Below are 72089 nucleotides of genomic sequence, written 5' to 3' on the forward strand. Positions count from 1 at the left end.
ACCCCAGATTTGGGATTGCTGAGATGTATAGATGTCAGTCAAGCCACGACAGTTATGACAGAGGTACATGCTGGAGTTTGTGGGCCACATATGAGCGGATATATATTGGCGAAGAAGATTCTTCGAGCAGGGTATTATTGGCTCACTATGGAGCAAGATTGTATCAATTTCGTGCGGAAATGCCATCAGTGTCAGATACACGGCGATCTGATTCATTCTCCACCAACAGAATTGCACACAATGTCAGCACCATGGCCATTTGTGTCATGGGGCATGGATGTCATTGGGCCTATTGAGCCGGCAGCTTCGAACGGTCATAGGTTCATTCTGGTGGCCATCGACTATTTTACTAAGTAGGTTGAAGCCAAAACTTTCAAGTCAGTAACCAAGAAGGCAGTGGTGGATTTTGTCCATTCCCATATCATCTGTAGATTTGGGATCCTGAAAGTGATAATCACAGACAATGGTGCTTATCTTAACAGCAATTTGATGAGAGAAGTATGTGAACAGTTTAAGATTACACACCGTAATTCCACACCATATCGTCCCAAGGCAAATGGAGCTGTTGAAGCAGCCAACAAGAACATCAAGAAGATATTTAGGAAGATGGTAGAAGGATCCAGGCAATGGCATGAAAAATTACCATTTGCATTGTTGGGTTATCACACTACCGTCCGGACTTCAGTAGGTGCAACCCCTTATTTGTTGGTATATGGAACTGAAGCAGTAATACCAGCGGAAGTGGAAATTCCATCCCTTTGGATTGTCGCCGAGGCTGAGATTGATGATGATGAGTGGGTCAAAACCCGTTTGGAACAGTTGAGCTTGATTGATGAAAAGAGATTGGCAGCTGTGTGTCATGGCCAGTTATATCAAAGGAGAATGGCAAGAGCCTACAACAAGAGGGTGCGCCCCAGAAAATTTGAAGTGGGGCAACAAGTGTTGAAACGAATCCTGCCACACCAAGCAGAAGCAAAGGGCAAGTTCGCCCCAAATTGGCAAGGACCATTCATTGTAACCAGAGTGTTGTCCAATGGTGCTTTATGTTTAACAGATATCGAAGGGAAATGCGTCGACATGGCTATCAATTCCGACGCAGTTAAAAGATATTATATATGATCTCTTTTGATTGTAATTGTCATTTGTTTGTGGTTGGCATTTATCGGAGAATGAAATGACGGAGGGAATTCTTTCTTCTATCAAAACACTTTAACCTTTGCTTACCCTTTTGAGCCTTATTTATTCGTTCATATCCCTCTTTTGGAGTCAGTAATTAAAAGTAAAGATAAAAAGAGAGAAAAACAATAATAAAGACAAAAGCAAAATCATAAGAAAAACAAAAGAGGTGGGAACTACGTTTGACCCGATTCCTCAAAGAAGGATACGTAGGCGCCTCACGGCTCGGTCATAGTGTAACCAAAAAATAAAAATCCCCAAGTAAGAAGAACTGGGGCAGAAGTTGTGAAAAGAAAGTTTGATTCCAAGAGTTGTACTGTTTCACCCCTCCAAATTATTTTAAACTTTTGATACCCTTTTTCCTTTTAGCCATACACAAAAAACCATATTGATGTCCAAAAAAGACCTTCCGATCAGTATCCGAGAAGTGCCAAGTTCATGCACGTGGAAGTCGGGAACAACACTCTGATCCCCAGCAGAGAAGAGGAACATAAACTGGAAATGAATTGATAACCGAAAGAGTCCCCAATAAAGAGCGTCATATCGACAACGCTCCAATCCCCAACTGAAAAATAAAATAAAATAAGAGAGTCTTATCGGTGAAAACCTTCACATGCACCATGAGGCGACGGGAGTTGAGAGAAATGAGAGAGTCTTATTAGTGAAAACCCCTCGAAGGGCACTATGAGGCGACAAGGCGGGATTGGCGGAAAAGGTCCACCTTTGGAAAAAGTTGAGTATTTATTTATCCCCAGCGAGATGAGACCATCCAAAATATTGATTGATACAAATAGACTGGGTTGATCAATCCAGAATGCACGACATGATCGTTGGGATTGGTTATCATTCAGATAAGTTCTTTTCTTTTCTTTTTTCCCAGCGTTTGTTCAGAAAGACTTCTTTTTCTATCTTTAAAATTATCACTCTTTCATTTCTTGGTTTAAAAGATTTTATTCCCCCAACAGTTTATTTTTGAAAAGGATTTTCAGAGCCTACTACCAGTTGCCAAAATGGTGCAAGGCAAAATGCGAAAAGGACAAGCCAAAGATAAGGCGACAAAGCGAAAAGAAGTTTGTAGCAAGACCAAATGATGAATGGGTCTAGATCCTAAGAGGCCCAAATTTCCAAGGGAAGTTATGGATCAAATTCCAAGAGGATCCCCAGCAGATTTGCGAGATACAGGAACAACTCCTACAGATTCTCTACCAAGCTCCACAATGGTCGGACAACACGGAGCGGGGAAGGAAGAGAAACGAAAACCATCCCCAGCAGGAATACCAGCCCCAACAATCAATATTCTCCCCAGCAAGTTTTATAGCAAAGCAGAGAAAAGAAAAGGAAAAAATCATCCCCAACAGAAGTGGCACGACCACTCACCCCGTTTTAAACTAACAAATTTTTCTTTGATTTGAAACAGGGAAAGGAAATATTATTGACCGCAGGAAGACAGGGCCACAGAGAAGATTATCAAACTGGGGCAAAAATATTTCTCTCATTACGAAAATTTTCTTAAAACCAGATAGTCATTTGGGAAAGAGAGAAGATAACACAAGTGTTGAAGGAAGAAAAATCCCCAACAGTATACGAGAAGGGAGATACAAGTTCTACGAGAAAAGCAATCTTGGAAGAAGCAAGATAATCAGTATCATCCCCACCATGGTTAAAAGGAGAAGGATAATTCCCCAGCAGTGTTATTCCCGGCAGGTTTCAGGGAAGTGAAAGCACCAGCTTTAAAGGAAATAGCCTTTGAAGAAGGAAAATGACACATTGATGAAATAAAATATCGGTGTTATCCCCAACAATTTTCAGAGGAATAAAACACCAATTTTGAAGGAAGCAGTTGAAGAAGTCAGGAGCCCGCCTAGAGAATGGAGGCTGAATTATTTTGACCAGTTGTTGAAGTCAGGAGCCCGCCTGTAGAACGGAGGTTGTTATATTTTAAGTTGAAGAAGTCAGGAGCCCGCCTGGAGAATGGAGGTGATAAAATTTTGAGGAAGTTGAAGAAGTCAGAAGCCCGCCTAGAGAATAGAGGTGATAAAATTTAAGAAGTTATTGAAGTCAGGAGTCCGCCTGGAGAATGGAGGCTGAATTATTTTGAGTAGTTGTTGAAGTCAGGAGCCCGCCTGTAGAACGGAGGTTGTTATATTTTAAGTTGGAGTCAGGAGCCCACCTGGAGAATGGAGGTGTTATTTTTCGGAGTTGTTGTTGAAGTCAGGAGTCCGCCTGGAAAATGAAGGCTGGATTATCTTGATAAAGTTGTTGAAGTCAGGAGCCCGCCTGGAGAATGGAGGTGTTAAAATTTTGATAAAGTTGTTAAAGTCAGGAGCCTGCCTGTAGAACGAAGGTCGTTATATTTAAGTCGAAGAAGTCAGGAGCCCGCCTAGAGAATGGAGGTGTTAAAATTTTGAGGAAGTTGAAGAAGTCAGGAGTCCGCCTGGAGAATGGAGGTGATAAAATTTTTGAGAAAGTTGAAGAAGTCAGGAGCCCGCCTGGAGAATGGAGGTGTTAGAATTTAAGAAGTTATTGAAGTCAGGAGCCCGTCTGGAGAATGGAGGCTGGATTATTTTGGGAAGTTGAAGAAGTCAGGAGCCCGCCTGGAGAATGGAGGTGTTAAAATTTTGAGGAAGATGTTGAAGTCAGGAGCCCGCCTGCAAAACAGAGGAACACATTTCCAGATCGAACAGAAGTCAGTAATCAGGAGGAGTACAACAAAGATCCCCAGCATAACAAGCTTTAATATAGGAAGCAGTGTCCCCAGTAGACAGAACAGAATAATAAAACTTATGCTCAAAAAGGCAAAAGGCAAGTGTCGTCCCCAGCAGTTTTCGAAAGAAAGGCACCGGGGGAAACACAAGCCGACAAGAGCGAGGCAACCAGAGCAAGGGGAAGACAGATAAGATTTTGTAATTCCTAGCTTAGTCTATCTTCTTATTTTCTTTTGGCACGGTGTAATAAGGAGATCGGGAAGCAGTAGCAACAGCAATAACAGCAAAAAGTAGTTCCATGGTAGTCGCTACCAAAACTTTCCGAACTACATTAACCTGATTCCCTTCTAGCCAGGGATATGTAGGAAACTTTTGAAGCAAAGATTCGGTTAAATCTTTTTCAAAAAAAATGCTTCACACAGAGTATTCCAACAGGCAAAAATCGCTCGTATCCGCTCACTTTATCTTTGTACGAAAACTCTTCATGTTTTCGGACAAAGAGGGGCAGCTGTGAGCACGTGATTTTTGCCTCACAAGAATTACTCCAAAAGAAATCATAAATAATTTTTATTTGTATACGACTTTGAATTTTTCGTGGCATTTTATCTGTGCATGTTTATTTTATTCTAATTAAAGAAAAATACAGAAAAAATAGTAATATAGGTACATGTGCATTTAGGAATTAATGTTGCATTTTCATAATTAATTAATCATTGGTTTATATAAAAGGATAAAATAAAATAAAAATATATTTAGGAATTAAATAAACCATAGTTGGTTTTAAAAGAGGGAAAATCACAAAAATATGTAATTGTTGTAATTTTGTCATTTAAATATGCTTTTGTGTGATTTTATTTTTAATTAAATATTTTAACTTGTGTGATATTTATTGTCAAGTGTTAATTAATATTTGGTTAGTTGTATTTTGGTTTTACAATTTAATTAGAAATTGTGTAAAATTAGGAATTAAAAAAAAGGAAAAGAGTTCAAAAATTGAATAAAAATCGGATTGGGCCACAAGGTTAAAGTGAAGTTTGGCCCAAATCAATACCAATGCATGACCCAATCCATGGCTTAGTCTCAGATAACCCCAAACGACGCTGTTTGGCGTCTCAAATCTGAGTCGTTGATCAAGCTGGATCTAACGATCCAGTTCAGCCCCTGCATGGTTAAAACGGCGACGTTTCAGGCATGTTAATCCAAACTGTTCGTCTTCATTGATCCAACGGTCCCAAGTTTCCCCCGCGACCCGATCCACTTTACCCTCGGGCCAACACATTCCCCGACTTAAACCAAACGACACCGTTTAGTTAAATGAGCTGATCCAGGCCGTTGATCTTGCCTGATCTAACGGCCCAGATCAGACCACCCCTCCCCTATATAAATTGAATTCCTAACCCAGCCCCCTAACCAAACACCCCCCCCTTCGTCTTCCTGTTTATCATCGTCTCAGAGACGAAACCCCCCAAACCCTAGCCGCCCTAGCTCCCCTTCGCCTGAAACCCGGCGGCAACGACGCCGCCGGCCACCAAAATAACACCCCTGAACCTCCTAACCACCCCCAATCCAAATCCAGTACCTGTTTGTTTCGAATCATCACCAACCTTCTCGAATCTTCAATCAAAGAGTTTGTCTGAAACTCCCCCTGTTTTGATGACCAGCAAATTAACACCACAGCATCCCCTGACCACCCTCATCATGGATCTGTTGACCTTTTACTTCGAATCTTCCTGAAACTCCTTGAATCTTCTTTTGAAGATTCGAGCCAAACATGAACTTGCCCAGATCCATTTCAAATTCATACCAGGTGACCCCCAGGCCTCCCTCACCCCTAAACCACCATTGATTCCCTTCGAATATACCTAGAAGTGTTCGAGCCCTAAATTTGGAAAAAAAACGAAACCCTAAAATTCCAAATCATGGTATCTGTCCAAATTAATTGAAGGGTTGGGGTCTAATAGACCTTAATCGAGGTGTTCTCAGTTGAGAACACTTCGATTAAAGTCTGTTCAGCCTCAAAGTGCTTAGGTTTGAGTTCGAGCCTGGGTCCGTATAATTCTGAGTTTCTGAGGTATTTATCTTTTTCCTCTATGTATGATTTTTCTATCTATGTATTCTGCTTAGTTTAGTTTTATTAATTTCCCCTGCTTTTCAATTCATCTTCTCATCTCCACTAGACCTGTTTGTTTGATCCAATTCTGGCATTGTTTCTGTTTGCTGTAATTATTATGAGTTACAATGTGTGTAATCGATTCAAATAAGTTTCGTCGATTAGTTAAGTTTTATTACAAACCTTTGTTTTTGTCAATGTTGTTTGAATTGCCTAACTGTCTATTTCTGATTGATTGTTGTAAGTGTTGTAGGCAATTGTATAACTAGTTATCATCGATTAATTCAAGTTTTTATTAGTAGTTTCGTCAAATGGTTTAAGGTCGAGTGTTGTATGTGTTGATCTTTAGACAATTAGCTTCAAAGCTTGTCAATATGCTGACAATGATCCTGCCTGATGTTGATATTGATTTCAATTTCCAATTTTAGTTTTTAATGGTTGGTTTTGTTAAGTCATGTGTGGTGTTAATACGGTTTGGATTCAAGTTGAGTCTGTTGTTTCCAGTTAGAATTCAGCCTTAGTCATTTAGTTATTAAAATTTGGTATGATGGATTGATTATAGTTGTTATAGTTTGCTGTTTGGTCTAATCTATGAGGTTTGAATTGCTGTTTTGTTTTGACTAAGGAAATTGGTTATAGCTAATAAAGTACAAAGGGTTGGGCTAGGACAGTAAAACACATTGGTTTCAGGGGTGATTTGGGATTGAAACAGTTAGGTTTATATTTTAGTGTTAGTGCTTTGTTAATGGGGGTATTAATTAATACATTAAGGGGGAACAAAAGGTAATGGGGAGCTGAAAATCAGGGAAAAGGCTTCCTTAGTGTGATTTAAAGTAAAAAGAGCAGATTTTTAGTGGGAATTCTGATTTTTGTTGAAAAGAAGAGGGATCGAGCACTAAGTTGGAAAGAGGGGCAGATTTGTATAAAAGGGTTGGGGGACTGATTTTAGAAGGGGGGAATCAGAAGAAAAAAAAAATTCTGGAAAAGAACTCTAATATTCAGAAAAATCAAAACTTGTGCATTAAGAGTTAGTGTTAGAGTGTTAAGGCTGAACTTTTACATTAAGAGTTTCAGTCTGTTTTTTTTTCTTGAGTGTTTGATAAATCAGGAACTATTGTTCCCTTGCATCTGTCTGTGTTTCATTTTGACTGCTGGATTTCAGTTTAGTATTTTCCTGGTTTTCTGTTTGGTGGAGGACTGATTGTATTGAGTTGTTGGGGTTATTCTTTTGTTTTCAATCTGTTCCTGGGATTTCTGCTATTGTTATTGTTGGCTACTGGTCTACTGGGTGTTGTTGTATATGCTGCTGCTGTAATTTTGCTGATCTTCCTCTTTTTCTGCTTTCCAAAATCAGGTACACAACTGAATACACTGACTACTGTATGCTGAAAATATAGAAGCATGTACAATTATTAAAGAATGGAAGTTTGAAGTCTTAATATAGCTTTCTTTTCTTTTCACTAATTGTAATTAGAACATGCCATGTACTATTCTTATGAAATTTGATTTCCCTTTGGTATAACTGAACAGTTTTCGCGTAGTAATATAGTCAATGACATTTTGTTCATTTTAGTTCGGTTAATAGTTATTATGCATTTAAATACATGTCGAATAAAATCAAGTCTAGTAAAACATTTTAATTATAATAACAATCTAGTTTCAACATCCAATGGTTTGAAGTTAGAATTAAAATTAGATCTCAAAGTTATCCCACCCCAATTGATTAATTCTTTAAAACTTGGGTAATTTGTTTAATTAGATATTTTCATTTTTCTTTACCATTCAACATTATAGATTTAGAACATGTGTAGAATAATTTAATTAGGCCTCAATATTGGAATGCAATGGCCCAGGTTCAGTTAAATGCTATGTACGTTGGGCCTGGGCTCATGTTTGGGAAACGGACTTTTCATATGCACCTTTATATTCCGTTTTAACAAATCGCATCCGGAACTTAGCTATAACATGTAATTTAAGTAGGACCTTTTGCTTCATTTACTATAAAAAATAAAATAAAACATAGTCATTATAGGACGATCTTTAAAATAAAAATGTGATGAGCCTCACCAATATAACACACAAATTACGAGGTCCTCGATAAATGTTTCATTAATTACTTAGATTTCGGGATGTGCCATTTAGTAAAATTTTGTGTCCTTTCCCCAAAACAACAATATGTTAATCGTTTTAGACACATTTTTAATAATTTATTTTCTTAAATTTGGGTGCACATTTATGTGACCCAAATCTAAATCTTAACGAAGTCGAAATGTGTTGATAACCACGGGTGCATTGACTGTGACGTGGTTCGAGATACGTTTTCACAACGTTGCAATTCTACGTAAAATAATAATAATATTAATAAAATTGATAAAGGCGGGTCAAAGTCAAATTTGCATATAAGTCCTTAATTGTTAAGAAGAAAATCAGATAAATAAGCCAAATATAATAGTTAAGCGACCGTGTTAGAACCACGAAATTCGGGAATGCCTAACACCTTCTCTCGGGTTAACAGAATTCCTTATCCGGATTTCTGATTCGCGGACTGTTAAACAGAGACATTCTTTTCCTCGATTCGGGATTCAACCGGTGACTTGGGACACCATAAATCTCCCAAGTGGCGACTCTGAAATAAATAAACAAATCCCGTTTCGATTGTCCTTTAATTGGAAAAAACTCCCTTTCGTGCCCCTCCACGGGCGGTGCGGGCGGAAAAAGGAGGTGTGACACAGTACATATGAACAGTACCCCGTATACATTACCCATGAACAGTAAAAATGCGTGAACAGTAACCACGGAAATTTTGGACAGAATGTTGAGTTCTGAAAATGGGACGAACATTTTTACCAAATTGGAGCTCGAGGAGAGGCGATTTTCGGGAGATTTTTAGAGAAAACAATGGAATAAGTGTTCTTAACTTAATTTTGGTTAGATTACCCGAATCTATTGCTAGTTTTGGCATTTAATTGGTGATTTTAGTTGGGAAAATCTTGAAAATCCTCTTGGTTTAATTTGAAGATTTGAAGGTCGAGTTGATGTCGGATTTTAGTAAAATTGGTATGGTTGGACTCGTGGTTGGATGAGGTTTCATATTCCGTAATTTTTGTCGGGTTCCGATATGTGGGCCCCACTGGCGAATTTTGAGTGCAATTTCGGATTTTTAATGAAAAATGTAGAATTTCATATGGAATTAATTCCTATAATTTTTATTAACTGAATTGAATTATTGTGGCTAGATTCGAGGCATTCAGAGGTCAATTTGAGAGACAAAGGCATCACGAGCTAGAGGATTAGCCGGTTCGAGGTGAGTAATGATTGTAATTGATGTCCTGAGGGTTTGAAACCCTGAATTTGCACATCGTAGTGCTATATTGAGGTGAGACACATGCTGGATGATAATCGCGAGGTCTTTTACTACCGGGGATTGTGACTTGGTCCATCCCGATTGATGATTTTACAGCATATTTGATTGAAACTTATTTGTTATCATCATGATTTGGGCTGATTGTCATACTTGGGATTCGTGCCAATTATTTGAATCCTTTGGGAATTTTTATTACTGTTTTGACTTATATTTAAACTCAGTCCTGTTGATAATTATTGTTTTACAAACTCAACCGCTTTTATGCAGATTTGAAAACTCAAATGATATTTCTGAATGGTATTTTGGGCTGAGAACTACTGTTTTACAAATGCCCGAGGGGCTTATGATGATTTTTGGACTGAGTGAGGCCGAGGGACATATGTAAGGATATGTTGAGTGATATGAGGTCGAGGGCCTGAGATACTATTTATGCCACGAGGTGGCTTGAGTGATGTGAGGTCGAGGGCCTGAGATACTTTATATACCACGCAGTGGCTTGAGTGATGTGAGGATATGTTGAGTGATGATGCCACGAGGTGGCTTGATATAGCGCTTGGGCCGTAAGGGGCCCCTCCGGAGTCTGCACACCCAGAGTGAGCATGGGTACCCATTGTTCTGAGTGATTGATACTATGCCCGAGGGGCTGATATGAGTGATTGTGAGGTAGCCCGAGGGGCTGATACTATTCTGAGAGTGAGCCCGAGGGGCTGTTACTATTCTGATATTAAGCACATGGGGGTGTTACTGTTCTGATATTGAGCCCGAGGGGTTGTTACTGTTCTGATATTGAGCCCGAGGGGCTGGTTCTCATGATATTATGCTCGTAGGGCGGTTTGTTGTACATGTTTTGCCCAAGGGGCTGTTTACATTTCTATTATTTTTGTTACTCACTTGTAAACTACTTGTTTTACTTGTTGGAAAAAAAGGGATTTCACTTTATTTCTCACTGCTTTACTGTTTAAAGTGATTTTACTGCTTCAGTATGGAATACCTTGCATTTTTGCGTGATTTCTTGCCTTCAATCTTTATTTATTATTATTACTCACTGAGTCGGAGTACTCACGTTACTCCATGCACCTTGTGTGCAGATTCAGGTATGTTTTGGCTGATCGGAGACAGAGTCATCAGGGTTTAGCAAGGTAGTTGCCGACGTTCGCAACACTGCTTTTCTCTCTCCTCATTTCATTAGTCTGTATTTGTACACTCTAGATTTTCAGTTGTATTTATACCCTAGTAGATGCTCGTGACTTGTGACACCCCGGTTAAGGTTGTGTCAGGTTGTGCTTCCATTAATTATATCATTAAATCATATTTAAACTGTTTATTAATGTTTAATTATTTTTGAAAAGGCGATATGGGTTTGTTGGCTGGCCTTGTCTTCACGAAAGGTGCCATCACGACCGGAGCGGGGTTTGGGTCGTGACAAATTGGTATCAGAGCCTAGGTTACATAGGTCTCACGAGTCATGAGCAGGTTTAGTAGAGTCGCAGATCGGTATAGAGATGCCTGTATTTATCCTCGAGAGGCTGCAGAACCTTTAGGAAAACTTCACATTCTTGAATTCTTATCATGCGTCCTTTGATTCAGCTTGAAATGTAACTCTTTGAATTCCTTCCATGCGTTCGTATGCGCGCATGAGCGCTCAGTATCAGAAGTGCCTTGATGGTTTGTGATTCCCCGATCGAGGGGCGAGATGTGATCTTTGTGAGTTTGATGTTGGGCCAGTCTGGAGGACTTGAGGCCGAATATTTGCCTATGGCTTGAGCACCGAGGTGCTGATTGTGTGAGCAAGTATTTTTGAACTTATATGTTCGGTAGTGTCCCTATTAGTGGGAGTGATGGCTGGATAACTATGTGATGAGTATGTTAGTACTGCGAGATGTATCCATCTTGATTTGAGGTATAGCCCCGAGTTATGGGTGTGCAAAGAGTCTTTTTATGTGTCCTAGTTGGAAGTGAAGTAAATTTCATGTTGCGGTATGAGTTCAGACTCAGGAAGACTAAGTGACTGCATAATGGTTATGACGATGGAAGGTATACATAAATGTTAGTTTAAGGCGAAAAAGATGGGTTATCTTATGCGAAGTGTTCTGAGGTTGTACGATCCTTATGTGTCTGTTAGATTTACGAGTGAAGGATATGTGTTGCAACTTAAATTGGGTCACTTAGTGAGTGGGTGTAACTATTGCGAGAGTGGAATGCGAGATTTGCAGAAGAGTTAAAATTCTAGATGATCTGTGTTTTCACAAGCTTATAAAAATTTGAGTTTAATCTCATTATGGTATCATGGCATCAATAGAGTATAATTGTTATGAGTTATTGAGCGTGTGTTGATCTATGGCTTCGAGCCAAGTGGGCGAGTCCGCTATTGAATAGTTGATTGCACGGTTATGTGCTCTAATGGTTCCAGTTCGAGGCATATTTGTAAATCAGTTGTGGCTCGAGTAAAGGAAATTTCAATAAAGGCTATGTTATGCTTTATGGGTGTACGAGAATCAGGGAATGACTTGAGTTGTGGTTGGTAACGAATGTTTGGTGCATAGAGTAGGAAGTTGCTTGATTATATTGGAATGAGGTCACATTCTATAGTGTCGGAGTGATAATGAAGCACAGGTTGTTCGGTTCGTTTAATCAATCTAACTACGGTTTGAGTAGTGTGGAAGACTCTAGAGAATGGTCCTATTGTGTTCAAAACTCTATATGCAATAATTGGAGGCTTCTAAGTTGTACTTATGGATAGAAACTGAGTTTTCAGTGGAATATGGCAAGACTTGTGGTATTTCCTATATTAATTATGGGATTCTATATATCAGTATTGGGAAGGTGAAGGTAATGGCTTTGGGGAACACTTAAAGAGTATTCAGCGGCTTAGGAGCCTTAGATGGTGTAACTTTATGCTTGGGTTTCGTGTGATAAGCCTAGGTTGAGGAAATTGTGGTGCTACAGCAAGAAGGAATATCATGTTGAAGATGAATCAGAAGGAATTTAGATAGATGGGGTATCTTGATAGTAGACCAAATCGGTATGGTAAGGATTTGATTAATTCCTTGTGTGTGTTCGAGGTAATGAGTTCCTACAGCTATTTTGCAACAATGCTCTTGGGTTTTGATGGCTTGCTTAGCTTGGTCTAGTTAGAAGGATTCAGTCCTGGCAGTTGAATTTGTGCAAATGGAATTGGGAGAGTTCTTATTGATTTCTACCGTGGTTGGAGAGGTGCAATTTCTCCGAGTGAGAGAAGCATAGGATATGTAATGATTTTTATTCTAGATGGAATCAATGGAAGTTCTTGGCTAGATGAGTTACAGTTCAGTTCTGAAAGGAAGTTCATAAAACTCTTAGGCAGCGGGTAGCCTCAGATGATTAAGGAAATGGTACTGCTAATTGGAAATAATTTGACGAGAGTTTATGTTTTAGTAAAAGGGCAATGTTATTAAGTTGATAGCACTTCGGTAGTATTGCGACACCTTTTTTTAGATCGACTGATGATATTCGGGTTTGCTTGGTGGCACAGAGAAATTTTAGAGTATCTATAGTGGAATGATTGGGTATTAGAGGTGTGGCATATATTCGGACGGCGAAATTGGGATAGGATATGGTGATTCATGTGTCGTATGGACGTGGAGACGGAAGTTCTCATATTCAGACTATGTTGTCATTGTAGATCATGTGTATCAACACTGTTTAGTGACTACCGAGATTTGGAGGCCCAAGTGGATCTTTCTTTGCTTGGTATGTCAGATTTTGGATGTGATATTGGGGATTTAGACTGACGTCTCAGTGTTGGGTTATTCTGGACTATTGCGTTATGGGCTAGGTTGGAAATGCCATAGGTTGAGTGGCGATGTGCGTCGGGTTATGTTCTAGTGGAGTGGTTTATATTTCATAGACCCAGCGGACGGCTAGGAAGGATTGTTTTTCTTAATTGGGCCTTCGTGATGGATGTCAGTGCAGAGGTTTCTACCATTGATTCAGTTCTGGTGTTGAGGGACTTTCCAGAAGCGTTTCTTGTGGCCGGGCATGTCGTTGGGCGAGGTTATGGATTTCGGTATTTATGTGATGCCAGGCACCGTATCGTATGGCTCCGGCAGGAGTTATGGTAGTTGAAGAAGCAACTTTAGGCTTCCTTGGTAAGGAGTTCGTTGTCAGGCCAATGTGGATGCGTGTTCTAGCTCGAGTCGGCTTGGTTGGCCCCGAAATATATTGTTGAGGGATAGGTTGATTCGACCGTTATTAAGCTTATTAGTGATCTAGGGAGGTCTATGAGTTGCATTTATGTGTTGCAAGACATTATGATTTATTGGTTATGGGCACATATGGTGTGGTTCTAATGGGGCTCATAGTGAAAGTCGAGCGGGAAAAGTAATCGGGTGTTGCTCGGTGAATGGTGTATCGGTTACGTCCTATCGGGTTTGCGTGGTGTATGTTATTTGCTTCACCGTGAGTATGATGAATTGCTTTGGTTCCAGATATCAAATTGTGTGTGGTTGTCAATTTCGAGCATAGTGACTTAAGGTGGTTCCATGTGGAGCAGTGTTTAAATAAGGTCGTGCATTGCAGTGAATATATGTGGAGGTATGACCTTGTAGGTTAGATTCGTGCATTCTGTTCCTATGATGTGAGACGGGTTCTCGGTCCTGCGTTGTGGTGGTACTAGTGAGCTTGAGGTACAACTCTTTCATTTGAGTCATTTTCATGATTTGAGTATGTTCGGACCGTTGCTTATTGGTGCGCGTATTATGCTAGATGTGGCTTAGGCCTCTATTGGTGTGACATGTCACCAGGGTAGTGTGTTGGGTCAGAGTAGATCGTTGGGATCATTAATGAAAATAAACGGATTCGATTTCAGCATGTTTGATGGGTAAACATCGAGGTTCGGTTCAAAAAAAATTGCTATGGTAATTGCCAGAGGAGAAATGGCTTCATGAATGGTTGATCTGAGAAATGGTTATGGTTTATTGCGTGTTTCATTTATCGTTGGCAGTATATGAAAGTGTTGGAATGAGACTTTAGCTGATAAGAGGTTTTCTATCGGTATTTGGTTGTTATGGGCAGCTGCTGTGAATAGAAGTTATTGCTACGAGCGTTAGAGTTATATGGTATATCATGGGATTGCTCCCAAGGTTGCAGGCATGGGTTACTATAGCTAGTTCGGGTCTATTCAAAGTATAGGTGTGATGTTTTGATCATATTGATGGTTTTAGAAGTGAAAATGTGGTTCTATAGTTTATTGGCTAGATTAGATTGTGCAATTTTAGTTAAACGGTGTTATCAGACCTATATGAGATAGGGTGACGTGGGATCACCCCCGGCTATATGCATGGTAAGGTTATTCAGCGATTGGTGGGCTTTTAGAACAGCTCTGGGTACGTTCGAGGATGAACGTGTGTTTAAGTGGGGGAGGATGTAACGACCCGACCGGTCGTTTTGAACTTTTGCACTTTGATCGCCAGTTCCCGAGCATGACTTGCCCCGTGTAACGTATTATGACTGATGTAGATCATTGGTTTTGGTTTTCAGGAAAAATCAGAATGAATTTGAAGGAACAGTCTCAGTTGGAAGCTTTGAATTTGAAAGGTTTGACTAAGAGTTGACTTATTTGTATATGAGCTCGGATCGGAAATATTATGATTTGGATAGCTTCGTTGGGTGATTTATGACTTAGGAGCGCGATCGAAATGCATTTTGGAAGTCCCTGGAAGGATTTGGCTTGAATTGGCAAAGTTAATATTTTGGCGAATTCCGGTTGATAGATGAAATTTTGATTCGAGGGTCGTAATGGAATTCCTAAAGTTGTTGTAGCTTCGTTATGTCATTTGTGATGTGTGTGCAAAATTTCAGGTCATTTGGACATCGTTTGGTCGACTTTTTGATCGAATTCGAATTTCGGAAGTTTTGGAATTCTTAGGCTTGAATCCGAGGGTGATTTGATGTTTTGATATTGTTTTGAGCGTTCTGAAGGTTGGAACAAGTTTGAATTATGTTATGGGGTGTGTTGGCATGTTTGGTCGGGGTCCCATGAGGCTCGGATATGTTTTGGAAGAGTTTTTGGAAGATTTTGTCATTTTGAGCATAAGCATGTAATGATCCAAAGATCCATTTTTAGTTCTAGAGATCGAAATTTGATTTCGAGCCTTCCGGAATTTTGATAATGAATTTAGTTGGGAAAATTTTGAAACCCCTCTTGGTTTAATTTGAGATTTGAGGGTCGAGTTGATGTCGGATTTTAGTAAAATTGGTATGGTTGGATGAGGTTTCGTATTCCGTAATTTTTATCGGGTTCCGAGACGTGGGCCCCACGGGCGAATTTTGAGTGCAATTTCGGATTTTTAATGAAAAATGTAGAATTTCATATGGAATTAATTCCTATAATTTTTATTAACTGAATCGAATTATTGTGGCTAGATTCGAGGCATTCGGAGGTCGATTTGAGACACAAAGGCATCGCGAGCTAGAGGATTAGCCGGTTCGAGGTGAGTAATGATTGTAAATGATGTCCTGAGGGTTTGAGACCCCGGATTTGCACATCGTAGTACTATATTTAGGTGAGACACGCGCTGGATGATAAGCGCGGGATCTTTTACTATCGGGGATTGTGACTTGGTCCATCCCGATTGATGATTTTACAGCATATTTGATTGAAACTTATTTGTTATCATCATGATTTGGGCTGATTGTCATACTTGGGCTTCGTGCCAATTATTTGAATCCTTTGGGAATTTTTATCACTGTTTTGACTTATATTTAAACTCAGTCCTGTTGATAATTATTGTTTTACAAACTCAGCCGCTTTTATGCAGATTTGAAAACTCAAATGATATTTCTAAATGGTATTTTGGGCTGAGAACTACTGTTTTACAAATGCCCGAGGGGCTTATGATGATTTTCGGACTAAGTGAGGCCGAGGGCCATATGTGAGGATATGCTGAGTGATATGAGGCCGAGGGCCTGAGATACTATTTATGCCACATGGTGGCTTGAGTGATGTGAGGCCGAGTGATATGAGGTCGAGGGCCTGAGATACTTTATATGCCACGCAGTGGCTTGAGTGATGTGAGGATATGCTAAGTGATGATGCCACGAGGTGGCTTAATATAGTGCTTGGGCCGTAAGGGGCTCCTCCGGAGTCTGCACACCCATAGTGAGCGCGGGTACCCATTGTTCTGAGTGATTGATACTATGCCCGAGAGGCTGATATGAGTGATTGTGAGGTAGCCCGAGGGGCTAATACTATTCTGAGAGTGAGTTCGAGGGGTTGTTACTGTTCTGATATTGAGCCCAAGGGGCTGTTACTGTTCTGATATTGAGCCCGAGGGGCTGGCACTGTTCTGATATTGAGCCCGAGGGGTTGGTTCTGTTGATATTATGCCCGATGGGGCGGTTTTTTTTACATGTTTTGCCCGAGGGGCTGTTTACATTTCTATCATTTTTGTTACTCACTTGTAAACTACTTGCTTTACTTGTTGGGAAAAAAAAGGGATTTTCACTTGATTTCTCACTGCTTTACTGTTTAAAGTGATTTTACTGCTTCAGTATAGAATACCTTGTGTTTTTGTGTGATTTCTTGCCTTCAGTCTTTATTTATTATTATTACTCACTGAGTCGGAGTACTCACATTACTCTCTGCACCTTGTGTGCAGATTCAGGTATGTTTTGGCTGATCAGAGTCAAAGTCATCAGGGTTTAGCAAGGTAGTTGCCGGCGTTCGCAACACTGCTTTTCTCTCTCCTCATTTCATTAGTCTGTATTTGTACACTCCAGGCTTTCAGTTGCATTTATACCCTAGTAGATGCTCGTGACTTGTGACACCCCGGTTAGGGCTGTGTCGGGTTGTGCTTCCATTAATTATATCATTAAATCATATTTAAACTATTTATTAATGTTTAACTATTTTTGAAAAGGCGATATGGGTTTGTTGGCTGGCCTTGTCTTCACGAGAGGCGCCATCACGACCGGAGCGGGGTTTGGTTCGTGACAGAAGGCAACTTCCTAGTCTTCAAATAATCTATGTATTTGTTCCTCCAATCCCAGGTTAAACTTGTCGAGTTTATTTCGGCATGGCCTTCTTTTACTACCGATTTTATGAGTTGTACGACTGTTCCTGAACTGAATTCATCATCATCAACCAATGATCCCAAGTTAGCCAGAGCATCGGCTTCGCTATTTTGGTCTCGGGGCACATGCTGTAGGGTCCATTCTTTGAACTGATGCAGTGTTACCTGCAACTTATCTAAATACCTTCGCATTTATTCCTCTTTTATCTTGAATATCCCATTGACTTGATTTACCACAAGGAGGGAATCACACTTAGCTTCGACCACCTCGACCCCAAGGCTTTTAGACAATTCGAGACCTGCAATCATGGCCTCATATTCGGCCTCGTTGTTAGTTAAATTTACAATTCTAAAAGATTGCCTAACTATATTACCCGCAGGTGGCTTCCGCATGATGCCGAGCCCGCACCCCTTTACATTCGAAGCACCGTCTGTAAAGAGGTTCCAAACTCCCGAGGTAATCCCCGAGGTTAACAATAATTCCCTTTCGACTTTGGGTATTAAGGATGGCGTGAAATTGGGTACAAAGTCTGCCAAAATTTGTGATTTGATGGCGGTTCGAGGTCGATACTCGATATTGTACCCGTTAATTTTGACTGTCGATTTGGTCAACCGGCTCTAGAGCTCAGGTTTGTGCATGATTTTCCTCAGTGGGTAAGAGGTTACGACATATATGGGTTGGCATTGAAAGTATAGTTTTAACTTTCTAGAGGCGCTTAGCAAAGTGAGCGCCAATTTTTTCAGGTGAGGATACCTTGTTTCGGCCTCGTTTAGAGTTCTACTAACATAGTAAATAGGAAAGTGCGTACCTTCCTCTTCTCAAACTAAGAATCCACTTGCTGCCACCCCGGATACTGCTAAGTAAAGGTACATGTGTTCATCCACCTTCGGAATATGGAGCAAAGGTGGACTTGAAAGGTACCATTTGAGTTCTTCCAAAGCTTTTGGCACTCTTGGTTTCAAGAAAAGTTATTCTTCTTCTTCTTCTTCAATAGTGAGAAGAATCGATGGCTTTTGTTTGAGGACCTCGATATGAATCGGCCCAGGGTGGCTATATGCCCGGTTAGACTCTGAACAGCCTTGACACTGTCCACCATGGTGATGCCTTCTATAGCTTTGATTTTATCGGGATTAATATCGATCCCTCGATTGGACACCATGAACCTGAGGAATTTTCCGAATATGACCCCGAATTTTCTGGGCTCAGCTTCATATTGTACCTCTTCAATATGTCAAATGTTTCGCACAAATGTTTCAAATGGTCCTCTGCTCGCATGGACTTGACTAACATATCGTCAATATAAACCTCTATTGATTTTCTTATACGTTCTTCAAACATCCAATTTACTAGGCATTGATAAGTGGCTTCGACAAATTTTTAACCCGAATGGAATTACATTATAACAATAGGTGCCGAATTTAGTGATAAAAGAAGTCTTTTCTTGATCGCCTGGGTCCATCCGGATTTGGTTGTACCCGAAATAGGTGTCGAGAAAGCTGAGTATCTCGTGCCTAGCCGTTGCATCGATGGTGCGATCGATGTTAGCCAAAGGAAAAGTGTCCTTAGGGCATGCCTCGTTCAAGTCATTATAGTCTACACACTACTAAATTTATTTCCTTTTTAGGCACTACCACTACGCTCACCAACCAGTCTAGGTATTTAACTTCCCAAATAGAACCTATTTTAAGGAGATTAAATACATGTCTTTGATAAATGCATTCTTGAATTTGGACTGAGGCCTCCTCTTTTATTTAATTGGGTGGAACTTTAGATCCAAACTCAACTTACGAGTGGTTATCTCCGGGGGGATCCTTATCATATCAAGATGGGATAAAGCGAAACAAGATATGTTAGTTTTAAGAAAACTAATGAGTTATTTCCTGAGCTCGGAGGTTAACCCCGTGCCAAGGTATACCTTTTGATCCGGTAGGTGTTTAGTTAATATGACTTACTCCAGCTCCTCGACCATCAATTTAGTGGTGTCGGTGTCAGTGGGATCTATGAATGATCTCGAAAGTCTGTAATCATCCTCCTCGTCAATTCCTCGTTCCTCCTGTCCGACCGAGACCAGCATCGGTGGTTGCTATTTGACTTCTAATTTTTTGGTCGTCTCTATGCTCCTCAATGTCGGGACAGCAGGCATCGGGAGTACTTCCTTGACTGCGAATATCTCTCTTGTAGCCGGCTACTCTCTGTATACCGTCTTGATTCCACCCGGAGTAAGGAACTTTAATGCCTGGTGTAATGTCGAAGGCACTGGCCTCATGTTGTGAACCCATGGTCTTCCGAACAAAGCATTATATCTCACGTCCCCTTCGATCACATAGAACTTTGTTTCTTGGATGGTCCCGATGGTGTTCACGGGTAGGGTTATCTCCCCTTTAGTGGTTTCGCATGCCATGTTAAATCTGTTCACCACTCGAAATGCTGGCATTATTTGATCTTGTAACCCAACTGCTCTACGGCCCTCGATCTGATGATGTTGGCCGAGCTACCTGGATCAATCAACAGACATTTAACTCGAGATTTATTGATAAGTACAGAAATTACCAGTGCATCATTATGAGGTTGTACGATACCCTCTGCATCCTCGTCGCTCAATGAAATAGTTCCCTCCGAGATATAATCTCGGGTGTGTTTCTCTCTTGTGATCGACACTTTAGTGCATTTTATCATCGGCACTTGAGGGGCATCGATCCCTCCAATGATCATGTTGATGACGTGTTGATGTTCCTCTTGTCCAGTCTGTTTTTTGGCGTCCCTGTTTCTAAAGTGATTTTTGATTCGATCACTCAGAAATTCTCGTAGGTGTCAGTTATTAAATAACCGGGCAATTTCTCCTCTCAATTGCTGGTAATCTTCAGTCCTGTGACCATAAGTGCCATGATACTTACACATCAAGTTGGAATCTCTCTAGGCGGGGTCAAACTGCAGTGGTCGAGGCCACTTTGTCTTTTTGATGCGTCTGATGGCTGATACGGTCCTGGCAGCATCGACACTGAAGTTATATTCCGATAATCATAGTGCCTCCCTGGCCCTGAGTGGTTTATCGAAACTATTTTTGCTCATTGGACCCCGACTATTTTGGCCTTGATCGCTCTTCTTTTTGTTCCTCGTAAGGTGACGCCCAGATCTGTTACCCCTCGAACTCCTCTATATGATTGATACCAGTCTCGGATCGATCTCGATTTATGACCGACGACTCTCTTAGATCTGTTTTCAGTTCGGATGGGATAAACAGACCCAGAAAGGGCCCCGAGCTGATCATTATCGACTCTGATTTTTGACTAGTACCTGTTGTGGACGTAACCCAAGTTACCGCCGGGTACTCTACCAAATTTTGTTTTAGCTGGCGTGAAGCCAATGAGATTCGGGGGATAAGTCCTTGGGTGAACGCCTGAATGGCCCTATCATCCGCAATCAGTGGCAAATCCATCTGCTCCATTTGAAACCTCGATACGAACTCCCTGAGCATTTCGTTGTCTCTTTGATTTACCTTGAAAAGGTCCAATTTTCTAATCTCGACCTTGATGGCCCCGGCATGTGCTTTCATAAAGGCATCTGCAAGCATAGCAAACGAATCAATGGAATTTGGGGTAAGTTGTGATTCCATATCATTGCTCCTTTTGACAAAGTTTCTCCAAACCTCTTTAGCAAAATCGACTCAATTTCGTCGTCTTCCAAGTCGTTACCCTTGATGGCACATGTGTAGGAGGCCACATGCTCATTTGGATATTTGGTTCTGTTATATTTCAGAATATCGGGCATACGAAACTTCTTCGGGATTAGCTTCAGTGTCGCGCTTGGAGGAAAAGGCTTTTGGACAAATTTCTTGGAGTTCGGCCTTTCAATATCGGAGGCACTCCTGGGATTTGATCCACCGAGGAATTATATGTCTCTACCTTCTTGTCGTTTTCCTCAATTTTCTTTTCACATGACTCCACTCATCTGGCCAATGCTTCAAACATTTTCATTACTTCGGGGTTGACAACGGTCTTTATTTATCCTGGCCTTTCGGTGATCTACTCATTTCTTCGGGTATTTTTCCGGGATGGTTTGGGTTCGACTCTTCTAGGGACGCAACTTTGATTTTGTAGTTGGACTATCGCCGCATATTTGGCCTGCAACATTTCGAAGATCACTCGTAAACTGACTTCGTCGCCTTCACCTTCGGGCGCTCCTCGAGCCATTGGTCGGGTTCCTCCAGGAACTTTGTTCTCAGGATCGGTAGGCAGGTTGGCGTCGATGGCCATATGAGAGTTAACATCAACTGACTCTACAACTGGGATTCCGTTGGGATCAGCAGGGGGCACCTCATTGCTAGGCACCATATTGTTGTTTTCGTCATGATGGCCTGACTCAACATCAACGTTTAAGTGTGCAGACTGAAAGTTTGACAAAAAAAATTTAAGATGTCCTGAAATTGAAACCTTAAAGAGCAAGCGTAAAATAGAGTGTGTTATGAAAATTTGTATCAAACCACCACTATTATCCTTAGCTCCACGGTAGGCGCCAAACTGTTTACCCTTAAAAATGGATAACAATTGAATTTATACGTGATTTTAAAGATATGTGGATTAATTGAATATAAGTGATCAATAACGTTAAATAAGTGAATTAAAGATAAAATAAATAACCAAACTAGTTGTGATGTTGACTCCGGGCTCGAGCCTAAGCTTAACAGTTGTTCTGCCCTCGATTCGAAGCCAAATAATATGTGAAGAGCTATGAGAAAAATAAGAACTTTTGAATAACTTAGAAGCAAAGAAAGCAAGTTTATATTGCCTTGATATGCGTTTTACCGTGCTCTTATTAAATAAAATTTACCTCTTTTATATATAGTAGGAGAATTTCATCCCTAGTACAATTCTAAGAAAAGTAAAAATCTTCTTTTTCGTTAATCACTGTTCTGTTGCCGATACGGGCCGAGATCCACGCCATGATATTCAGTTGGGCACGGATATCACGGTCCTTCGTTAGTCGTGTACAACAGTTTGGTAATCCTTTTCAAGGTCTTGGAGCTCGAACAGGATTCGGGAGGTATTGTCTTGATGGCTCCGGTGGTAAGCACTTCGTTCGAACCTTAGTACAAGAGGTTCCTAGCTTCGATTCCGACTCAATGTAATCATGTCCTTGCTTCGTTTGCCCCACCGAAAAATTGGTTCGCTCAGTAGCCCCAATTTTATCCGAAAGCAAAGTAGGAAATGAATGATGTGAGTTGAAGCTAATTTCATAGATTATCACGAGTACTACTACTAGTGGTCCATTAGACCATTTAATTAAATGTACCTAATCTGATCATACTATTAGGCCAACAAGGTAATTCTCACGTGTAAACGTACCTTTGAAAACATTATTACTCAACTTGTTTTTGAGAAATATTTAACGAGCGATCAAGGTTGATTTATTGATCAATAAAGTGAATGCAAACTTTAAAAATTTGAATTTAAATTCCAACAATTGACAAACATTAAGTAATTTATTTTCGTCTGACTAAACTTTGATAAACATAATTACTCAGTATCTGTACCGGTGAGAATTAACAAATAGCCCCAAGAAATCATATGTAATAGTTGAAATACGCACAAGTTAATTTTAAAAAAAATAATGAGATAGGATTTTTAATTTATTTTTTGACTTTTGCCAAGTTGAGATTTTTTATTTTTATTCTTAAATTGTTTCTTTCCGGAGCTTTGTCGGATAAAGAATTATAGCTGACTAGCTGAGGAATCTGAAGTAGAAAAAATAAAGAGGAGAACCACAACTAAATATGGTCAATCTTTAAAGATAAAGTCGCTCGATATATTCATTAATGGCCGGAGAGAATCTGGAGAAAATTTCCTCGCAAATAAGAAAGGGTCATATCGTTTAGCAACAGATAAATCCGAACTGTTGGTTACTTCATCACCATATCGAGGCCGGGCCGATCGAAGGGTCGAGATCAATCCTGGTCCCACCTCGCTAGCTGTGTAAGTACGAGGATGCCCCCCCTGACTACCCTTCCAGTTAACGTGTGTTAAAGTTGTTGGAACACAACCTTGCGGGTCTACCATGTTCAGCAGCGTAGAGAAATAATGCTCTTCAGGATAACACGTGGAAGCTTCTAAGCAAGGTAGCTTGAATTTTGACCATAACTTCCTGTCACGCACAATTATCCGCGCGTGCTTACGTTTTATAACAAAGAATTGGGACCCAATTCGAAAATCTTCAAACTTCACTTCCGGTAGCATCGCGTGTTCCCCACGCGCCGCCCATCTGTCGTATGCCCAGCTCTCATTCCCCAGTATCTCAATAAAGCTCTTTTTAGAGTTTATCAAAACTCTGTAAGTGAAACTAAAAGAGTGAAGCGGAATACAAGATGGGGAAAGAAGGGCAAACATGTAATTCAACTTGTCATGGAGGAGTGCCCGGGCGAGTAAACGGCGCCCCGCCGCAGTCAGAGTTGGAGAGTGGCGGCGAGTGGGTTTTGAAGGGATGACTTGGCCAGCAAACACGCCTTGAAACGGCGGCGTATAGTTGAAACGTGGGTCGGCGTGTATATATATGTTGTAAAGGTTTTTAGGCGTATTATTAAAGAAAAGCTCCCATAGAGGCGCAAATGGAAGTGGTGTGGTTGTGAGAAACATGAATGCTAGTTTCTTTGGTGCTGTAACTGGTTGTGGTATTGAGTCGACTTTGGCAGCTTCTTGAAATAGTAAGTTATCATCAACTTCCTCGTGCAAATGTACTACTGAAGATAATTCTGTACTAGGATGTTCTTTGCTGTGTTTTTGTTGGATACTATGATTTGTTGGTGGGGGGAATGTGGATATAGGGGTAGAACGTATGTCACTACTAGTACTATTTAAGGCATGAGGTGGTGTAATATTATTAAGAGGGGTAGTGATAGTAAAGATAATAGCAAGTGGTAAGCAAAGTAAAAGAGCACAGAGTAGAGAGATTGGAGAAGGAGAAAACATGATGTTAAATGAGGTAAAAGGTAGGTGGTGGGTGGTGGAGGGTGGAGGGGGGATGGAATGAAGATGGTGATTTGTTAGGGTTGAGCTAATTAATTACAAGTCCCAATACTACTGTTAGAACTTGAAAAAAATACTAGCTAGAGTGGAAAGTATAATTTGTTTATGTTTTATTATGTAAAAATTTCGCATGTAATATATCTAGGTTTTTGTTTTTGTTTGAATTTTGAGCTGCCATCACTCTTTATATAGAGTGGATAAATCTAAAATAAAGTGTAGTGTGAATAGGAAAGTTGTGCATCATCTTTCTCGTTGGTTAAGTTTGGATTATTATCTACGTGGTGAACATGCATATAAAGGTGGGACCATGTTTTGGTGGCATTAAGAATGTGTCCCACATGAAATATCCAACAAGAAATGCTTCGGACTCGAGTTACTCGTGCAATGCAAAAGTGATGAGTTATTTAATTTTGACACTCCGTAGCTGCCTCTCCAGATAATAGTTAGAAATATATATAGTACATATTTTGTATATTATATACACAAGTTATATAAATTTTTATATATGTTTTAATTATCGAATGTAAATAATTCCGACACGGACTAAAAGCAAATAAAGCCCTATAATATTCACCTTAATTTGTTAAAAAAAGAAAAATACTCTAATTGAGATAGAATAATAGTAATTTGGAAACTGTAGTGATTAAGCCAGGAACTTGTTTGACCAAAAAGCGTCAAGCTTTTTGCTAAATTAATTAATGCTGAGATAAAGGGTAAATCTTAACCAAATATAACTAACTCTAGATCAAAGTATGTTAAACACGAGAATCGAATATGATCGAGCTTATAACTCTTTCCAAAATTATTAAAAGACATCAAGTATAAACGATAAGCTTACATCTTTGACGTATTGTTCTGTAATGTAAAAGCAAAGAAGGAAAAGAAGGAATGTCATTGATAGCTAGGAGATCTATCTTTATTGATTCAGCGATGACGATTACAAAGATCTACAACCAAGATCTAAACTTTCGCGTTATTTTTTTATTTTTATTTTATAAAACTAACTTTTCATTTCATCAAAAAACTGTCATTACAAAATTAGGTTAATGCTGACCATCAACCTCCTAATCACTATTACAAATAGCAAGCTAATTACACTATCAATCAAATAATGACTACTCTAAGGGTACTTGTTCAATCTTTGCAAAGTTTGTTGCCATTTGATTTTTGATCTCCCTTGTATGTGCATGTGTAGAGAAATCTCTTTACATATCTCATCCACCATATATCTGCCTTTGTTAAATCTAAGGGAATTCCTTTCACGCCAAATACAGTATACTACCATCGCAAAAGCTGCAGTGGTAATGTCAGCCATGCCATTTTTCCTTTTTGCGATATTACTGATCCACTCTATTTCATCTTGCCAGCATCCAATCTTCCTTGTAATTTCCAGCCACCTTAGTATTTTGTCCCAAACTATGCTTGTGTTTGAACAGTTAAAAAAGATGGTTAAATATTTTCACACTTCTAGCACAGAAAATACAATCTTGTGGTACTTGGATTTCAAACTTGAGTAGTCTGTCTACCGTGGCTAACCTTTGATGAATTTCCAACCATAAGTGAAATTTGAACCTTGGGTGAACCTGTGTATGCAGGCGTATGCTCTTCCAGCTAACCTTGGGGAATTGAGGTAGCATCTGAATGTATGCTTTTTGAATTTGGAATCTGCCTTACTTCACCATGTCTGCCAATGTTATATTAAAATTGGCATGCATTGAGTTCACATGTACCAAGTCTCTTTTTGCTTTTATTATCTTCCTGACCAACCAAGCTGCTGCCTTAGGTGTGCCCATTGTATCAATGTCATTGTATTTTATGTAGTAACTATGAGTCCATTTGATCCATAAGTCATCTTTCTTCATCGCCAATGGCCATAATTGCTTTAGAATTGATGCTTTGTTCCATAACCTCATATTGATAATGTTTAATCCATCTGCTGCTTTAGGCTGACCGATCTTATCCTAAGCTATTAGTGCTTTCCTGGAAATGACATTTGATCACATCCAAAGGAAAGTTCTGTATATGGTCTTAAACATTTTCATGATCTTATTAGGCAGTAGGAATATTTGAGCCCAGTAAGTTTGTATGCCAAATAGTATAGACTTAATGAGTTGCACCCTTCCAGAGTAAGATAGCATCCTAGTTGACTAGCAATTTACCCTTTTTAGTAATCTTTTCCACCAGTGGCAGGCATTGGTGGATGTTCAGTTTCTTTGCAGATAAAGGAACTCACAGGTACTTAAAAGGAATAGATCCCTCTGTGTATCCTGTGAGATTGAGCAATAGATCTTTGATATGATGTTGAACACCAGCAATATACATAGAACTCTTATCTATATTTGCTTGAAGGCCAGATGCAGTAAAAAATATGTTAAAGGTTTCCTGCAATTTGGTTATTGAGGTTATATCTGCCCTGCAAAACATTAATAGGTCATCAGCAAAACAAATATGAGTCACCCCTAGTTTTTTTTGCATCTTGGATGGTATTTGAACTCCTTTGAGATTGATAGTTGGCTCATCTCCCTTTGTAAATATTCCATTGCAATGACAAATAGACAAAGAGACATAAGATCCCCTTGTTTATTCCCTCTCTTAGCCTGGAAAGGTTTGGTAAAGCCACCATTGAGTACCAAAGAGTATAATACTGTTGACACACATTCCTTATCCAATGGATGAATTTCTATGGAAAACTAAGGTCAGTAAGCATGCACCTAAGAAATTGCCAATCCAATGAGTCATAAGCCTTTTTAATGTCAACCTTAAGCACACATCTAAGAGATAAACCTCTCTTATTATAGCCTTTGAATAGCTCGTGGCTAAATAGAATGTTGTCAATGATATTCCTTCCTTCAATGAAAGTAGATTGAGACTTCCCAATAATCACATGTATTACATTCTTTATTCTTCTAGTCAAGATCTTGGCAACAATCTTATACAGTGTAGTCCAGCAAACAATAGGCCTATAATCCTTCACTTTTGTTGGAGCTGGGACGTTAGGAATCAATGTAATGGTTGTACAATTCCATGCTGGCATCATTCTACCTGTGTGAAAGAAGTATGATACAGCCTCACAAATGTTTTGCTTCCCTATCTCCCATTTCTTGGTAAAAAACTCTATAGGATAACCTTCAACTCCAGGGGCTTTATCCTTAGTCATATCCTTGACAACTTCATCAATCTCATCATAAATTAATTCCCTTATTAGTTCATGTTGATATTGTATTGTAAGACAGTTCCCTGCTTTAATAATTTTGGTGTTTTGACATGGCATTAACCCATTGGCATTCCCCATTAGCTGAGTGAAGAAGCTGATAAACTCTTTTTTCATAGCTTTTGGATCAGTGATCTTCATTCCCATGTCATTATATACAGTTGTAATGGTATTCTTACTTGCCCTAGTTTTCATCTGTGCAAAGAAGTACTTAGAATTAGAATCACCATAATCAATCCATGTTGCTCAAGATTTCTGCCTCAATATCCTTTCTTCTATAGTACTCCATTTCTCCAACTCATTTATAATCTGTTTCTCCTGCTCTATCAACATCTGATTGAAAGGATCCAGGACCATATTAGCTTAAGTACATTCCAACCTCTGCCTGATTTGAGTCAGTCTTTGCTCATAACTTGCCATCTCATTGTTCCGTCCTTTAGCCTCATCTTTTAGTCTTTGCAGCTTCAGCCATATAAGTAGTCATAGGATCCTGCTCATCTTGTTGTTGCTATAATTTTTCCACCATAGGCCTAAAATCCTTATGCTCCATTGTTACCATGTATAATTTGAAAGTCTTGGGATGGATAGTTTTCTTTTCCATAATTGACAATGATTGGAGAGTGATCAGAAACTCCAGGTTCTAGAAAATCAGCTTCCAGATGCCCATAACTTTTAGTCCAGCTGAAATTACTAAAAGCCCAATCAATTTTACTGTATACTCTATCATTTGCTTTTTGCTTGTTACACCATGTATAGAAACATCCCTTTGTTCTTAATGGGGTTAGCTGCATATTGTCAATACATTGCTTGAAATCTTGTACCTCGCTCCTTGTCACTAGTTGTCCTAACCTATCATCTGTGGTTTAAGACATTGTTGAAATCTCCGCTGATGAGCCAAGGTATTTGAATTTGACCCACTGATATCTGCAAGTCATTCCATAGACTTACCCTTTTCTGTACCTTGTTCCTAGCATATACTACTGTCAACATAATCAGAGAATTGGTTACTGGATCTTCCACTGAGCATTGAATGAATTGCTCATGAATCTGGATTACCTTAAATATCAAGTTTGTCCTCCATAACAACCATATCCTTCCATTTGTAGCCTTAGTGTAATTACAGCAATATCCGCAATCTTTAGCTACCTTATTCACTATATTTTTTGCCTTCCTTTCCTTTACTCTAGTTTCTAGACACTCAAGAATGTCTACTTTATTCTTTTGCAAAAAGAGTCTTAACTCTACTGCTTATAGGGCTTATTCAGTCCCCTTATATTTCAAGTGCAAATGATCATGGTGGTTTTGGATAGGTTTAATAGCAGCCCCATCTCCTTGTGCAGAGCTCTGCCCACACTCTCCCAATATTTTGAACCTATTAGTAGTGTTGGCCTCATCAGAGTGAGTCCGCTATAATGCAGCTAGACTGTGCTGACCCCTGCCCTCTTCATTTCTATTTATCACCTGCACCCTTTGAGTAGAGACATTCTCAGATACTGCCTTCTGTTTGCCCTTGTCTGCCTCATTTTGTAGGTTTTCTTCATCTGCCCCCTCTACTACATCTCTCTGCTCTTGTTATTCCTTTGGTTTTTATTCCTGTACTACTTTCTTCCTTCTGCCCCTATTTCTTCTTTTAGGAGCCTTGAATTCAGCCTCTTCATGATTCTGGTGATTAGTCCTCCAACATTCAAATTTGTCATGGCCAAAGTGAACACATTCACTACAAAATTTTGGCCTCCATTCATAGAGTATTTCCTGCTTCCTAGTGCCAGAAGAGGTAACAAACTCTATACTCTCCAATAATGGCTTAGTGATATCAACCTTCACCAAAACTCTGGTATGGAAAATTTTGTTCAAATCAATTGTGAATCTTTAGTATACATAGGCAGTGCTATAGCACTAGCCATTTTGCTCAGTGCATCAGCAGTCCAATATCCAACAGGTAAGCTAGGGAAATGAATCCACAATGGGATTGTTGTAATACACTTAGGCTCAAAGTGAAAATCAATTTTCCAATTCTGCAAAATGAAAGGTTTGTTGTGATACGAGTATGGACCTGCTTGCATAACTAAATCCCTCTCCTCAGTTGTTGAAAATCTAAACACATAATAACTATCGTTGTGATACAGTATTTGAGATTTTGAGACAAAATCCCAAACAGAGTCAATATAAGTCTCCATAGATTTCTCATACGGAGCATCACTAAGGACATATCCAATTAAGGCAGTAGCCCAATGGTCATTCAACTCTCTTACATTTTCCTCAACAATTTGAATAACTATCTTACCATCTCGATGACTTGGTGGAACATATTCCAGTTGCATTCCTATCTGAGAGTTGCGATTATGCTGTTTGAGCTCCTTTGCATGTTGTTCCTACTCCTTTCCAGTTGTTGTTGTTGCTGCATGTTGTTCTAGATCTGGAGATGGTTGTACAAAATATCCAGCTTCAGAGAATTGTAACCTTCGCGGACTTGTTGGCAATTGGTCCTTACACTTTTGAATTTCCTTCTCCTTCACTAAGTCAGTATTGTTCCATTGCTTATCACTGTTATATTCATTCTCAGTAATTAGCTCACTTTCCTCTCGAATTGGTTGGAATCGAGTGGGAAGGAAGCTACCAAACGTTAATGGAGTGAATGTTTGCATCCCTGAAGTCGCTGGAGTTACAGGTAGACATGTGATTTTGACCCTCCCCAAGATTTTTCATATTTTAGTATGTAAATATTTAATTTAGGCCTAATATTTCTATTTCAACTAATTTTGACTCTTTTACTTTATTCCGTCACAAAAAATAAAAATTACAAAAATATTTTAGTTTATGTATCTTTCATAAATTTAAATTAAAAAAATACAAAAATAGTACCTTATTTTTTATCTTTATATAATCTTGAAAATACAAAAATAGTCACAATTTTAAATTGTAATTGTGTTCTTGTTCTCAAAAGAAAGAAAAGGTTTCAAAAATATATTTTTAACGGGTCTACTCTATCCTTTTCAAGTTAAGGATTTTAATAAATAAATTTTGAGTAGTTAGTATTATTTAATCTTTCTATATTAGTCAAGTAGGAGTATTATTTACTTTGTCTATTTATTACTTTCAAGAAGAAACAAAAAAAATGGAGCTTGTTAAAGATTCTCCTTCATCAAATTTTTGCAACAAACTCATGTGGTCACTCAATCCAAATTGAAGATGCATGTTACAATATCACCTGGACATTCACATTTTTGTTGGGGAAAAGTATATTTTTTGTCTTGTATCAATATACATTGAAATTTTAGTTACATGACATTTCTATTCTTCTTTCTTGCACACTACAGATACGTCCCTTTCCAAGGCAACAGAATTATTCCCTACAGCTCACACCCCTATCTCACTTTCATTTTCCCTCTCTCTCATCTCTTTTAAAAAGACAACACACTCACACACAGAAAAAAAAAGCAGAGCACAAGAAAACAGGAAAAAATAGATCTGGAAAAGGATAGAAAACGAGCAAAAACAAAGAAAAGGGGCAGCAACATTAGATCTCTTTTTCCTTTCTTCTTTACTTGGTTTCACTCTTACTGTGTTAACACCATGAAAAACACAGTCATAAAACCTATTAAAGCTAGTTCTTCTCCTCCAAAAATCCATTGAGAAACCTCCATTAAAATGCTTAAAAACACCCCTAAACTTCAGCTTTGAATCACCCCAAAACCACCTTTTACATAACTGAAACGTCACCTTTGTAACATCATTTTTTCAGCTGTAAAAACCAGCTTTGAAGCACTGCTTTCTTAACCATTTTCAGCCATCGAAGTAGCCAAAAAACGACCCCAAAAGCTGCAAAAATGCAGCAGCTCTGACCCTACTGAGACGAGGCTCTTCTCGAGGCCGCTAGTGAGGCTTTCCGGTTAAGTCGAGATCGCCTGCGAGTTGTTTATTCCGGTTCACGGTCCATGTTTCAGATTTTGTTCAATGCTCTTGGTCAACCATGGCTTGTGCACATATGCATACTTGAAATTCCTTCTTAAATTGGAAGACGAGTCGTTTTGCTTGAGGTTATATTCCAACTTTGTTCATTTTTATTTCAGATCTTATTTCTTATTGGTGTGCAAATAATATTTGTCTAGTTTAATTTACTCCATGCTAAATGAGAATTTATCATTTTCTGGTATTATAAAGATTAGCTCATGGCCATTTTAATTTATTTATAACTTTTACTATTATACTTGTTTGGTATTATACATTGTTTGAGTTGTTTTGTTTAAACTGGAATTATAGAAATTAGTCTAAGCATATTTGAAATGTTAAGGAAATATGGCTCATATGGGAGTAGCCTATCTGATGCTACCGATGTAAATAAGAATAGGATTTTCTGTAGTAGATCACATTCATGCCATAGCAGAAAAGTTTTCATTGGTATAGATGGATCCAAAGAAGATGTTGTTGTTTGTTTTTCTCCTTTTGGGCTCACTCGGCTAGTGAACAGAAATATACTGAGGGAAATGTCAAGTGTCAACTTGTTCATTCCAGTTTACATGTAAACTTGACTGTAAATGATGACAGCTGCTATAACATTCAAGTTTGGGATGCTATAGTTGACGAAGTTATAGGTTGTAGTTTTCATGATTTTTTGTATATGGTCACAAAGGACGGTATTGCTGTAGTTCTGCCTCGTCTTTCACTTCCCTCGAATTTCTATCCTGTCGAAGCAATTGGATACCAATAGTCTTGTTATAGTGCTGGCTCAAAGTATGGGATGCATAAGCTTCATGAATTTGAAAGCACAAAAGACTTTTTTCCCATGGAAAGTGGAGCTCTTGGATAAGGCTCTCTTGTACGATGGGCCTGAAGTGGCATGATCGTGATACGTAAATCTTCAAATCCGGGTGCGCATTTCATGTGACCCAACTTTAATTTCCAACAAGGTTAAATAGAACGTGTCGTGAACCACGGGTGCATTTCATGTAGCGTGGCTTACGATGTGTTTTAAATAACCTTGAATTTTTCCAAAATATTAAAAGCGGCTAAAAAGTTAAAAAAAAATGCACAATAGGTTTAAAACGTGTAAAAATCAAATAATTAGGCCAATTGTAACAGGTGAGCGACCGTGCTAGAACCACAGAATCCGGGAATGCCTAACACCTTCTCTCGGCTTAACAGAATTCCTTAGCTGGATTTCTGGTTCGCGGACTATAATACAGAGTCAATCTTTTCCTCGATTTGGGATTTGAACCGGTGACTTGGGACACCATAAAATTATCCCAAGTGGCGACTCTGATTTTTAATAAAAATAAGTCATGTTTCGATTGTCACTTAAATTGGAAAAACTCCCTTATATACTCCCTTCCGGGGGTGTAGGAAAAAGGAGGTGTGACAGTAACGGTCGCTGTTACTGGTTGTTTACGCCTTCTAGCCATTGACGGTGCAAGTTAGCCTACCTTGGCTTAACGTGTGCCGAGAGCATTTCCTCCCATGAAGGATTTTTCCAAGAAAGAATTCATGCAATGTGACGGGCTTTTGGAACTTCGGCGATAAGGCACTCCTATTCTTCTCCTATTCTTGTGTCCCTGTCTCTTGAGGGAGAAAGAGAGGCCCCCTTTATTGTCTTCTTGCCTCCTATATATATATATATATATATATATATATATATATTATAAATATTCCCCTTTGTCCAACGGTCTTTACCCAGAACAACCTATCTCTTGACTGTACTTTATATCGCTCCCCTTAAGTATTACGACATATATTTCGCTGTACAAGCTTTCTAATAGCTCGATCTCGGTATATATATATATATATATATATATATTATAAATATTCCCCTTTGTCCAACGGTCTTTACCCAGAACAACCTATCTCTTGACTGTACTTTATATCGCTCCCCTTAAGTATTACGACATATATTTCGCTGTACAAGCTTTCTAATAGCTCGATCTCGGCATTGGCCGGGTACTCGTCGTTATTACACCTTGTAGAGACGATCATAGCTTAGTCGACCCCTTAACATTCCTTTTAGAGCTAATCCACATATGGTCAGATTTTGACCCATATAGAACCATGATTAACTACCAAATGAGATTTAATAGGATAAGTGTTATTTAGTCACAAAGGCAATAAGGGAAATTAAATATCCTAGCTAGGTTTTAATCACATAGAATCCAAACTTTTCATCTAGATAATAATTAATTAATAAACTTGCATTCACTTTAAACCTTGAAATTGGTTCATAGTTATGACATCACTTATTTGAAGAGTTTGGCTTATCGAAGTTAACCAAAAATTTGGTAAGTATCTATATCGTTAGCTCTATGTGTAATCAATTTCAAATTTTATAATCAGATTATATTTGTAGCGATTTAATCATTTAAAGTGTTTGAAATTTGAAAGCAAAGTAGATGTGAGTTGAAGCTAATTTCATGGCCTGCTACTAGTGGTCCATTAGAACATTTAATTAAATGTACCTAATCTGATCATATTATTAGGCCAACGAGACTTTTTTCTCCGTAAGCCAGCAATTACGAGTATTACATTAATTAAACGGAACTGATTAATTTTATTAATTTCTAATGTTAAACCAAATAGGTCCAAATTGGAGCCGAGCACAACAACCTTGCATATTTTCGCATGGCACAGACCAGGAACTCGGTAGGTACTTAAATGAAAATAAAATCTAAAAAAGTTCATAAATTTCAAATATTTACTAAGAGATCAGGAAATAAAATAATATTTTTTCAAAGTCGAAGTGATCAAGAAACGTTTGTAGACAATTAAATTTTTTATTAAATTTAAATCCATACAAAATTTGGATTTTACCATGATTGGATATATACTAGACCAAACAAATATTATGGGCTAGTATGATTAAGTCAATTATTTAAATCTAATTTAATTGAATTAAATAAAAGTCCAATAAAATTGGGCTAGTCCATTCTTCCATCAAAAGGATCGGCCCATAGGCCTCCAGCCCAATGACACACTAGGGTTTTCTTGAAAGCTACTCTACTCACACCTATATAAAGGGGGTCACAGGGTAAGAAAAGAAGGAACAATCAAGTAAGCAGGAGGAAATGCTAAAGAAGCTCTGGAAAACAACATCAAGGTCAAATCCCAAAGGCGAACTGAAATCATAGGCGATCGGCTTCAAATCTTCTGCTCATGATAACCAACACTAAATCCCGGTTCGTGACGATCTTCAAAATGTTCACGATGCACCACAAATCTGAAATCTGTCAAGTTCAAGATCAAGCTCTCAAGCTCTTGAACCATCATTTGTAAGGAGAAGAATCTGAGGACTACATTTTTTTGGATTTGTTTTTAGAGATTGTAACCCTATCACTTGAAATCGAATATAATGTTTGTCGCTATATTTTTTGTCTTGATTATTATTTTTCAGGAACGAAATTTAGTTGTTAAAATATTTTTCCTCAATATCAATTCGAAATACGATTTGACGTTTCTTGACAATCAAATAATTCAAAAAGATCCATAAATCTTTTGCTCTAGAGATACACCACTTTGACCCTCGATTAAAGAAACAAAAATGAGAGATTAAGAGAAGTCGTTTCTCATGATCAATACAAAGTGTTGCTCGACTTTCATAGAAATTAAACACATCTCAATTAAGTATGCATCAACCTACGTTATAGAAGAATCAAGGAATCAAACAAAAGTGTATGGACTAAGCTTCCGCTATATATGGGTCCGGAGAAGGGTCGAATCACAAGGGTCTAATGCACATAGCTTTATCCTGCATTTGTGCAAGAGATTGTTATATGGCTCAAACTCGTGATATCCCGGTCACATGACAATAACTTTACCAGTTACGCCAAGACTCCTTTTCAAACAGAAGTGTAATCATAATTGATTAATAATTTTACTTTTCTTAAAAAAATCAATGAAATAAGATTCATGTTATATACACTGATACTGTAATGATTTTTTTATATTATCACTATAATGAATACTAGGGGTGTACATAGGTCGGGTTGGTTCGGATTTTACAATTACCAAACCAAACCAAACCAATTGTGTCGGGTTATTAAATCTAAAAACCAAACCAAACCAATAAAACTCAGATTTTTCACTCTCGGTTTTTTTCGGATTTCTCGGGTTATTCGGATTTTTTCGGATTCTTTTTCCGGTAAAATATTCGTAGAACAAAACAAATAAATTGTGCTCAAAGTATTTCTTTAGTCCTAGTAAGATACAACTATATAAAGTATTTTTCAAGAAAATAATACAAAATATGAGATATGTCATGGCATTATCCTAAAATATTCAACAATAAAGTCAATAAAATTATGTAATATAAATATTGCTAATTAAAAAATAATAAAAAATAAACATAATCTAAAAGTACTAAGTCATGCTAAAATAAGTAAACTAATAAGGGAGTATTAATTACATGACTAAACGCTAAAGGAAAAATAAAAATAGGTTATTCATTTTTATCTAAATTATTGCAAAACAAAAAATAGATATTCAATACATTCTCGTTCGTAGTATTGAATTGAATATCTTTAATTTGTTAGCATTAGTATTGATTTGATTTTTGTTTGAGTTTTTGCTAGCACTACTTAATTTACTATTGTTAATGGTGCATTTGCATCTATACCCGCTTTTTGTGTCACGTTTTAACTTGTGTCCGCTTTGCAAAAAAAATTGCAAGCGTACCCGTTTTTTCGCATAACTTCAGCATACGGGGCTGAAGTAACAAAGGCAATCGCGCAAAACTTCAACATTCTAGTAGTCGGGCCTGAAGTTCAGCTCTAGAGCTGAAGTTTTTGTTTTGTAACTATCGAACTTCAACTCTAGAGCTGAAGTTTTTGTTTGTAACTGGCGAAATTTTTGTTTGTAAGCTTCAGCTCTAGAGCTGAAGTTTTTGTTTTTTAACTATCGAACTTCAGCTTCAGCTCTAGAGCTGAAGTTTTTGTTTTTTAACTATCGTACTTCAGCTCTAGAGCTGAAGTTTTTGTTTGTAAGCTTCAGCTCTAGAGCTGAAGTTTTTGTTTTGTAACTGTCGAACTTTAGCTCTAGAGCTGAAGTTTTTGTTTGTAAATGGCGAACTTCAGCTCTAGAGCTGAAGTTTTTTCTGAAAAAATAAGCTTTTTATGTTATCGTCCGCCTTAAATATATGAAACTGGAGTCTAATGGATACTTGAAAGTGTATGAGTGGCAACGTCAGTGGAAAGAAGTGGATGATCTCCTGACAGGTACAAGGTACAGGATAAGGCCTTGGTCTAGAAATAGTAGAGTTTTATATTCTACTGTAGAGTGTCACTGAACCAGAGAAAGGCTTCATAGCATAATCTGCAATCTCCTTCGTCTCTATCCAACTAACACAACTACTGCAAATATCTCGTGTATCATTCTCTAGCTAGAAATGGTGCAACCACAGGGTTAGAACATTGTATATCAACTCGGATCTTCGTTTCTATCTCTTAGTCCTTTTTATTAAGGATTATTTATAACCTCATGCGATCTGTTTGATACCTTACTTTTGCAGAAAAGGGAGAAGGAGAAGTTTGAGAAAGAAGAGGCGGATATAACTTTGAGGAGGAGAAAGGGTGCTGAAGTTGTTTAAAAAGTGGGTACAAGTTAAAAGTTTTTAAAAAAATGGGTATAGGTTAAATGGGGGCGACCAAATAGGGCGCCGCGTGCAATTTTTACAATGTTAATGACTATAAAACTTATTGGAACATTCAAAATTTCTAAGTCCAACCTTGAAATAATACCTCAAAAGATAAAATTATGAAATCTTTTAAGAAATATTTATAAATTAAATCACAGTAATTATATTTATATATTAAATATATCTAAAAAATTTATATATGTAATGTCGGGTTGGTTTGGTTTCGGTTTGACTTTCTTTATTCTTTAGTTAAAACCAAACCAAACCAATTATGGTCGGGTTTTTTTTCCAACACCAAACCATAGTCGAGTTTTTTTCTCGGTTTGACTCGAATTATCGGGTTGGTGCGGTTTGTCGATTTCCTTTGTACACCCCTAATGAATACTATGCTATAATATGTTACTTATTATTATTTTAGGTTATATAAATATATTTTTCGCATCACAGATTTTAGAAACCCCTAAAAAATTAAGTTAAATCACATGTTGAAATTTCATGAAAGGCCAAAAATACTAGGCAATTTATAGCTTGTTTGGTCAAGTTTGTTTTTGGCCAAAAGTGTTTTTTCTTTTCTTTTCAAAAGCACATTTGCCCTCAATTTAACGTTTTTGGCCAAACTTCTGAAAAGAAAAAAGTGCTTTTGAGGAGAAGTAGAAGCATTTTTGGAGAAGCCGAAAAAAGTAGCTTTTCTTCAAAAACACTTTTTTGAGAAGCACTTTTGAGAAAAATATACTTAGAAGCAGTTTTTTAAAGCATGGTCAAATACTAATTGCTACTCAAAAGTGTTTTTCAAACTAATTAGCGACTTTTAAAAAAAAAACACTTCTTAAGCTGATTTTGAGTAAAATCAATTGAGATGCGTGCAAGCTATCCGACAGCTACTGTCATTACAGCGCGAAACACGTGGTTTTGTCTCCAGTATTTATTTTTTGTGGTCTAATTTTGGTAATTAATTACCCTTGCCTACCAGTCACTATCTGGGTCTACATATATATACACTGAAGCTTCTTGACCATCCCAACTAACTTCCTACTTAAATTTTTTCAATTCAGGGCCAACTGTAGATCAGTGTTTCTGATTTTTCCCGGATCGAGCAGCTGGTAAAGAATTTATCTTTTGCATTTCTTCTTTTGATTCAACGATGTTACTGATAATTTTATATGTTTTATGTTCTATTAGTAAAAGAAAGAAAAATAAAATTGATGGGTGTTCTATGTTTTTTCCTCTTTTTTGTTTGTTTATTTGTTTTCAATTGATCGGTGTTTTGTTTTTCGTTCTAATGGAAATTGATGGGTGTTTTATGATATGGGTCAACGTTTTTGTGTGTTATTACACGTAGTGTCTTTGTTTTTTCTTGTTGTTCTTATAGTTGGTTGCTTCCAGTTTACTGTTTCTTAAGCCGAGTGTGTTTTGTAAACAGCCTCTCCACAAGCTAGGGGTCAGACCTCACTTGTGAGATTACACTAGGTTGATGTTGTTGTTGTATGTATTCCTGAACTCCAGAAACAGCCTCTCTACTCCTTCGGGCAGGGGTAAGCTACCCTCCCCAGACCTCACTAGAGGGATTTTACTGGGTTGTTATTGTTGTCCTCGAGCTCAGGATTGACTAGATGATTTTAGTTGTTAATTGCAATGTCTGCTTGACTTATGGTGAATTATATATTTTCCCCACGTTAATCATGGGTCTAATAGATCATAAATAAAGATTTTGCTTTCTCATATCAGTAGTAGCTATTCCCATACTATGAATTAAAGACTTCTTATCAATGTTTAATCTTAATCATGTTTATAAAATATAACATCCAGTAATCTTCGACAGTGTTTTCCTGGGTGTATGCATTTTTCTTTTCAGGAACATCTGTTATCTTGGAACTTTAAGTCGTTCTTTGCCTGAGCTACTTTTTTGGAGACGAGTGCAATCTTCTTTAGTTTGGCGTGGAAATGGAAAATCGTGGAAAGAAGGTGTTGCTTACTTCCAATGGTGATGACATTTGCAATAACATTGCTTACCATTTAGCTCAGAGGGGTTGCCAGTATGTACTTTCCCTTTTTTAAAATGCATAGAACTCATCCTTTCTTTCACACACGCGCACGCATAGAGAAGAGAGAACGGTTCAGTTTGTCATGGAATATAGTATAGGCACTCTGATACTCACATTTCATAGGCACAACTGCTTGCACAAACATAAGCTCTACTTAATCCTTTTGTTGGTTCTACCGCTTAGGTTGGTTTTGTTGGGAAATGAGAGCCAATTGAAGAGTGTAGCAGAGAAGATAAAGCATTCTCTAGAGGGTAGCATTGCAGTGGAAGTTGTGGGATTGGACATGACGGAGGATAGAGAAAGTGCTTATGAGGAAGCTGTGGACAAGTCATGGAAGATATTTGGACATTTGGATGCTTTGGTTCACTGCTATTCTTATGAAGGTACAACATGACATTTATTTCAAACAAATATCTTAATTATCTTTATTCTTTAGATACAGAAGGATGTAAAATGACAATGATATAGGTACTTCTCTGTTTTATCCAGCATATGAACTGAAAATAATCACGCGCGAATTGCTAACTAATTTTATCAACTTAATAACACAATAAAGGGTTTGGCAAATCATAGCAGATTAGGATTTGATTAGTGAAGCGATTATATCGATAATAGGTATCTTTATATTGTGAATAGTTTTTCTCCACGTGTGTGAATAGTTGAATGTCAAGTTTCTTCTGTATGTGGGCTTAAATAATATTTGATGTTTGTTCATTCATGTTTTGAGATTATTAAGTTGTTAGAAAGTGAAGATGTGACTTGGTTCTGAACTGTGGAAGTAGCGAAACTATTAAGGATCGACTGGTTTTCAGTATTCTAACTCCATAGCTGCTATCAATATCATGGTGCACATGGGAATTACTTACTACAGGTGTTGTAAATTTCTTGTATAGTTGAACATGTACGAATAGATTGTGATGTAAACTAGCTGACCTCGTATTTTTTTGTGGTTGTGAGTTGTTTGTCATTATATCGAACAAGAAAGATATTTTTTTTTGTCCTCGTAATGTGTTAATATGAATTAAGGACTATGTGCTCTTGTGATGACCCAAAGGGTCATCTTGTATTTTAGAATCCGAATCCGGGTTCCGAGGCCTTGAAAACCTCATTTTCTTTCTCCTCGATTTGCGTGCGCAGTCCGGGTGCATTTCCAGAAAGCCTTTTATGTGAAATTTAAGAAAAAAATATTGAATTTGGCCTTTAAAATTGATTAAAGCGGACTTCGGTCAACTTTTTGGTAAACGGACTCGGACTCATGATTTGACTGTCCCGTATGGTCCGTAGTAAAATATGGGACTTGGGCGTATACCCGGAATCGAATTCCGAGGTCCCTAGCCCGAGAAAAGAATTTTTAAAGAAAATTGTTTGCTAGAAAATATGAGGACTTTTGGAAATGAAATGGTGTTGTGATCTTGATGGTATCGGGCCCGTATTTTGGTTCCGGAGCCCTGTATAGGTTTAAAATAATATTTAAGTCGAATCTGTGAAATTTGGTAAGAATCGGAGTTGAGTTGATATAAATCGGACCCTAGGTTAAGAAAATAAAATTTTTGAACTATCCTATGAATTTCATGAGTTTTGGTGGTAAATTTGTTGTTTAAGATGTTATTTTGATGATTTGATCGCACGAGCAAGTCCATATGATATTTTTAGACTTGTGTGCATGTTTGGTTTGGAGCTCCGAGGGCTCGGGTGAGTTTTGGATAGGCCACGGAGTGATTAGAACTTAGGAAAAACTCAGCTGTGCATCTGGTATTTTGCACAGGCCTCTGATGCGAGATCAGGCTTCGCAATTGCGAAGTCTGCCGGCCTGGGAAATGCGACAATAATGTCGCAAATGCGAAGAAGGCCTGGGAAGGCCAACCTCGCAAATGCGAAACCTTGGCCGGAATTGCGAAGGCCCCAGAGGTCACATTTATGTGTCGCAAATTCGAAGGCAGCAGAAATTGTGAACCCCTGATCGCAATTGCGATAACTGCGCCTTTTAAGTGAGAGTTAGACGAGATTTTCACTTTATTCTTCAAAATTTCAAAAACCTAAACTCCTAAAGACAATTTTTCTAGAGCAAGTTCTTCCCCAAATTATAGGTAAATGAATCTTAACTCTTTTTTTTCAATGTATTTCATCTTTTTACATGATTTCACTTCAAAATCTAGGGTTTTTCATGGGAAATTGGGTGTTCTTGTGTAGAAATTAGGATTTTCAAAATTTGGGGATTTAGACCTCAAATTGAGGTCGGATTTCAAAACCAATTGCATATTTGGGTTCGTGGGTGAATGGGTAGTCGGGTTTTGGTTTGAACTACGAGTTTTGACCAAGCGGGCCCGGGGCCTTTTTTTACTTTTTGGGGAAAACATTGGGAAATCTATATTCATGCATTAGAATTGGTTTATTTAGCATTTATTGATGTTATTAAGTAAATTATGACTACATACAATCGGATTGAAAGTGGGACCGAGAGGTAAAGCGGTAATTGAGGCTTGATTTTGTCCGTGGAATTGAGGTAAGTGTTTGGTCTAACCTTAGCTTAAGGTAACTGCCTTCAGTCCAAGGAGACCAAGGTAGATCTGCTGGCATTCGCAGAGCCTGAAATCCCCCTTTCCCCGCTTTAGTTTTTTGCTGTCTCTTTTCATTTCGAGAACAGTTGTACTTTTCTTTCTAAACCAATGTTTGTAGAAATTCGTAAATGTTCGCGAAATTGTGACACCAGATCATTGGGGTAGACATGTATTGGAGTATTTTGAATTGTTATAACACTTCCGCACTTTATATCTGCTTAGCTTTAGTTACTATTTACCTCTGTTTGGGTTAATTGCTAATGTGTTAAAATCATAGTAGTCGGCTTGCCTAGCTTTCACGAGTAGGCGTCATCACGATCCCGACGGTGGGAAATCCGGGTCGTGACAGCTCTATTATCTTGAAAATTACGGAATACTGTAGAATCTGGATTTGGTTTGTATGTTATATCTAATTCTAGACCTGCAGTTACGAAGTTCTTTTCTTGCAAAGAGTGCCCAGCCATAACAATAGTAAATCTTATTTTACCTACCTTGACTCAGAAATTAGTCTCATTCCAGTTTCATGAGAAGAGAAAATAAGTATTTGAGTGATCCATTGTCTTCTTGTTGTTTTAATCCAATCCTTTTGCCTTTCTGTTTGAGTGACCACACCCTTCTCACTTTTTATCTCTCCCATATCCCAATGTTAATATACCAAATGTAGACTAAACTTTGTCAATTGAGGGCAGTTTGAGTGATGTGTGTAAAGGGAACTTGTTATGTGTGGCTAGAAAATACAAGTTGTAGTCCTGTATTAAGCAAGGAAAAGCATGCAGGGACTGCTTCACAAAACCTACTTCTGTGTTGGATAAAAGTTAGTTGATGAGAGAGAACTTAGATATAATAGACGGAGTGGGCCCAAAAGCTTGTTAACTGATTCCGTCTCATACATTTGACCCCATAAGCAGGACCAAGCATGTAGCCTCCAGAAGTAGAGCTCCTTGTTTTGTCTTAGTATTATGTTATTAATAGGTTTTGGTGCTTGCTACTCTGTTCATGGCATGTTTGTTTATAGATGTGTTTGGCCTTTGTTTAGAGGTGCGTCATGTTTGACAGTAAGTTTATTAATACTTGTCATGCAATGAAATAGGGAAAATGCAAGATCCACTGCAGCTAGTTGAAGACGAGTTCAAAAAGATTGTCAAGATAAATTTTATGGCTGGATGGTACCTGTTGAAATGTATTGGTAAAAGAATGCGAGATAATAAATCCGGAGGATCCATTGTATTTCTGACCTCGATCATTGGTGCTGAGAGAGGAATATATCAAGGAGCTGCTGCTTATGGTTCATGTGCGGCTGGAATACAGCAGCTGGTTAGGGTAAGTGACTTTTTTTGTTCTCCTATGTGTTTTGGATGCATGATCAGATTGTGTAAGACCATGTTCCATAAAATTAGATGGGACAAGACATTACCCCTCTTCATTAACATTTTCACTTTATAGTTCCTCCTCTTGATCACCCCTCTTTTCCGTCTAATTACTAATTTATTCGGTTAGACATGTGTTGTATCATCTTTTATTGCATCATGCCTTGGAGGTTGTTTGGGATTTCCCAATTGTGGAAGAAATTTCAAATTTTCGGACAAATTATGTTGTCTAATATGGTATATTAGTATCTCTGAGTTTACTATCTTTTGCTCGAGCACTAGGAAAACTCACACCATGACATCTCCTCAAATTGAATTATGACCCTCCCTTTTTTGGGGGGTGGTTGGGAAGTTTGATTGCCATGTGGGATTTACTTCAATAACGGATAATATACGGATTTTCAATTTTTATATATCTTTCATTACTGCTTGTCTCAAAGTCGGAAGTAATTAGCAATATTTGGGAGGGGAGAGAAGGAGGTTTTGGTTCCAGTTGTAGGATATTGACTATCGAAGGCTCCAAGGCGATTGAAAATTTGGGAGGATCATCAATTTATCTCTGTAGTCCCTGGATAGAGAGGTCTGTGAATGTTAGAGAAGACTTCAGTTTCCATGGTATCTTTTGAATTGTTCTTCGATATAGCAGTTCTCGTGTTAGTTAGTTCTCTTGTTTTCTTTTCTCCTGAATTGTTTTAACATTAGTCTCAGAATCTTACCGGAAACAGTCATATTAGATTCTACCACTAAACTAGCTTTAACTTCCGGAGCGATGCTGCTTCCATTATATATTAGTTCCACTTTTTGTCTAATTATGCTTATTTTGATGATAATATCTGTCTGCCTGCTCAGCTATCTGCACTAGAGATGGGGAAGCACCAAATTAGGGTGAATGGCATATTGCGTGGCTTGCACCTCGAGGATGAGTATCCTATGTCAGTGGGAAAGGAGAGAGCAGAGAAGTTGACCAAGGAAGTAGCACCTCTAAATCGATGGCTTGATGTTAAAAAGGATCTGGCATCCACTGTCATCTATTTAATCAGTGATGATTCACGATACATGACCGGAACTTCCATCTTTGTCGATGGTGCCCAGTCTCTAGTAAGGCCTCGTATGCGCTCATATATGTGAATTTCAATAGACACTGGCATTATATTTTGTCCAATAGGACATTGTAATGTTGTGTAAAAGCACAAGGATTGGTGCAACACCTTTTAAATGTTTATCTGGTAAGGTTGATTTATATTTTTTCCCCTTCTTGAGCTATATATGCATCTTGATTGGTGTTAAATTCAAGTTAAAAGAGTTACTTTTGGGCAAAAAACAGCTTAAACAAAAACTGAAAAATTGAGCTTATAGGTTCAGCTTTTCGATTTCTCAAAACAAACACGACCTGAAGTTGCTCTCTAGCTAATATATTTGATTTTCCTCCCACTAGTTAGTAAAGTAAAATGGTTTGCTCTCTAGGAATAGTTTTTCTTTGTTTTTTCAATAAAATTACTTCAGCCATGGTTGATGTCGACCGCTAATGACATAACCTGAGTGATAGCCTATTTTATGAGTAAACAGAATGTACAAATCATTATTGGAATGCAAAAAACACAAATATATGAAATCAACATATGTGGCAAATGAAACATGCTACAATCTCTCGGATTTATGATTGAAATCACTAACTCATAAAGGTTATGCAGAAGAAAATTTTCAACTGCGAAAACAAAAGAACAAAATAATATGACTGAAGTTTGCCAATGAGGCTAAAATATAAATACTTAAATAAATTCTAAATCACCCCCTTTAAATCCAAAATATTGTAGAAATATGATACTTTTTGGGATGGTTCTCCGCTGGCCTTATGGGTAAAATTTTAAAGTCAAAAGTTAAAAGTGTACGCATAAGGCAAGCAGGGGAAAATACTTGTTAAACTTAAAGTTCTGTATTCAAGACGGCTATTTGTGTACTTCACCCCTTAAAATCAGCTTGTAAATCGTGCTAATCTATCTATCTATATCTATATTTATATTTATATTTATATCCATATCTATATCTATATTATTATAAAGTATGAATACAATATTAGTTTACCAAAATAACTTTAAAATATTGAGAAATTTAATAACTTTATTTAGGATAAAATTGTAATTAATTATAAAGTCAATAAAACTGCGAGAAAAAAGGGAATACTTTACTAATTTAATGCCAAAACCCTTCTTTGTTGTCGTGTAGGAGAGTAGGAGACTACATACGTATTTCTATAACAACTCTAGAACCAAAGATCACAAATTTATAAGAATTCATTTCTGTCACGATCCAAAATCCACTAGTTGTGATAGCACTTAACCCAACCCGCTAGGTAAGCCAACTAATGACTATCCAATTTCAATAATATTAAAAAAATGATTAAACAAAGGAATTATCTGAATCCTATATCTTTTCCAAGGATTGGTAGTACAAATCATGAGCTTCTAAGAATAGAGTTTACAAAGCTGAGATGAACTAAATACACTTTCTGTTTGAAAAGTACATAAAGAGAGTTTTAAAATCTAAGGCTACCATGAACAAGAGGCAGCTACAACCGGAACGCAGATACATCTTCAAATCCAGCTCCCATCGAACACAGCAACCTCGGCAGCCAACATCTGCACGCAATGTGCAGAAGTGTAGTATCAGTACAACCGACCCCATGTACTGTTAAGTAACAAACCTAACCTTAGATTGAAAGTAGTGACGAGTTGGAACATAGGTCGGGTCCAACACCAATAGCCAACAATAGTTCATAACAATGTAAAATAATTAAATAAAGAAATAGCTCAGAGATAAAATGCTCAGGCTTTTCATAGTTTTTGAAAATAGTTCTGTTTTTCAAGTATATCAGTGAAAACCCAAATCCTTTACCGAAATCGTCAAAAATATGAGCAAGTTTGAAAACTAAAATTTTTCCCAGAAACTGTTCATCAGGTAAATGTTTCATTTTTTAGATAGCATAGGGAAAGTATATCTCAATGCCTACATGTCAAGATTGAAAGTACAAGAGCGGGGTGGGGTGGGGGAGGGGGTGAATTGTAGCCTTTTTAAATTTCTAGTCGACTACTCTTCAGACCTAGTCGACTTATGTGGAGACAGCATGCATAGAACTGTTAGACTTTTTGATTTAAACACGTGTTAATCACAATAAACAGTAAATGAACAGAATATAATATAAGAGCGATAAAGTAAATGACACCAGGAATTTTATACCGATTCGAAACCAATATGGTATCCTAAGCCAATCCTCTTGGGTTGCAAGAGTGTTGTCTTTTAGAGCTCTTTGTAAATTGAATTGAATACAACTTTTTTGATTTTCAGTAATCACCACCAACGCTGACAGGTTAGTTTTCACTTGCTCACCAACAACGACCCTTTGGTTTTCACTCGCTCACCAAAGAAACGAACAATGACACAACATCTAGGACACACTGCCTCTCTAATATTTTTCTATCTTTTTCTATCTTTTGTGTATACAGTAAATCTACTAAAGTGAATTACAATGCTTGTTAAGAGTAGAATAAAGAACTTGTAGTTGGATAGACAATTGTATAGAAGGTTGCATATTTTCTTCCTTCATAGAGCTTGTATATTTATAGCCCTTTCAACTTGTTCTAACTATTGCATAACCCGAGGGAATTTGAGCGTTGCTCATTTATTTATTTCCATAATTTGTAGCTCCAGCGCTTGTATGAATATGGATAGTATGTTGACTTGGCACTACTTTGAAGATGGATATAAGCATCTTTGCAATATTGATTTCCTTTCCTTGTTTGACTTCTTGTGTTTGGACAGATCCTAATTGTCTCCACTTTCCTTTCTTTAATATGTAAATTCTTCATTGAGTACCAGCAAGAGAATCCTTGTATAGCGGATTCTTTTCCTTTTATGGTAGTAGAATATTTTCTCTTGATTTGCAAGCAATATCTTAGTTGATCTTCTTTAGAAAACTTGCATTTCATAACTGCATCTCTACGTGCATCTTCTTCAACCTTCCATATTCTTGATTCAATATTCATGAATTTCCATAAGAGAAATAGTCATTCTTTATATGGAACTCAAACTTATCTCCATACATTATTCTATTTCCATACCAAAGGGGAAATGTAGTAAGAATATTTTCCCATAAACAATAGTAGCATCTTTGAACTCCTATTGGAAATACCCCTTTCTTGATCTTGGAAAATAATCTTCCATAATATAGATATTTTCTTTCCACAGAAAATATATTCTTCTCCTACTATATTGAAAAATTCCTTTCTTGATCTTGGAAAATAATCTATTTCCATAGTATAGATTGTACTATATTCATAATATATTTTCTTTTCATATAAAATATATTCTTCCTTGGTCTTATAGTATCTTTTCCATGCAGCACTTTTCTTCCACAAAATAATAGATCTTCTCCATGATTCTAGCAAGCTTCCTTCCATAATATTGAAAAATCTTTTCTTCAGTAGAGATTTCTACTAGAAGTACAGTAAGCCATTTCACATTTGAAATTCAATTCAAATGTTTGAATCTTGAACGTAATCATGGAATATTTTCCTTTTAGGACTTTCTGAATCCTTGCCCTTGATAGCTAGAAGATTTTTCTTTCCATACAATAAGCAAATCATCCCAATATATCTTCAATAGTATTCTCTATAAATAGCATCCGTAGTAAATGCTTTCTTCTTCAACTTCAGAGTAACTTAAACACTTTTCCTTTATATCTCTTTCCATAATTTCATATTTATTTGGATCTCCACCAAATCCTTTTTCCTAAATAAACCTGTACAAAAAAATAAGATTACCACAAGTATATATTATTTGATTAATAATTATGTTGGTTTGTTATCATCAAAATTAATACGTGAAACCTTGAAGCTAACAAAGATATAGGTAAAATCATGAATGTCACCAAAACCGGGCAGCAAAAGAAAATGCATCTCTATGCATGTATCTGAAGTACGCATGAAATGCGATGCTTCTCAGTGATGAACTCATGTACTCACACTCTTAGAGTACTTAACCTAATTGTCTCGCATTATCTCTTACCGTGCTCAATACTCAGCACACTCAATCGCTCAGCACTGTACAATACTCGTTGCGGCATGCAACCCGATCCACATATATATAGCCATAAGGCTCGTTGCGGCGTGCAACCCGATCCATATACATATAGACATAAGGCTCGTTGCAGTGTTCAACCCGATCCATATACATATATATACATAGTCGACTGCGCTCACTAGGGGTGTGCAAACTCCGGAGGGGCTCCTTCATCCCAAGCGATATATCGCTGAGGCATACAGCCCGATCCCATAAAATATAATCAATATAACAGGCTGCGGCGTGCAGCCCGATCACATAACTATCACTCATAATCAGGCTCTCAGCCTCACTCAGTCCTCAATCTCTCCAGTCTTACTCACGGGCTCACAATGTCATGAAACTAGCTCGACGACAATGATATGATGTATCAATGAATAACAATTGATACTGAGATATGATATGAATATATGAATATAACTAAGTACGAACATATCAGTAAAATCAGTGAGATAACAGCAACAAATGATCACTATGGGTCCCAATAGTATCGGCATAAAGCCTAACATGATATCTAGCATGATTAACATCTCAATTACTTTATCACATGGTGAAAACACAAATAACAACAAGATAGGGCCACTATACAGTGCCATGGAAACGACGGAGCCACAATTCACATGGTGCACGCCCACACGCCTGTCACCTAGCATGTGCATCACCTCAATACCAATCACATAGCACGTAATTTGGGGTGTCATACCCTCAGCACTAAGTTTAGAAGAGTTACTTACCTCGAACAAGCCAATTCCAATACCAAGCAAGCCAAGCGATGCTCTCAAAATACCATCTCGTGCGTTTTGACCTCTGAACGGCTCGAAATTAACCAAAAACAACTCAAATACATCAAACAATGCTAAATGAACCAATCCCAATCGAAAAAGATCGAATCTTCATTTAAAAGCCCAAAATCAGCCAAAAAGCCCAACCCGAGCCCGCATCTTGGAAACCGACAAAACTCATAAAATCCGATAACTCATTCAATTATGAGTCCAACCATACTAACTTCATCCAATTCCGACTCCCAATCGATGTTCAAAACTTAAAAATTCACTTTATGAAACTTTAGGCAAAACCCACCAAAATTCACTTTGAAATCATCAATCAAATGCCAAAAACGAAGATGGATTCATAAAATATAACCAAAACCGAGTAAAGAACAATTACCCCAATTCATATAGTGAAAATCCCCCAAATCTGAGCTCCCCAACTCAAAATATGACCAAATGAACAAACCCTTATTTTATATATTTTTTTGCCAACTATTCTACCTCGTTTCTAATGCCAAATGATCCCGAAACTTGCTTTTCATACCTCAAATGGATTTGTTGTGAAATTTTAGTTAAGTTAGGCTCTTGAATCCCTCCATTTGACCTTATATTTAAGGATATATGTTGGTTTCAATATTTGGAAGTAGTGGAAATTTTTAAATACGAACTCAGTGGAAATTTCGTAATTAATCTGAAAAATTTGACAACTCAATTCTTAGTAAAATGAAAAATCTTCATACGATGTCCAAATTCGAAGATTTTTTATGGCTCCGTAATTACAATACGAATATAATTTTTCATTAAAAATAGAAATCGGAGCTCATTTGCTTAATGTAGTACCATTTATGCTTGAAGAAACGACGTCGAAACATCAAAAACGAGCGCAACACAACGCAAACCTATATGAAACTCACCCGAGCCCCTCGGGACCCTGTTCGAACATATCAACAAGTCCCATATCATAACACGGACCTACTCGAGGCCTCAAAACACACATAATAACATCAAAACGACGAATCACACCTTAATTCAAAATCAATAAACTTGAAGCTTCAAACTTCCACAATCGATGCTGAAACCTATCAAATCACGTCTGATTGACCTAGAATTTTGCACACAAGTCACATTTGACATTACAGACCTGCTCCAACTTCCGAAATCGGAATCCAACCCCGATTTCAAAAAGTCCACTCCCTGTCAAACTTTTAAAAATTCCAACTTTTATCATTTCAAGCCAAATTCTACTACGGACCTCCAAATCACTATCCGGACGCGCTCCTGAGTCCAAAATCACCCAACGTAGCTAACGAAACCATCAGAAATTCAATCCGAGGCCAAATTCTAAAAAGTAAAAACTTGGTCAAATCTTTCAAATTTAAAGCTTCTAGCTGAAAATCATTCTTCCAAATCAATTATGGATAACTTGAAAACCAAAACCGACGATTCATATAAGTCATAATACATCATACGGATATACTCATGCCCTCAAAAAACCAAGCGATATGCAAATGCTCAAAACGACCGGTCGGGTCATTAGTTCTTCCCCCACTTAAACATACGTTCGATCTTGAACGTGCCCATAGTTGTTCTCAAAGCCATCAACCGCAGTGTAACCTTACCATGCACATATCCGGGGATGATACCATTTCACCCTATCCCATATAGGTCTGATAACACAAGATGACTGAAATTTCTTAATCCAACCTAGCCCATAAGCCTTAGAATCCAATTTCCTCATCTGAAATTTTCTATAAGATCAGAATCTCGCATCCACACACTGTATAAAACTGAACAAGCTGTATCAAGCCATATCCATAACCCAAGATGTAATCACATGATATACCTCAAAAGTCAAATACTCATAGCGATAATTTCTAATCATAATAGCTGCTCAAAACAACCTAATGCCGATAATAATCCTCTTATCAAACAAAGCCTCATTCTAACACCTTCATATACTACCAATGATGAAAGAAACACGTAGAAACTCATAATCATACATCACATTAACAAATTGTGGAACTCCCCCTCCTTCAATAGGAACTATAGCAAATTTCTAGTTTATCCAATCCAACACGACCAATCTAGTGACACGACACATCAATACAATCTAAAGCCGCAACTTGTACAATACATGCACCCATAAGCAACATTCCAAATGTACTTAATCATGGAAAATGACTCAGACGAGAGAACTGCCTCTCAATCTCAACATGTATTGCCACAACGCAATGCTAAGAACCTATCACACACCGTATAACTAAAACACACGAATCTAACCCAAAGGATCATGTCTCAACATAACTTCGCTATAATGCGTGACCCATCCAAACGCTGGTCCATATTATATACCTCGAGCCACCCTGCTCAAAATCAATAACCCCGCAAAATTCGACATCAATCACCTAAAGTGCATTACCATAACCACGGAGAGCAAATAACACAATGCCACCATCCGAAAAGAATATAACCAACGCGCAATCAATCACGCAATACCTAAATACTCATCTTGCTCAAATTCCAAAGCCCAAATAGAACTGCACCATATGTGCATATAACCAACGAATCACAACTCCTTGCAGTATAAGAGAGTAATGCATAGATCATTTCAGAAAACGGTTAAGCTCAACAACAACCGAATGGCACATCCCTCAACAATAGTAGTATGAAGCCAACCAATGGACCCCCACATCAACTCTAGCCATCCACAAATAGATATATAACCCTATGAAAGTCTACAATGACTGAATCATAATACATACTATCATCTGGCTAGCTTCAGCCACAACTTCACAATCCACAACCATGAAACAATCTGCTCCTGAGAACTCCCAGTCTCCAAATCCATAGAACACATAAATCACCATATTTGGTCCCAACTCCACCGCCCGAATATCTAACACATATCTTATACACGATCACCCTACGAGGAATACTTCTATAGTTCTTTCGTGCCAAATAGAAAAATTTGAATATCGACAGTCAATCAACCAGGAGAGTGCTACAATACCAATGAAGTATCCATAAATCAAAACACAATGCCCCTTTTGAAATATATACTCTCATCAAGCCATACCAAATAGTAATGTCATTTACCTAGTCATCTGAAACCATCCATGCTGCCTAAGAATTTATGTACTTCCCTTCAACATCGAACCGTGACTTTATACATGCAAATCTCAACCCTACACAACACACCGCACATACCATGCCATCATACTAAAAATACGAGAACTTCATAATCCACTCCGAGTCACAAGCAATTGCATACTTAATTAGCCAAGAATTTTCCATTTGATCCCATCCAGGAGAAAATCACTATACATCATATTCTCCCCAAGCCAGTAGGAAATATTCATCTCTAACCATGGTAGAAACTATCAAGAACTCTCCGAATCCCATTTGCACAAAACCAAACCATCAGGATTGGATCCCTCTTGTAGACATGTAATATTTTACCCTTGCCGAGTTTTTAAATATTTTAGCTTTTAGATATTTAGTTTAGGACTAATATCGTTATTTTAACTAGTTTTGGCTCTTTTACTTTATTTTATCATAAAATTAAAAATTACAAAAATATTTTCTTTTATTTAGCTAATTAATATCTTATTTTTATTTTATTTATTTAACTTCAGTAATATTTTTGTAGTGGTATTATCTTTCTTCTGCATCCCTATTTTTAGTATAATCTAGTAAAAATACAAAAAAAGTAGCTTCATTTTAATATTTAATTCCATTTTTATAGATAGTCAGTTATATGCTAAGTTCTCGAAGTGTGAGTTCTGGTTGAGTTCAGTGACCTTCCTGGGTCAGATTGTATCAGCAGAAGGTATTCAAGTTGATCCAAAGAAGATTGAGGCAGTCAAGAGCTGGCCTAGACCAGCATCAGCTACAGAGATTCGGAGTTTCTTAGGGTTGGCAGGTTACTATCGTCGATTCGTGGGGGGTTTTCATCTATTGTAGCCCCGATGACCAGGTTGACCCAGAAGGGTGCTCAGTTCAGATGGTCAGACGAGTGTGAGGCGAGCTTTCAGAAGCTCGAGACAGCTCTAACTACGGCACCGGTATTGGTTTTGCCCACAGGTTCAGGGCCTTACACCATTTATTGTGATGCATCTCACATTGGTCTTGGTGCATTGTTGATGCAGGAGGGCAAGGTCATTGCCTATACTTCGAGGCAGTTAAAGATTCACAAGAAGAACTATCTGATTCATGATTTAGAGTTTGCAGTCATTGTTCACGCATTGAAGATTTGGAGGCATTACCTGTATGGTGTGGCATGTGAGGTGTTCACGTATCACAAGAGTCTTCAGTATTTGTTCAAGCAAAAGGAGTTGAATTTGAGGCAGAGGAGGTGGTTGGAGTTGTTGAAGGATTATGACATCACTATCTTATATCATCTAGGGAAGGCCAATGTGGTGGCCGATGCTTTGAGTAAGAAGTCAGCCAGTATTGGTAGTCTTGCTTATATTCCGGTCGGTGAGAGGTCGCTTGCTTTGGATGTTCAGTCCTTGGCCAATCGGTTCGTGAGGTTGGATATTTCTGAGCCTCGTCGAGTATTAGCTTTCACGGTAGCTCATTCTTCTTTATTGGAGCATATCCGTGATCGGCAGTATGATGATCCCCATTTGTGTGTCCTTAGAGACACGGTGCAGCGCGGACGTGCCAAGCAGGTCACCTTAGATGATGATAGAGTTTTGAGATTGCAGGGTCGAGTTTATGTGCCTAATGTGGATGGGCTCCGAGAATTGATTTTAGAGGAGTCCCATAGCTCTCGATACTCTATTCATCCGGGCGCCGCGAAGATGTATCAAGATTTGCGGCAGCATTATTGTTGGCATAGAATGAAGAAGGATATTGTTGCATATGTGGCTCGGTGTTTAAATTTTCAGCAGGTTAAGTATGAGCATCAGAGACCTTGTGGTTTGTTTCAGAGGATTGAGCTTCCCGAGTGGAAGTGGGAGCGAATCATTATGGACTTTGTAGTTGGACTCCCGTAGACTCGGAGGGTTCGTTGCAGTATGGGTCATTATCGATAGGCTGACCAAGTCAGCACATTTCATTCCTGTGGCAGTCTCCTATTCATCCGAGAGGTTAGCTGAGATCTATATCCGGGAGATTGTTCGCCGTTATGGGGTGCCGATATCCATCATTCGGACCGAGGTACGCAGTTTACCTCGCGCTTCAGAAGAGCAATTCAGCGAGAATTAGGCACTTAGATTGAGTTGAGTACAACATTTCATCCTTAGACGGACGGGCAGTCCGAGCAGACTATTCAGATTTTGGAGGATATGCTTCGAGCTTGTGTCATTGACTTTAGAGGATCGTGGGATCAGTTCTTACCTTTAGCAGAGTTTGCCTACAACAACAGCTACCAGTCGAGCATCTAGATGGCTCCCTATGAGGTTTTATATGGTAGGCGGTGTCGATCTCCGATTGGATGGTTTGAGCCGGGAAAGGCTCGGTTGTTGGTTACAGATCTAGTTTAGGAGGCCTTGGGCAAGGTCAGGATTATACAGGACAGGCTCCGTACAACTCAGTCCAGGAAAAAGAACTATGCAGATCGTAAGGTTCGAGACGTGACTTTTATGGTTGGTGAGCGGGTGTTGCTCCGAGTGTCGCCTATGAAGGGCATGATGAGATTTGGGAAGAAGGGCAAGCTTAGCCTTAGGTTCATTGGTCCATTTGAGATTCTTGATCGAGTGGGAGAGGTGGCCTATAGACTTGCATTGTCGCCAAGCTTATCAATTGTGCATCCAGTTTTTCATGTGTCCATGCTTCGGAGGTATCACGGCGATCCATCCCACGTGTTAGATTTCAACACTATCCAGTTAGATAAGGACTTGCCCTATGAGGAGGAGCCGGTAGCTATTCTAGACCGACAAGTTCGTCAGTTGAGATCCAAGAGTTTCCCTTCTGTTCGTGTCCAGTGGAGAGGTTAGCCTCCTAAGGCATCGACCTGGGAGTTCGAGTCCGATATGTGGGACCGTTATCCTCAGCTTTTTCCCTGACTCAAGTACTTCTTTCTTCTGTCCGTTCGAGGACGAACGGTTGTTTTAGAGGTGAAGAATGTGACGACCCAAAGGGTCATCACCTATTTTGTTATTCGTTCTGTGCTCCCGAGGCCTTGAAAACCTTATTTGTAGTTGCCTCGATTTGTGTACGCAGTCCAGGCGCGTAGCCGGAAAGCTTAAATATGAAATTCTATGAAAAATGCTAAGTTTTGATATTAAAATGAATAAAATTTGACTTCGGTTAACATTTTGGTCGAACGGACCCGGACTCGTGATTTAACGGTCCCGGAGGGTCCGTAGGAAAATATGGGACTTGGGCGTGTGCCCGGAATCGAATTCCGTGGTCCCAAGCCCGAGAAATGAATTTTTAAATAAAATTGTTTACTGAAGATGTCTAAGGAAAATTTAAATGAAATCTGATTAGAAAGTAATGGTATCGGGCCCGTAATTTATATCCGACACCCGGTACAAGTCTTATATATGTTTTGAATCACTCTTGTAAAGTTTGGTTAAAAACAGACGTCGTTTGACGTGATCCGGACCCTAATTGGGAATTGATGTTTAAAAGGAAATCTGAGAAATTTCACTGATCTTAAGGGTTAATTCGATGTTTATGATGTTATATTGGTGATTTGATCACACGAATATGTCTGAAGGGTGTTTTTGAGGTAGTGTGCATACTTGGGTTAGAGTTTCGAGGGCTCGGGTGAGTTCCGAATAGGTTCCGGGATGCCGTAGGCTTAAAAAATCAGATGTTGCAGGTTCAGAAAAATATTGCAGGCCTCTGAACCCTTTAGCGTGGCCCGCGAGGAATCGCGTGCGGATGCGGAGGGGCCAGCGCGGCCGCGGTCGCCTTTGCACGGTCCACAGTGGGTGTTGTGCAGCCGCGGTCAGCTTTGCACGGTCCGCGCTGGGCAAAGATCTGCAGGTCTTCAGGAAGGGCCAGCGCTGCCGCTTTCGCCTTTGTGCGGTCCGCGGTGGGTACTGTGTGGCCGCGGTCCGCATAGGGGGCTTCAGAGGGGTATAAATACACGTGCATTTTAGTTATTTTTACGCTTTTCAAAACCCCAAAACATAAGAGGCGATTTTCTAAACAACTTTTATTCTCCAAAACGATTGGTAAGTGATTTCTAACTCATTTTCTTCACTCCTTAACATCTTTTAACATGATTTCAACTTCAATCAATGATTTTCATGGGGGAAATTGGGTGTTTTGAGAAGGACCTAGGTTTTTCTAAAATTGGGGAGTTGGACCTTAATTTGAGGTCCGATTTCAAAACAAACCATATATTTGGATTTGTGGGGGAACGAGTAACCGGGTTTTGGTCTGAACCTCGAGTTTCGACCACGTGGGCCAGGGGGAATTTTTGACCTTTTTTGGGGAAAACCTGGTAAAACTTATTTTCATGCATTGGGGTGTACTCATTTAGCATTTATTGATGTAATTAAGTGACTTATGACTAGATTCGAGCGGATTGGTGGTGGAACCAAGAGGTAAAGCTATAATTGAGGCTTGAGTGGTGTTCAAAGCTTCGAGGTAAGTGTTTGGTCTAACCTTAGCTTGAGGGATTAGGAGTGGAGTCATATTTTCTACTTGCTTCTTGTTGAGTACGACGTATAGGCATGGTGACGAGTGTCTATACGTTGGTGTCGAGCATGACTGTGAGTCTTAAATTGAAAGTGGTTGTGCCCTTAAATGACATTTCAGATGCTTTAACTAATGATCTTCTACATTGCGCAAAAAAATTGTTCTATCCTCGCAGATCTTATTTATGTTTGAGCATTGTCATTATTTAGGCTGAGTACAAGCTAAGTTAAGATTGGTTATAGCTGATTCTCCCTTGCCGGGATGATTGTTTTGATATATTTATTCCCTTCCTGGGAAACTATTATATTGCTTTTGTTCCCTCGCCAGAAGGTTATTATATCGCTTATGTTCCCTTGCTGGGATTTCTTATAATTGTGTGATGAAATGGGAGCGGGTGGTACGCCTACCATTAGATATTATGAAATGGGAGCGGGTGGTACGCCTACCACAAGATATTATGAAATAGGAGCGGGTGGTACGCCTACCACAAGATATTATAAAATGGGAGCGAGTGGTAAGCCTACCATAAGATATTATGAAATGGGAGCGGGTGGTACGCCTACCACAAGATATTATGAAATGGGAGCGGGTGGTACGCCTACCACAAGATAGAATGAAATGGGAGCGGGTGGTACGCCTACCACGAGAAATAATGAAATGGGAGCGAGTGGTACGCCTACCAAGAGATATGAGAAATGGGATCGGGTTGCACGCCTGCAACAAGATGAAACTGAAAGTGAAAGTTGCCTTTATTTTCTTCATTTGTGATAGAAGTTATATTGCTAGCTTCCTTATTATTCCCTGTTATTTTCTTTTAACTACTATCCCCGAAGCATGTTTCCCTTCCCCAGCTTTAACTGCTTATTACTTGTTTACTTTTCCGCCATATATTGTATAACTGCACAGGTTTATCTGGAGTCTAGTCCTAGCCTCGTCACTACCTCGCCGGAGTTAGGCTAGACACTTACCAGCACATGGGGTCGATTGTGCTGATACTACATTCTGTGCTCTTTTGCACAGATCCAAGTCTTGGACAGCAACAGTGGCGCGGGAGCCAATGTTCAGTCCATTGAGACACCGAGGTAGCCTTGCAGGCGTCCGCAGGCCCAGCGTCTCCTCTATCTTTTATTTCAGTCTGTTACCTCATGTATTTGAGACAAACAGTTTATATTTTCTTTCAAATGGTTGTATTTAGTACTCTTAGAAGTTCGTGAGTAATGTGACACCAGTTCTTGGGTAGAGGCATATGTTGATTCTCGCATTATTGTTTCGTCTTCTTTAATTTAAGTCTTCCGCATAATTATTTAATTCTGTTGATTTCATGTTGTCACTGATAATTGTTAAAAGACGTAATTATTAAAGAAGTAAGTAGTTAAGGATTGGCTTGCCTAGTTCACATTAGTAGGCGCCATCATGATTTCCGAGGGTGAAAAATTCGGGTCGTGACACAGTAGAGCAAACAGTTGGCATAGTGAAGCCTTGGATCCATTGTCCGTAGTGATTTCGGATAATTTCTCCAACTGATGCTTGCAGCGTGTGATGATTAAAGGAGACATCGGTGCTAAGTTTGAAAAAGGGAGCTTCAGGGGGGTGCCACTTGATGTGTTGGACATTAGTAGAAGGGATTGGTGGTTGTATAGGAGATAAGGAATGAAATTCGATAACGTGGAAGAGTATGGTTGGTGAGTCGTTAGGGTTGTGGAGGTTGTTGAAGAGATTATCATTTATGGTTTTCCAAATATGTCAGAGGATAAAAGGAACCAGGAGTGATGTAGTAACATCAATCCCATGATAGGTGAAATGTTCCTGTGGGGCGGTACAATAAGGCTTGAGCCGGGCCAAGAAAATTGTGGTTGGAGGTGTGATGTGGAAGAAAGACCATACACGATGTGCATTCGGACATTGAAAAATTAGGTGTGTGAGTGTTTCAGGTACGTTGGGGCAAGAGTGGCAGTTAGGTGTGGTAAGCATATTGATGGATACTAGGAAAGAAGCTGTTGGGAGGCGTTGTAGTAAAAAGAAGCTAGAGGAAGGTTTTGAGATTTGGTGGAATGTTAAGTTTCTAGAGCCATGGTAGGTCAGGGACAGACTGTTGGTCAGGGAGGGAGATATGTAGATAAAGCTGATATGGGGAAGCAGTGAAGAAGCCATGTTGGGAAAAAACCCATGAGAGTGTATCAAGTCAGTTAAGGGATGGGTGAAAATATGTATTATATATGAATCGCAGGATATGTGGGGGCAACTGGAATGAAAGTAGAGAGGTATTCCATTGGCCTTGTTGAAGGAGGGAGTTGACGGTGATAGTAGATTCTGATGAAGTGAGGAGGCCTTGGATAAGGCTTTGAAGGGGCAGTTGCTAGGTAGCCAAATATCATTCCATACATTGATGTGTGATCTATTGTCGATCTGTCATTTAATAGCTTGTGTTGAAATGGAATAACCTTTTAGTAAGGACTATAATAAAAGGACTATAATAGGCGTTAAATTCATCTTTTCCCCCTCTAATCACACTTGCGGGTAGTTGCCGAAAAGTTATTTGTATGCAAAGTATTAAGCTATTATAAATTGGACTTGGGCCCATGCTCATCATGGGCACACCACCACTAGTTGTACTAATGGAGAGGTAAAAATTGCACGGGGCGCCTTATTTGGTCGCCCCCATTTAACCTATACCCATTTTTTTTAAAAAAAATTTAACTTGTACCCACCTTTTAAACAACTTCAGCCCCCTTTCTCCTCCTCCTTCTCCTCTTTCATTTTCTTATTCTTCTTTTTTCTGATGTTGTTGGTGCTGTTATGAAACTTCAACTCATGGGATGATTGCCATAAGTATGTTTATCAGATTATTTAAAAATAAATTATAAATAACTACGTAAGTTAGTAGACAATAATTTGTGAATATTTTCACGTACGAGAAGTTTAAGGTCACATTTAGTGATTCTTTTCACGATAATTCTGTTCTTTTCACGTTTATTGTTTCCAAAAATTTATGATTTAGATATTGTTGGCAATCTGATTATTTTATAGTAGTCTAATTATAACAAAACTAATGAATCCAGGACAAAAAAACTTCAGCTTATTTAGTGCTGAAGTTTTTACAAATGAACTAAATAACTTCAGCATCTTCTGCTGAAGTTTTTGAACAAGCTTTATGACAAAACTAATGAATCCATGGCAAAAAAACTTCAGCTTATTTAGTGTTGAAGTTTTTATAAATGAACTAAATAACTTCAGCATCTTCTGCTGAAGTTTTTGAAAAAGCTTAATGACAAAACTAATGAATCCGGGACAAAAAAAACTTCAGCTTATTTAGTGCAATTACAAACAAAAACTTCAGCAAATAGAGAACAAAACTTCAGCTACTATGTTTAAGTTCAGCAATTGCAAACAAAAACTTCAGTAAATAGAGAACAAAACTTCAACTACTATGCTTAAGTTGAGCAATTACAAACAAAAACTTCAGCACACTTGGTTCAGCACACTTGCTACTTCAGGCCCGTCTACTAGAATGCTGAAGTTTTGCGTGATTGCCTTTGCTACTTCAGCCCCGTATGCTGAAGTTACGCGAAAAAGTGGGTACGCTTACAATTTTTTTTGCAAAGCAGACACAAGTTAAAATGTGACCCAAAAAGCGGGTATAGATGTAAATACCCCAATAGAGATTGGGTACAAAGAGACTAGTATAAGAAATAGAAATTTTCATAAAGCACTATCTTTTAGTGGTAATTAGCTATCTATAGATACCATTTGTTATATTACGGATTGTATATATATTTTTTGTTGTTATAAGATGTATTAGATGTATTTAAGCTAATGTATTCATGAATACAATAGCAAAAGTAGGTGTGAATCAAGGGAGTCCAGCTAATCAGTTGTTGTATTCGAGTGTATTCGACTGTATTCATGGCGTAAAACTTGGGATTACAGCTGGACAGATTATTGTATTCGGATGTATTCGACTGTATTCACGGTGTGAAACAGGGGATTACACTATTTTTAAATAGAAAGTGAATCAATTAACATAATAAACTCCTAATATAACTCAACAAACTCAATTATAATACACAAAAATTGTATTTTCAGTTATAAAAAAAGATTCTCAACCGAAAAATACCCCCAAAATATAGCTTCTGAATACATAAATTATATTAATTAAAAAAATATATGAATACATTCATGGCATATAGCGAGACAGTGAATACAATGAAATACATAGAATACAGCGGGATACATTGAAATACAATGAAAACAGATAGTGAATACAATGAAATACATGGAACACAACAAGATACATTGAATTACAATGAAAAAAAAGACAATGAATACAATGAAATACATGAAAATACAACGTGATACGTTGAAAATATATTGAAATGTATTCACAGAAAATTGAGTTGTTCAGCCCCAAACTCCGTCGTCTTTGTTCAAGAACAAACCCTAATTTCCGGTGAATATGTCGTCGAGCAAAAACCCTTGTGTTGTGCGCGCCGATCGAAAAAAATAGTATATTGCTCAAAACAAATTCCACGATTCACATTGTCAGAATCCAAACACTTAGTTTCTTCTTTCTCCAATATTAACATACCTAAAACTTTCAAACAACAGCAAAGAAGAACGGAGAAGAAAGAAAATAAGAAAAAGAGAAGAAGAAGGAAGTGGAAGCAGTGTCTAAAGTTTGCTTAAATCGGGTATACATTAAAAAATTTAAGAGAAAGCAACGACCGATGGAATTGGAGATTGGGATCGGAGAGAACATATGTGATGTAGATGAAAAGAATTTTAAGATTGAGCATTGTGTTTTCAGGGAATGGGGGAAGAGAATGACATGTATCAAAGTAGAGAGAGAGAAAGAAAATAGTGTAACTGAATATCGTATTTAGTGGTTTAGGGGTAGGTAGGAATTAACCAAAATTAGATATTTTGCTATAAACATTAAAATGTATCTATAGAATACAATTTTTTTAAATGATATTTATTTAAAATAAATAAGGATTTAACATCTATATCTATATTATATTAAAAGGAGAGTAGTGAAGCATGAGGTTAAGCCAAGTGGCAAGCTAAAAAAAAGTCACTTGGTAATTTTAAGACAACATTAAAATTTGAATTATAAATGGAAACATAATTAATGGAAGGAATATTCAATAAGAATTATTTTTTAATTATGATACAAATCTCTATTAGTAGTATAATTTAGTTAACATTTTTTTTGTATAATTATGGTAGGGACGAATTTTAATTAATTGATAAAGCATTGTAACTGACCTTATTTTGGTACAATATATATTACTATATGTATCTTTAATTAAATTTTTATGTATAATTCAGTTATGGTAGGCATCCTTTTTTGAGAAAGAATCATTAAATTTTTATTTTGTATCTTACACATTAATTTTAAGTTGAAATAATAATTCTTTATTTAGTACAAGCTTTGTATTTGACCTTATTTTGGTTCAATATACATTATTGTAGGTATCTTTTATTAAAATTTTGTATATAATTCAATTATGGCAGGTATCCTTTTTTGAGAAAAAATTAATTAAAATTTTATTTTGTATCTTACACATTAATTTTAAGTTGGAATAATAATTTCTTATTTAGTACAAGCTTTGTATCTGACCTTATTTGTGAATAATATACATTACTATAGGTATCTTTAATTAAATTTTGTGTATAATTCAGTTATGGTCGGAAAAATAATTAAATAGAAATATATATATATATATATATATATATATATAATGATGAGGTTATATTAATGTTTACAATTCAGACAAAAAAATATTTTATACATAAATAAATATTTCTTAAAATAATAGTGAAAATATTGTTGCAACAATTAGAGTTTTTACGATTAATATTTGAATTGAGTATTGCTAGGTTAAGTTTGAAAGTATAAGATGATTTTTGAAAATGTAGTCCAATGGAGAAAATAGAAGAATAAGATATATTTGAATTTGAGATGGGACTTTTTTTTTTAATATGATAAGAAAAATCATATTTAAGAATATGAGCAATAGAGTCAAAGTTACTATTGAAATAATTTTTATTTACTATTTATATTATATTAAAATGAATGTGATAAAAGTGGATATTAAATTCAAGTAAACTAATAAAAAGCATATGACAAGGTTAATAATATTAAGTATTGAATATACAATAGCAAAATAAGAAACTAATAGAGAAAATCAAAATTTCTATCATAAAGAACAAAAAAGGATAAAACTTATTTAAATTTGATATAAAAAAGTTTTTTTAAGTATGATAAAAAAGGTCATGATGTGGATAAGGCCACATAACTGAAGTTTAATAGATTAAAAAAATTTAAAAATATCAAAATATTAATACATTAGAGATAATGCGAGGTTATTTATACTAAGAATTAGTTTAAAAAAATAAAGTAAATATATAATGCTTAAAAATATTATTAGTGAATTTAAACTATTTAATAATTTTGAGTATTAAATTTAAATAAAATAAATATTTTTTTCACTGTTAAAAATTCATACATCGACTTATATAATAATATAAAGGATATAAATAGATTATGATATTAAATAAAGAGGCATGTTAATGAAAGCCACATAAGAAAATAAAATACTACATATTAGGTAACTTAATAGCAATAATCAAAAATTTAAAAATATTTAATATTAGAAATAGAAGGGAAAGATGATTTAAACTTGAGATTTAGATTAAAATTAAGGTGAAAATGCTCAAACTATGGATAGGACTACAAAATTAAAATTTTACTAGATAAAAAACTAAAAATTAGATAACAAATTAAAACTAAGGAAATACAAAATAAATATCTCATGTGGGTAATTTTATGAACGAAAATTGAAGTCTAATTTGTATCCTAACGTTAAAAGAGAAAGAAAATTTAATTACACGTGTTACAAAAAGCAATTATAAGAAAATTTAATAAATTTAAAATATAATAAGAAAAAACTTATCTATTAATATTTTAATCTAATTCAAAGTTATAACTTAAAATAAAATGTGATATTATATATTTTGTTTATTGGTAAAATATTAATGTAAAAAGCTAAATAAAATTCATAGTAGGGAAGAAGATGTATAAAGAGGAAAATAGAGATAGTGTAAGAATATTTATACTTTGAATTAATTAAGTATAAGGAAATTAAATAATTAAATAATACTCAAATATATTATTGAAAGATTTAAATGAAAAAAGAGTTCCAAGTAATTAAGAGGATAAAAGTACCAAAATAAATTAGCTTTTAGGAATAAAAAAAATTATATTTATATATGTTTAGCAAAAGGCTAATAAGCAAGATATCAAGTCAATTGGTAAGCTAAGAAAAGATTACATGAATATAACATTATTAAGTAATAGATAATGCAATAACTAGAAGCAAAGATTAAAGAAAGAGTTGTTTTGGGTGAAAATGTAGAAGGATAAGACTTATTCAAATTTGCGGTGAAACATAAAGTGGTAATAAGAATTTTGTTAAATAATATGCTCAAACAAGGCATATCACAAACATGATATGTTTAGTATTATTTAATATTGACCACAAAATAAAATACAAATACTAAATCAAAGGAGTTGAATTGTTATGGATATAAAATAAAAATCTATCTATACTATATTAAAAGCACGAAGGCCCTTAGCGAAATGTCGTTCGCCTTTTTTACCCTCTAAAAATAGAATTTACATTAGACAAAAAGTCTTTTAGTTATTTTTCTAATATTTAGGACTTTTAAACCAACTATAATCTTTACTATTGAATCTATTTCCTTATTTAAATTATGTAAGAATCCTAAATATTTAAGAATTTGAAATCAACTAAACTTTTCCATATTAAATTTTTACTTATTCCAACTATAACCAACTATGCACAAACACGCTTTGGCTTAAGTATTCTCATACTGAATAGAAAATTTTCACTCTTTCTTCCATTTCCATTTGAAATGCTTGGACTAAAATAAATTAAAAGATAAATTAAAATTTAAGAATTTATTTAATAACCAATAAAAGAAAGGTAGACATTACTTTTCAATGGAAGGAACATATTTTACTCCATAATAGTATGAAGGTTTACATTTATTTTTTTAAAATATAATAATCAAGTAACATGATGTCTTATTTATTGAACCAAACAGATGATATATTATTTTTAATTGATAATGATTATGTAAAGTCAATCAAAATATTATCACAATTTGAAGACGTGCATAACGAAAATTGTTTTCAACTGTTTTCTTACTTATCTGTTAATTAAAATTAAGAAAATAATTTAAGAGGAAGAAGTTTAGCATTTTGATACCAAATATTCAAATGTGATAAAATATTAGAATAATTGCGGTAATTTTTTTTCTAATATCTCTAACTTTCAAATCAATAAAAAATTATTTATTATGTCTTTTCTTACTCAAACTATGCAGGATATTATAATATTTAAATTTTCAAAGTCAATTAAAAGTTTATCTTGCTAAATTATTCTCATTAATTTGTAACAATAAATTCGTGACAAATATCGGTATCAACATTACGATTGTGACAACGCCAATTCACGTTATAAAAGAGAATATCAATCTTCTTTTTAATTAAGTAAGATTCAATCAGTTGAACTCAAGTGCAATGTCAGTGTATAATATTACTAACAAATAATTTTAATTAATTAACTGTAATTTTATATCATAACTCAATAAAATATCTTAAAATATGTATACAAATAAAAATAAATATTTTAAACACTATTGTAATGATTATAAACTTTTACACCTTTTGAGAATTATATTACACTACAAAATACTTCATGTTAAATAAAATAGTAATCAACGTTAATTCTCTATCTTAATTTTTTTGACAATCATTGTTTTCTTTCAAGATAAAACTTAGTTAGATACAGACAGTACCCATCCAATTATTTTTTGGTACGATAATTAAATCTAATAATATATCTCATTGTTTTCCGTATTTTTCAATTTGAGTTTCACTAGAAATAAGATGAAATTCATACTATTAGGTATTTAAACTAACATAATTAATTTTTAAGAGTATGGTTGTTGCATAATATTTGAATACAAGTCGACATATTATTCAACTACTAAAGCAAATGCATAACTCATATATGTTGAAGTTATGATAAGACATTAAAATACTCTTACATGACATAATTTTTTTTTATTACGTCAGGTAAATATGACAATATTCATTATTATTAAGAGCTTGTGCTTTTTTAAAAATTTTATTTTATAATTCAGTCACATAGTTTAACAATATTTGTGTGATTTTAAAATTTATTTTACATTGGACAAAATAGTAATATTATTGTTTTCCTAATATATAGGATTCTAAAATCCTACAATTTTAGTTATTAAATCTTTCCTTATTTGAATTACGTAAGAATTTCTAATATTTAGGAACTTGTATGTGAATCTTATCTTATATAAATTGGCAAAAAATAGATTAACCCACAAAATCGTGTATTTAATGCAAAAGCATTATAACAATGAACCACAAGAATTTTTTAAAATTTATATCCAAATAATAAGGTTTAAACTTTAAAGCATATTGGCCACCTTTACATGGTAATATATTTATTCCGACCTTGACATGGTAATGGAATTCACCATTTTCTACTTTAAAACAGTCTTTAGGAACAATTTTACAATTTTTAAAAAATAAATTATTAAACAATTTAAACTAGATCTCTTCAATTGCAGTTTAATTTTTTCTTCCATCAATATAATATCTGATTAAATTAACATATTAAGTTATGTATGAGTCGAAATTGTTATATTTATCTAATATTGTCTTCCAGAATGAACTTAAGAATATACAATTTTTCAAAAAAAAAAAATCTTAAATGTTTAATGATTATATTTTCTTGCTTAAACTTTTAAAGAAGCATGATAACCTGTGAAATTGAAATAATTACATTATAACTGGAATCAATTTTAAGTTATATATTTATGAAGATTATTGAACACTTACATAATAGTTTTTCTTCTTCTTATTGAATAACTAAATAGGATAAATAATTACCATTTAAGGAACTTAATTATACTTTTTATTTTATCACTAAATTACAAGTTTTAATGTAATATTTTTATATTCTTATAAAAATAAATTTTATTTGAACAGTTTAGAAACTTTTAGCATTCACAATACTTTAAATAATTAAATTTTAATTACCTTATATAATTATTTTCATATTTGAACAATACATAATTGTAATCCCTTTCATGTTATAATTAAATATCGAAAACTTGGGATGAGCTAATATTAAGAACTTGAATCAACAAAAAATAAATTAGTTCTTTTAATATCAAGGCCAAGTAGTTAAGTAAAATCCAATTCAATTATTTGTTAAATTCATCGTATAATTAATATTATTTTTCAAGTTGACAAAACTCTTAGAATGCCTAAATTTGTTTGCATAAGAATAATATGTTGGATGAAAAAAATAAAAATAAGATAGAAAAATTAACGTGGAAAATTTTATAGATAAGCCGTTTCAACTAAAACGATATATATTTTAAGGAGTATAAGATAATTTTTATTTTATAATACAAACATACTATATTTAATAGTAAAATATAATTTTCTAAAAGATCCTATATTCACTGATTTAGATACACGCGCAAAACGCGTACCATAAGACTAATATAAATAAAAAAAAACATGTTATGTGGAAGTTTTAAATTTTAAGGTAATTATAATAACTCAAATTAAAATTTAATATTTATGTCCGCGCATCGGGTACTAGTTAATTCCTATAAGAAAGCCGTGACCCATTATCCTTTTATGGTTCGCCTACAAAATGACCAAATTACCCTCACAGAATTTACTCTTAAATAAATCCGCTACGTTTCCATTAATAATCTCGAGAAGCTTCTTTAAACCCCTTCTCTAAAACCCTACTCCTCCAATCCCTTAAACTCTCGCTTTCTCCACTTTCCTCCTCTCTGCTCTCCTCCTTCGTTCATCTGGTGAGACGAAATGCACAGGCTTTCGAAACGCTCTGTCACTTCAATCCTTCGCAGTTCAACTGCTGCACGCTATCGAGATGTTGCTGCTCCAATTTCTTCTTCCCACTTCTTTTACGATTCGGTATTACTGTGATTCACTAATCAATTTGCTTTTAACTCTACATCATATTTATTGTGATTAACTCATCAAGTTACTGTAATTTGGTGAACAGGCGGATGGTGATAGTAAAGGTAGATGGTATTCATCATTAACTTCAGGTAGATGCAATGTTAATGGATCCATTAAGCCATTTAAATCAACAAATAAGCCGTTTTTGGCTTGCCGGTATGAGTCAACAGCTGCTGCATCTGATTCTCCATCGGAGAAGTTTGAGTACCAAGCAGAGGTAAAAAGCTAACATCAAAGAGTTAGAAGCTGAAAAGTGTAGTGAATAATTGGAAATTTGAAATTTTTGTTTTGCTTACGTGGCAGGTTAGTCGCCTTATGGACCTCATTGTTAACAGTTTGTATAGCAATAAGGAGGTTTTTCTGAGGGAGCTTATCAGGTAGTAATTATTAGCTAACTTTCTTTTTTAATGTTTGTGTGCTCTGCAGTTTTTTATATATTCCATCAATGACCTTTGCGAAAACCAGTGTTTATAGCAGTATTTTTGTATGCCCCGCACTTCTTATAACAGTGTTTGTGTTGTGAAAGATTTTCTGAAACGATGTAAAGATTAGATTTTTACTATGATGACTTGAAATTCAGCAACTTGGTAGCAGTAACTAAGGGACCAAAAAGTAATGTGAATGACTTCGTTTGGTTGTGATGACTTAGGTGGATTTTTCTGCAGAAGGCTAACTTATTGTCTCGTAAGACTTGGTCATTTAATTATATCTGGCTTGGTACATTTAAATGCTACCAATATCTGCCAACACTCTCCGTTGGTTGATATTATGTCAACTCTGGAGGCCCTATGTATGTATTAGACTGAAGTCACTAAACTAAAAGGAATTAAACTATCTATATTTGCTACTTACATTGTTCCAATTTGATGACGCAGCAATGCAAGTGATGCCTTGGATAAGTTGAGGTTTCTTGGTGTTACCCAGCCTGAGCTTTTGAAGGATGGAGTTGATCTTGATATTCGCATTCAGACCGATAAAGATAATGGCGTTATTACCATAACGTGAGCATCACAACCTATTAACTTTCTTTATCGTTTTTCTGTTTTGTCTGTCTATCATGAATGTTGAGACTTTCGTGGTATATGGTATATGCAGGGACTCAGGAATTGGTATGACTCGCCAAGAACTTGTTGACTGCCTTGGTACTATTGCACAAAGTGGAACTGCAAAGTTCCTAAAAGCCCTGAAGGTGCATTTTTGTGATATAATTATTCTATTCTCAGTGTTTGCTTCATATAACCTATAATTTTTGTACATGTGTTTTTACCACATAACAGGACAGCAAGGATGCTGGTGCTGACAGCAATTTAATTGGTCAATTCGGCGTGGGATTCTACTCAGCTTTCCTTGTTTCTGAACAAGTATGTTTTTTGTCTAGGGATTCTACATTAGACTTATGTTTTTTGTCTAGGGATTCTACATTAGACTTACTCTCCACTTCTTGATAATAAATATTAACCTTGTTACATTTGTATCTCTCTTATAATTTGCTAATGAAAGGTTGAAGTCTCGACAAAAAGCCCAAAATCTGACAAGCAATATGTCTGGGTTGGAGAGGCCAATTCTAGCACCTATACCATTAGAGAGGAGACTGATCCTGCAAAACTTCTTCCTAGGGGAACCCGTCTCACTCTATATCTTAAGGTTGGTAAATCACTTTGTTTCAAAGGCAAGCTTCAGATCCTAGCTATCTTAGTTCCTGAGGAGGACCTTACTGTTCTTTTCTCCATGTTCTGCTGTATATGTGCAGAGGGACGACAAAGGATTTGCGCATCCGGAAAGAATTGAAAAGCTTGTGAAAAACTACTCACAGTTTGTTTCATTCCCTATTTATACTTGGCAAGAGAAGGGATATACAAAAGAGGTATGTGCATACCCTTATGCCTTCCCGTATGCTCATGAGGCATAACGTTTGCAGATAAATCTTCACTTGTTTCTATCTATGGCCACAAAACACGCTTGGGGCTTCACATTTTGGACATTCCACATTATGTAAGCTGGAATGACTCCTTATTGCCCTGTGGTTTCGTGATATTGACTCTTTACAGGTTGAAGTTGATGAGGATCCGGCAGAAGCCAAGAAGGAAGGAGAAGATGAGACAGCTGAGGTAGCTAGGAAGTACCTATTCTGGGTGTAGCTTTCTTGATTCTGCTGTTGTCTTTTTTCCATTTCTGATGAAATTTCCAACTCTCTGCAACAGAAAAAGAAGAAGACCAAAAAAATTGTGGAGAAATATTGGGACTGGGAGCTTACAAATGAGACTCAACCAATATGGGTTAGTATTCAGATTACTATTTCCTGCCCTATGCTCCCAAAGTTTGTTCTTACTGATATAATGAGTTACTTTTTTTCCTTTTCCAGCTTCGAAGTCCTAAGGAGGTGAGTAAAGAGGAGTACAACGAGTTCTACAAGAAGACTTTTAATGAATATTTGGAGCCACTTGCTTCTTCACATTTCACAACTGAGGTACTAAAAACTTCTTTGATGCAGAATGTTTTAAAGTAACATAGTCTACTACTTCACCTTTAAAGTAACATAGTCTACTACTTCACCCTTTCTGTTATAATTCTAGTATGATATCCTCTCTTTAATGGTACTACTGGAGGTTTAAGTTTCAATTTTGTTAGACAACATTTCTAGCTCTTTTGTTTTTTCATTTTCCCCTGTTACTTCATTTTACCTCGCTTTTGCTGTAACAGGGAGAAGTCGAGTTCCGTTCTATACTTTATGTGCCATCTGTATCTTCAATGGGTAAGGATGACATAGTCAATCCCAAGACGAAGAATATAAGGCTTTACGTAAAGCGAGTGTTCATATCTGACGACTTTGACGGTGAACTGGTAAGAGAGAAAGCTTTATTGTTTCTATGGGAGAAGTTCATTGCTATACAAAGGAGCTTATTGATATGCCTTTTCTCTGGTATAGTTTCCACGCTACCTGAGTTTTATCAAAGGTGTTGTTGACTCAAATGATCTTCCACTTAATGTATCACGAGAGATTCTTCAAGAAAGTCGCGTTGTAAGTTCTTCAGGCATATTCTTTGCATTCAAGTGGTGGTGCATTTTTTATTTGCATGCTGTTAAGCTCTTCTGTTTACGAACTGTATGTTGTCTTAGGTTCGCATCATGAGGAAGCGGTTGGTGCGGAAAGCATTTGAAATGATTCAGGGCATTTCCCTCAGTGAAAACAAAGATGTATGTATATTCGTTTCTCAAGCCTTTGTACCCATGACATTAATCTTATACATTTGTTGTGAAACAATTTTTTACACAGTCAAAATGTTTGTCTTGTTTTTTTCCTGAAAGTTTCTGTTATCTTTAGTTTTTTGCATTAGCTGGCTGGTTCTTCTGAATGTCATTGGGCATCTGCTACTCTTTATATGCAGGACTATGATAAGTTCTGGGAGAACTATGGAAAGCACCTAAAGTTGGGATGCATCGAAGATCGTGAAAATCACAAGCGTCTTGCTCCACTTTTACGATTTTTCTCTTCTCAAAGTGATGAATTTACAATCAGCTTGGATGAATATGTTGAGAATATGAAACCAGACCAGAAAGACATTTACTATATTGCTTCTGATAGTGTAACGAGTGCAAAGAACACTCCTTTCCTTGAAAAACTTCTTGAGAAGGATCTTGAAGTATGAGTCGTTTGAACTGACTCTAGTTGGTTTCTTGTCTGCTGTCTTCTTGCTTGCTTCACTGATATTTTCTAATTCCTTTTCCAGGTGCTGTTCTTAGTTGATCCTATTGATGAGGTTGCAATCCAAAATCTCAAATCATATAAGGAGAAAAACTTTGTTGACATTAGCAAAGAGGACCTAGATTTAGGTTAGTTATTTGAGATGTTTGTCCTTTATATAATATCTGTTCCCTTTTAGCTGACCTGCGTATTTTGCAATACTAATAAGCTGGATGTCCATTGTTGTAGGTGATAAGAATGAAGACAAGGAAAAGGAGATAAAACAGGAGTTTGGGCAAACTTGTGATTGGATAAAGAAACGGCTAGGAGACAAGGTTGCTAGTGTGCAGATCTCAAATCGTTTGAGCAGTTCTCCTTGTGTTCTTGTATCAGGAAAGTTTGGTTGGTCAGCCAATATGGAGAGGTGAAGTGAATTTTTTGTGATGCAGATGGTTCAGTTTTGAGTTTCAAGCTGTAGCCATTTATGAAATACCTGGATTTTCTTGCAGGCTGATGAAGGCCCAAACTGTTGGTGATACCTCCAACCTGGATTTCATGAGGAGCAGAAGAGT

The 72089-nt window shown here is 36.9% G+C and overlaps 3 protein-coding genes across 3 annotated transcripts in view; 2 read left to right on the forward strand and 1 right to left on the reverse strand.

The window, feature by feature from the left end:
• Positions 1 to 22929: 22929 nt before the first annotated feature.
• LOC104245102 (glycosyltransferase BC10-like) lies at positions 22930 to 24547 on the reverse strand. The gene has a single exon (XM_009800671.2). It carries the CDS (start codon positions 24364 to 24366, stop codon positions 23182 to 23184), a length of 1185 nt encoding a protein of 394 aa, XP_009798973.1. The 5' UTR covers positions 24367 to 24547; the 3' UTR covers positions 22930 to 23181.
• Positions 24548 to 38215: 13668 nt separating this feature from the next.
• Positions 38216 to 44465, forward strand: LOC104245103 (uncharacterized). The gene is made up of 5 exons (XM_009800672.2): positions 38216 to 38347; positions 39100 to 39280; positions 39473 to 39672; positions 42938 to 43167; positions 44064 to 44465. The coding sequence occupies exons 2-5, from the start codon at positions 39189 to 39191 to the stop codon at positions 44340 to 44342; spliced, it is 801 nt and encodes a 266-aa protein (XP_009798974.1). The 5' UTR covers positions 38216 to 38347; positions 39100 to 39188; the 3' UTR covers positions 44343 to 44465.
• A 23091-nt stretch (positions 44466 to 67556) lies between these two features.
• Positions 67557 to 72089, forward strand: part of LOC104245104 (heat shock protein 90-6, mitochondrial) — a 5746-nt gene continuing 1213 nt past the window's right edge. The window contains exons 1-18 of the mRNA XM_009800673.2: positions 67557 to 67787; positions 67879 to 68052; positions 68139 to 68212; positions 68711 to 68836; positions 68931 to 69024; positions 69113 to 69196; positions 69336 to 69479; positions 69586 to 69699; positions 69884 to 69943; positions 70037 to 70111; positions 70198 to 70302; positions 70536 to 70676; positions 70762 to 70854; positions 70953 to 71030; positions 71222 to 71476; positions 71564 to 71666; positions 71767 to 71941; positions 72027 to 72089. The exon at positions 72027 to 72089 is cut by the window's right edge and continues 43 nt beyond it. Of these exons, the coding sequence (XP_009798975.1) occupies positions 67677 to 67787; positions 67879 to 68052; positions 68139 to 68212; positions 68711 to 68836; positions 68931 to 69024; positions 69113 to 69196; positions 69336 to 69479; positions 69586 to 69699; positions 69884 to 69943; positions 70037 to 70111; positions 70198 to 70302; positions 70536 to 70676; positions 70762 to 70854; positions 70953 to 71030; positions 71222 to 71476; positions 71564 to 71666; positions 71767 to 71941; positions 72027 to 72089 (2069 nt within the window). The 5' untranslated portion in view covers positions 67557 to 67676. The remainder of the gene's footprint in view (positions 67788 to 67878; positions 68053 to 68138; positions 68213 to 68710; positions 68837 to 68930; positions 69025 to 69112; positions 69197 to 69335; positions 69480 to 69585; positions 69700 to 69883; positions 69944 to 70036; positions 70112 to 70197; positions 70303 to 70535; positions 70677 to 70761; positions 70855 to 70952; positions 71031 to 71221; positions 71477 to 71563; positions 71667 to 71766; positions 71942 to 72026) is intronic.

The sequence above is a fragment of the Nicotiana sylvestris genome, chromosome 7 (assembly GCF_000393655.2).
Source record: "Nicotiana sylvestris chromosome 7, ASM39365v2, whole genome shotgun sequence".
In the NCBI taxonomy this organism is placed as follows: Eukaryota; Viridiplantae; Streptophyta; class Magnoliopsida; order Solanales; family Solanaceae; genus Nicotiana; species Nicotiana sylvestris.

Excerpts from the sequence above, each read along its gene's own strand:
- LOC104245103 (XM_009800672.2), top strand. The coding sequence starts at position 39,189 with ATGGAAAATCGTGGAAAGAAGGTGTTGCTTACTTCCAATGGTGATGAC. Across the intron at positions 39,673-42,937 it reads TCACTGCTATTCTTATGAAG|GGAAAATGCAAGATCCACTG; the intron begins GTACAACATGAC and ends GCAATGAAATAG. Across the intron at positions 43,168-44,063 it reads GAATACAGCAGCTGGTTAGG|CTATCTGCACTAGAGATGGG; the intron begins GTAAGTGACTTT and ends CTGCCTGCTCAG.
- LOC104245102 (XM_009800671.2), bottom strand. The coding sequence starts at position 24,366 with ATGTTTTCTCCTTCTCCAATCTCTCTACTCTGTGCTCTTTTACTTTGC.